Raw genomic sequence first — 62,270 nt, 5'->3', positions numbered from 1 at the left:
AATTTTTGCATTCATCAAATCCTCCCCAAATTTGACACAACTGGTCAAGAGCTACTCACATATTTTTAAAATATAGTATAACACCGTGCCCTGAGGGTAAATTTAAAATGTGGATTCTAAATTATAGATCTAGTTCAAATTAGAACATATCTGCTGCCATGCTTAGCTACATAGTTGCTTTATTTTTGGGCCATGTTTTTGTCAAAATAATAATAATAATTATTATATATATTTTTTTCTTTTTTCAGATTAGAGAGATGCAATTTTACATTTAAAAGTTGTGGACTAAGTATGGAGCACTCTCGTCTCACAGCTCTAGATCTTTCTGATAATGACATACAGGATTCAGGGATGAAGCAACTCGCAAACTCACTGAAGAATCCATCCTGTAAACTTCAGAAATTAAGGTTATGCTTCATTTTTCACAGCACTTGATCAGCCCTGTTATCGTATGTGACATAATTTTTTTTATAAATAATATTGTCTATAAGTTAATCACCTTGTTGAAGAAAAAAAAAAAAAATATATATATATATATATAATAATGGCATAAAAAATATATAAATTATCTTGTCATAATGTACTCATAATAATTGACTAATCAACTGCTAGGCTTTACATGTGATATTCATTGACTATCATAGCATTATACTCTATAGCTAGATGGCTTGAAAACGTTTTGTCATATTCTGCAGGCTGTCGTGTTGCAGACTGACAGATAAGGGCTACTCATCTCTGGCTTCAGCTCTGAGATCAAACCCCTTCAGCCTCAAAGAGCTGGATTTGAGCAACAATTTCCCTGGATGCTCTGGAATAATGCAGCTTTTTACAGTCCTTGGAGAAAAGGGCTGCTCCCTCGAAAAGATGTGGTCAGTATTTGCCAAAAGCATTTAAAAACAAAACATGGACCTACCATCTGTATGCGGACGACACTCAACTTTACTTGCCTTTGAGTACGAATAGTAGGGACTTGAGTGCAAAACTCCTTAGGTGTCTGGAGGAACTAAAACGTGGATGGATGACAATCTTGTCCAGTTGAATAAACGGAAAAAAGAAATTATTAAAACGGAAAACTTTTATGTAGCATAAAATGGGCTCTATAAATACCATAAAAAAAGTATAATTGAGTAAATTATTTGGAGTAAGTGTTGGAGAGATGAGACTCGATGTTTGCATTAAGGATATCAATTATTAAAAAGAAAATACATTTTTGAAGATTATAATTGATCTGTTTCTAATCCTGCAGCCTGGACTCTTGTAAACTCACTCCAGATATGTGTGGGCTAGTGGCTAAAGGTCTAAGCCAAAACTTCAGCCTGAAAGAGTTGAACATGAGCAACAACAGTCTTAAAGATGAAGGTGTTCGGTTGCTCTGTCTTGGACTACAGGAGGGCAGTTGTGCATTGAAGACTTTAAAGTAAGATCAAATAACCATTTACAAAATACCCTAATTTCTTTTTACATTTCATGTATGTGAACAAACAACAGTAATATAACATTACAACAAAACAAGTAGGGGAGAGCCGGGACAGTTGAAACAATTTTCAGATAAATGTCGTTTTCTAAGATAAGGTTACAGATAGATTTTTTATATTTTTTGTGATCAACAACTCACATATGTGTTCTCTTAGTATCATGTGTTATTCGGTACAAATATAGAATGATTTAAGTAAAAATTTACTTTGAACGGTAGTGTTGCTTTGTTTTATTGCAACACAGGGGTGGGACGGTTGAAACATAAGAGTTTAAACGGCAACTATTCATCTAATGCTTGTTTTTGTGAACAATACCTGACAAGTAACTTATGTACATATTGTTACAAACATATTTTGTAATTTATTTTAATTTAAAGGTTTATATTAACCATTTTTGTTTTGTCGCCCAATAAACAATTGGCGATAAGCCATTACTTTTTTGTAATCTTTCTAATAGGCTATTTTTACGAAGACAGACAAATCCGTTTACAGTTCATTTTTTTTACATTTCTTCCTTGAGTCATATTGAGTGTTTGCCTGTTAAAATTAAGAAAACAAGGTCAACCTGAAGACGATAAATGAAATTTATTGAAGATTGAAGATTGGACAATTGATGATTATTAAAGAGATAACGTGTTGCGTAATTGAAAATGAATTTGCATTAAAAGAAACACAAGTCTAGGACCGGTATATGAATATATGAACAGTACAGGCTATGACCAGGTTTAACTGGCAGGAGGCCAGTTCCGACAGCGCCTCCTGTCATTTTAACCTCTTTTGCCCTTAAACTAAAAAACTCTGATAATGCACACTTAAGGGTGTGTTGCAGTACTAATACACCTGCCGTATTATCATTACAATGGCACATGAAACAATAAATACAACTTGTCGGTCAAAAAAAAAGTTCCGCCCGAAAATAATTCACTTACCGCACTCAAAAACAGCTTTGCGGCTTTAACTCCCAAACGGCACGATATAAAAAAGAAATGTTTTCGCGGGTATGGTAGGCATTGCGTGCTGTACGTGCTAATGAAATTTGACGTACATGACGTGAGTGGTTTTCAAGGAAATCTCAGTTTCATCCGTCCCTCGTTTCAATCGTCCCGGCTCTGGTAATACCAAACTCTGCTACTTCGCTTTGCTTCGTAGACAGAGTCTGGCATGGCATAATTGAAAAGCGTTTTCTTTCTCGCGGGGGGGGCGCTTGTCTGAAGTTTAAAATCATTGGTTACCCGTAAGCCAATCGCATAACGTTTGGTTATGGCGTGTGTTATGCGCATGCTCAGCCGCATCTAACTTCCACTGTAAACACATGTATGATGCGAAAACAAAACCATCGAGCGAAATACCGGAGTGAACATGGCTGTGAACGACTTTTGCAGATTATGTGAAGTAAATCTACGCATCCACGGTAAAATCAGCGTCTACGTCACGGCTCTCAGCCCGCCCTCTGTTCGTTGATTGGCCGGCGGTCGCTATCTCAGACTGAGTACAGAAGCGAAATGAAATTGAGCGGAAGTACGAAGTCTGACGTAGTCAAGCTACTCCCCTACACCCCAAAACAACAACAACCAAAACCAATTTAAATAAATAAAATACTCATTTGAGAGTGCAGGTTCAATGAACAACGTCATGACTTTGTTTCCATATGTTTTCGTTTTTAGGTTATCCAACTGCGCTTTCGGTGACACCTGCGGTGAATACCTGGCATCAGTTCTCAGTTGTCAGTCCGTATCTGTTGAACTGGACCTTAGCAGAAACAACATCAGCCAGGAGATGGAGCAATTTCTGAGCTCTATATCAAACATCAATCTTTTGTTCTAGTGTAAATGCAAGTGTAGTTTCACAGATCAATTAGAAAGTTTAGGATTTTCAGTACCCTATGTATACTGTAGATATTAATGTAACGGGTGGTGGTGGTGGTGGTGGTGGTGGTGGGGGGGGGGGTAAATACATGAAAAACAGAAGACAAAAAGTGTTCATGAAATGGAATAGAATGTAAAAAGACTTACATTGAATTAGAAGACATAATAAAGTACAAATATGCTGCAGTTTGTGCTTAAGTAATTGTCTCAGCAATACTTCATTGTTCATTGTGTAGTGAGTGATTGCCGTGGCAAGCGTGACCTCACTAAGGAACTCGAGAGGTGTGTCTCTCATAGTCAGCACATCGGGAAAGCTGAACAATCACTGCAAAGATCTTACAGAGATGCACTCGTTCAGAGAGTTGATAAACAGAGAGGGACAGAAGCATGAGGTTCGCTAAAGAGAAGCCAGAGAGAGTACAGACAGAGAGATGATTGTGCCAGACACTATGTGCTGCGGGCATTTGGCTTGTTCATGGATGTACAGAGAGGAAGAAAGAAGAAAATAGGACACAGCTCAAAGTTAGGAATTCAAACAGGCAAAGGACATTACTGAAAGACTAAATCAAGATGACGAAAACGATCCTGCAACTTACTGGCAAGTTACTATTTTTGTTGTTTAACTAGTTGAAAGACTTTGTATTTTTGTTCTTTGTAATTGATTCTAAGATGTGCATTATAACTTTTCAATAAAAGCTGTGTTTTGATTTATTATCATTTGTTGTGTTGTTAAGAGATGTCAGAAGATTTGTTTTGCCAAGATTAGGTCTCGTGTTTTTCATGTGTTGGAAACGTAAGGAACAGTTCACACACACACACACAAAAAAATTTACTCACCCTCATGTTGTTCAAAGACCCATCTGACCTTTTTCTTCTGTGAAACACTATGAGTAACAACTTAGATTAGGTTTTTTTTTTTCTCATGCAAATATTGTATAGAGCACAAGTCATATGGATCACTTATTCTTATAAGGTGTTTTCATGGAGTTTTCCCACTTAAGTGCATTTTTAAAGGGGTCATTGAACTGCATTGTTTTATCATTTTATAATGTTTCCTGTGGTGCACTTACAGTATAATGTTAGAATGATTTTTCCATCAAAAATGGTCATACTTTTTCATTTTCATATTTCCTACTCTGATTTTAGCCTCTGATTTGAACTGTTTGAAGGGCCGTGTCTGCTGTGAGACTTCAATGTAAACGCCCTGCTGTGATTGGCTGACATCTTTGCATATGCAATAAGTACTACATGTGGAACACTCTCGAAAACTTTTAGCACGTTTTTACTATTACAGCTCTCAAGGTTAACTAATCGTGAAAAGTGTTGATTATAGCATTATATTTCGATCTATATCTTTATATTTAGATGGAGGCATTAAAGGTTGCAGTGATGAGCATGTAGTCGATCACAGACATGTTGAGTGCATGAATGCAGTGATCTCATCATTGCAACTCAATTTCTGCACTCTTGCGAATGCTTAATGTTTAAGAGATTAATTTATTATAACGGGAGTTTTGGCAAGAGTCCGCGGTGTTTGACAGCTCCAGCGATTGTTAAGGGATATATATATATATATATATATATATATATATATATATATATATATATATATATATATATATATTTAAGTCACAGTTTAAATAACAGATTATATTCATCCTACTAAGATAAATAATGTGAAGATGAACATTTAGTCACTGGTTTGATTTACTGACACATAGACAAAGAACATTTGACTACATGAATTATTACATATCAGAAATATAAATTGCCGAAATTGCGACTGATTTACCAGAAGAATCCTTTTGATTTACCAGGAACCCTTTTGATTTAAGAATCCTCAGTGAAATGTACCGAATACAAATAAATAATGCTCAAATAAGACATTCACATTGTTGAAAATGAATAACCACATTTCTAGCATAGGATCCTTTGGAAGGTAATGTTACTTTAAATGGACTGATCCTGCATCTTTCTTCTCTCCTCGTCATCTCACTAACACGCCAGTGGGCGGAGCCAAATCTGCAATGATGAAATAGATGTTGATTTTCTTCTGCAGAATGTGCCTGTTAGATAGGCACATTCCACAAGTCATTCGCTGGGCTTGGTAACAATAAAAGCTGATTTTGGACCAACAACATGAGAGCGAGTAAATGATGCCAGAGCTTTACTTTTTGTGTGTGTGTGAACTGTTCCTTTAACAGACTAAAGTTTTGTGTTTAGACAGAGTTGAGTCTGTCTGTTGTCATAGTAGCAGTGTTTGTATATAATTTCACACTTCTGCTGATCATTACAGATGTTTCATTGCATTCTCAATCACAAACTGGATTTAAGAGCATATAAATGTGTGTCACGGTCCAATCTGCTGTCACAGCTGTGCTTGACTCATCAGAGAGTACCAAATGTGTTTCTCCAGTAAAAGTATGAAGTACTCCTTTTCAATTTTACTTAATGCTCGAGTACTTTATTTTAATGCAATTAAGTAAAAAGTACTGATTGATGACTTTGTCATACATTGATAACTACTGATAATTATTGATAATTCAAATGTGCAAACAAGTAAAAATAACAAAATATACTATATAGTATATAAAAGAGGAAAAACAAAGTGTATAAATGTGTTGACAAATATAAACACAATATTAAAAAAAAGATGTCACATAGGACAAAACGTATTAACATTTTAAAAGAACGCTATGCAAACATATTTTTTTAGAAACTACGGCAGAGAAAATGCCTTGTCATGAATTTGCATTATTTAAACAAATTAGTCCATTTAAGGTTGTGGGTTGGTTTTACTATCTTACTATTCAAGTGACATGATTCAGATAGTCAAAGATAAGCAAGACACAGCCATCTTCTAACCGTAAATATACTGGGAACTATATTCTCAGAAGGCGAAGCACTGCTACTTGGGCGGAGTGATTTGCTCGCAGCGCCTGATAAGCCCTGTGGTGAGGAGCAGAGAGTTCGCTCAGAGTTGGAGTAAATCACTCCGCAGAAGTAGCAGTGCTTCGCCTTCTGAGAATATAGTTCCCAGTATGTATACGGTAGAAGATGGCTGTGTCTCATGTGACCTTGTTATTTGTACACTGTGACAAATCACAATATGTAAATAGGAAAATGTTGGTGTTATTTTGTCACTTATTGGGAGCAGTATGCTAGCTGGAGCCATTTACCTCCACACTGTAAAATATTTCCAGGATTTCACAATATATAACTGTAATATTTCACAGGTAATTACATTATTACCACTTCACAGGCTTTAACTGTGATATTTCACAATATAATACCGTATTTAGACTTTTACTGTGAAAATAATGCAGGCGCGGGGCTTTTACAAGAAACTACTGTGAATTCCTTCATTTTCGCGCTGCAACTGCGTCATCTGAGCTCCCCGGAGCTCCCTGGCCTGATCTCCTCCATGGTCTCACTCGACGGATTCAGTGCGGTAAGTGTTTAATTTCAAACTTTGTCAATTTGATGACTGTTTTTAATATGAAATTGCATGTTATTTAAAAGTATTAACCAAATTAGCGTTAGTTAAGTTCTGTTTCATGTTTTTGTAACTTAGCTGGAGCAGATTCGCGTCTAGGTTTGAGCGCGCAAATTTGAATGATCAAACGTTGGTTGTGTTAATAAGTGTATTAGTAGTACCGTATTAAGTTATTAACTGTGAGGCTTCACGTTAGCTACACCGTCAAAATTGAACTTTAGCTTTGCTTAATTAAGCTTGCTTAATGCTTTTCTTAGTTAACGTTCGTTACTCTAACAGCGTTCTCTCTTTTCCCACAGCATTTTTCTACCACTGGGAAATAAAGTTATAAGGTAAGCTGTGGCCTTAATGTGTGTATTATGACAGTTATGATCAACTAGATACATTATAGTGTTGTGGATTTGTGCAAAGGTGGAATAAATTAATCTCAAATTAGTAACGTTAGCTAGCTGGGCGTCGTCCATATTTTTCTGCCGTGTGTGAAACGGAGCAGCCGTTGTCTGTCTCGTCAACAGAAAAAATAAAGTGCATTTTATTATAAAAAAGATATAGGAAAATAAATGTGTTTATCACTGAATTAGTGGAGCTTCGTTAGCTGTGCTATTCTAAAGTAAAACAGGTCGACATCTGGAGATATTAGGAGCCATTTTGTCTGTGAACGGGTAATAATTCTAGGAGGAAGAGTGCAAGCAGAAACAGCCACATGGAGATGGACTGGCAACAGGCTCTTCCTCCATCCTCTGCAAACAGTACGTGTAAATGATGTAAATTGTTGTGTGCAAATGCATTGCCTGGGTAAATCACACACATCTAACTTACTTTGTTGCAGGACTATTCTTGACTGTGTGTTTGTGATGTAAATGTTTTTTCAGTTGCTGTTAAGTTATTTAAATGGTTGCTGTTTAATTGAATCCAAGTAATGTCACCTTGTTAAAACTGAGCTAACTTTAGTTTTGCTCAGTACTGCAACAGCAGTGACCCACTGAAGGTGATGACTGGGAACTGAAACCTTTTTAATCCCACTTGAATTAAACTAACATCTTTCTTCTCTGTCTTTTTGTTTATATGTGCTTCTTGGGCATCAACCCAGAGACAGGTACAAAATCAAAGAGGCAGAGAGGACACATAAACCAGCAAGTCTGTACACTGATCAGGAAGCTCATTGACTTTGAATGGATGTCAGTCTAATGTAAGTTGTGTTCCAACTTCAGAACAGACTAACAAAACACTGTCTCTGTTTTAAGCTAGAATTAGTTATGCAGTAAGATGTTTACTTAAGCTATTAAAGGGTTAGTTCACTCAAAAATGTAAAGTCTCTCATTAATTACACTCCCTCATGATGTTCCAAACACATAAGAATTTTGTTCAACACAAATTAAGATAATTTTAAGAAGTCCGAGAGCTTTCTGATCCCGCTTATAGACTGCAATGTTATAACCGCTTTCAAGCCCCAGAAAGGTAGTAAAAACATTGTTAAAATAGTCCACGTGACTACAGTGGTTCAACCTTATTGCTATGATGCGACGAGAATACTTTTTGTACGTTCCGCACTATTAAGTATTTTTGCATCGCTTCATAACATTAAGGTTGAACCACTGTAGTCACATGGACTATTTTAACAATCTTCACTACCTTTCCGGGCCTTGAAAGTGGTAATAAAATTGCTGTCCATGGAGGAGTCAGAAAATATCTTAATTTGTGTTCCAAAGATGAACGAAGGGCTAACGTGTTTGGAATGAGGGTGGGGTTTTGGGTAAACTATCCCTTTAATCTGTTCTACGAGTTTAGGCAGGCTGCAAAATGTCTAAAATTCATTGTTCTTACGTTTATTTGAATTAAACATGCCTTTTCAATGATATAGGTTATTGATAGGTTAGAATAAAAACGTCAAATTTACAGACGTACTTTACAATAGTTTTAAGTGTAAATTTACATCACATTACTGGCTTACTGAGTTGCATTACTATGTACGCATGTCATGTAATTTTTGCTTAACCTCAATCATGTTACTTTCAGAGTCCTCTGGTTTGTTGATTTAATATTAATTGATATAGTACTATTCACATGATTTATCTGATTTATCATGAGTTTTACAATTGTAATTTCTTAAATTGTACACATTTTAGGATTAGTTTTACAATGCGAGTACCATACTTGCAGGTACTTGCACCACAGAGTAACTTAAACTTTTTGTCTTTCTTATCTTTTGTAGATAGTGGACAGAACCCATACTATGGAGGTGCCAGCTGCAAGGGAAGGAGCGAGACACCTGCAACCCTCTCTTTTCCCACCTTTTTGTCTTTTCTTCCCTCTCTCACTCTCTCTTCTCTCTCTCCTTCTTTCTCTTTTCAGCTCCTACGTTGTGAAGTACCATTATCACATAGTAAACACATGCACAGTGCACACACATAGACACACATTCCTGTTACCCAGTGTTAATTCCTGTTATTAAATTGTATTTTTCAAGTACCATTATCACATAATGGTAAACACATTCACACACATATTGACAGACATTCATGTTACCCAGTGTTCATTCATGTTACACAGTGTTTATTCCTGTTATTAAAATGTATTTTTCTTCTAAAAAAATAAAAGTTAAACCATTGTTTTTATCAGTTTTGTTTGGTCCATCATTTATGCTAAATCACAGTATAGACATGGTTAAATACAGTAATTCTACAGCAGCTTACTGTTAAATTACAGTAATATGATAGACTAACTGTAATTGCACAGTAAAATACAGTAATTATACAGCAGCTTACTGCTAAATCACAGTAATATGACGGCATAGTTATTGTGAAGTCACAGTAAACAGCTGTCATTTCACAATTATTTACTGTAAAAATGATACGGTAACTTACTGTGAAAGTCATGCAAATTATTAACCTGCAATTTATTGTAAATTTACAGTGAAATAATTAACAGTGGTCTTTGTGCTAAGCTAGGCTAGCGGTGGGTGCGTCAGACAGAGTTACGGCACACACAGAGATGAAAAGGGTATGTACAGACTTATCTAACTCTGGGGGATACGGTGAATAAGGTGACTAAGCTAAAGTCCCAAAAAGTCAGCATGTTCCTTTAAAAGATTTACAAATTTACATTTTTCTTCTGATAATTAAGATTCACAAAGATTTTTTAAATATCAAAAGCTTTGTTAAACATTTTAATGTTTTTTTTAATGTATGCATAAAATCAATCTGCCAATGAAAACAAGTCTTAATAGCTTTTTAATGCAATAAACATTTATTTTAATAAATAGGGTACAATGGGGCTAAAGGCACACCTTAAGACACTTTTCATGTGTCACGAGTTTCTGGATACAAATAGCTCAAGAAGACTACAACAAAATAGTCTTAATTCAATAATTCACAGGAGATGGGGTATAAACATGAGGGAACATCCACTTTACAGGTGAGACAGGACAAAGAGAATGACAGGACAGAGAGGATGGAGATGGAGACCCAGGTGGAGCTGACCAAAGAGCCTACATGACACTGCTGGCACTGGAGACTGAGGTGGAGTCACGGCGACCGATCCAAGGTGGAACACAGGAACCTGAAGACTGAAGACGAAGGAGAAGCCAGGGGGAAGGCAGAGCCAGATGGAAGGTGGGACGAGGGAGCACGGTGGAGTCGTAAGGCTGAAGGTTTCTGGTGTAGACGAGGGTGGAGCCATGGTAAAGAATGCGTTGACAGGCCGTGGTGGAGTGTTGGGTTCAGAAGCTGGAGGCGGAGCCAGGGATCCTCTGGACTAGGTGGAGCTGGTGGCCTGAAGAACTGAAGCAGATCCACACAGTTCAGTGCAGGGGATGAAGAGGGGCTGAAGGGTACCAGAGGAAGGGTTGAGGAACTGGCTGTTAGACCAGGTGGGAGAGGGAGGCTGGGAGGATCACAGGAGATTCAAGGATGGACAGAACCAGCGGTGAAACTGGAGAGTCAGGGCTGGGCAGAACCAGCAGGAAAACCAGAAGCTCAGGGATGGACTGAACTAGCGGGGAAACTGGAGAGTCAGGGCTGGGCAGAACCAGCAGGAAAACCGGAAGTTCAGGAAAAGACAGAACCAGCAGTGAAACTGGAGAGTCAGGGCTGGGCAGAACCAGCAGGAAAACCGGAAGTTCAGGAAAAGACAGAACCAGCAGTGAAACTGGAGAGTCAGGGCTGGGCAGAACCAGCAGGAAAACCAGTAGTTCAGGGATGGACAGAACCAGCGGTGAAACTGGAGAGTCAGGGCTGGGCAGAACCAGCAGGAAAACCAGAAGCTCAGGGATGGACAGAACCAGCAGTGAAATTGGAGAGTCAGGGCTGGGCAGAACCAGCAGGAAAACCGGAAGTTCAGGGATGGACAGAACCAGCAGTGAAACTGGAGAGTCAGGGCTGGGCAGAACCAGCAGGAAAACCAGTAGTTCAGGGATGGACAGAACCAGCGGTGAAACTGGAGAGTCAGGGCTGGGCAGAACCAGCAGGAAAACCAGAAGTTCAGAGATGGACAGAACCAGCGGTGAAACTGGAGAGTCAGGGCTGGGCAAAACCAGCGGGGTCTGGAGAAATAGGGGTAATACATCTATACAAAGACCTCCCAAAATACAAAAACTGTTCCCAAGGCCATAGCATTCCCATCCACCGCAGTGGGGTTGTGGGCAGGGCTTTCCTCCCAGCCCTCGTACTCCACTAATCCTCCATCGTCAATACACACATATATGGTCAGACACACCTTATGGTTCAAGCTCCGGGCAACAACTCCTGTCCTCTCTTCAGGCTTATCGATCACGGCAGGCTGTAGTCCACTGGCTCTCGGATCTCCATCGTGCCGGTCGGTGGCGGATGGCTGGTCTCTGGATGTGGAGTGGGGCTGGTATCGTCCTCAGCTGAGACAGTGGTGAATGGGGAGTTGTTAACCAGCACCCACGCCACAAATGCAGCAAAGTCTTCCCTTGGACCATCCACTAGAAGGCGTGCCTTGGACCGCTCGCTCAGGTTGGTGTGAAAAAATACACAGAGCAAGTGGTCCGGGTACTGTGTCTGGCACACAAGCATAAAGTCCCAAGTCTGGTCTTCCAGCAGACAGTCTCCCTGCTCCAGGCACAGCAGGAATGTCCATGACAAAAAAAAGGGAACAAAAAAGGAAGAAAAAAAAAAACACCACAATTTTTTTTTTTTTTTTTTATCTGTTACAGTCTATCTTATCCCTGTTATGAGTGGCTGGATGTAAGTAGCTCACAAAGACAAAGCGCACAAAGAAATTGTCTTTACTTCAATAATCCAGAGGAAACACATCCACTTTACAGATGTGACAAGTCAAAGAACTGAACAAAATAGGGAGTAATTAAACAGGAACTAAACGAGGGAACTAATGAGATAATTGATGAACACGAGGTGAACTAAATGACTAATCAAACACACTTTATTTACCTTGAACAAAACTGAAAATCATTAATAGACCTTTGTCTCAAAATATATTAAATAATTTGAGTGATTCGTATTTGCTACTTAAATCTACACCATTTAAAAAAAAAACATCAAATTAGTGCAGAATCAACTTTCCGCTGCTGTCCAAGATCACGTCAGGGATCAGACGGATCCCAAAAGCGGATGTTTTGAAAGTGCTGCGGCAAGTTTTTGTGCCATTTAGTGGTTTAGAGGAAAATTAAATCAAAGCTGCCTTTTACCCTACCCAACTTTAGCCCTGTTGTACCCTATATCTTATTTTAAGGATTCTTGGATATCACTGGAAAACAAGACTAAATACATTTTTCAGCATTAACAGAGTAATTTGGTAGGATTTTGCAGCGTTTTGTACTCAAGTTTCTCTGTGATGTTGTAGCTCTGGAATGAGCTGGATCAGAGCCTCAGACCAATTACCATATCATCATTCAGAGAGGTCTGTAAAATCACTCCTGCTACATGCCATGCATCTGTCAAAACACACACAGTCCTGCAAGAGTTCAGAGTTTATTTGTGCATATTTGTGTATGAACACACTGTTTGGGTAATGCATGCCCGTGCACTTCTGAATTTGTTAGGACACATCGTGTGATCTTATTTGTATACTTGGCAGGGATACAGTGAGATGTATAATCACTATCAATTACTCATGCAGTTGTTTTCCCATTGAAAACACGTGCTGAGAAGCTGTGCAGTCTGTTTTTGTCTCTTTCAAGACTGGACTTGCAGTTTTTCCTTTTCAAGAGTCTCAGTATTGTGTTTTCATTTCTGTTATTTAGCATGTCCACATGCCTTTGGTAAGTTTCCCCTTAGGATCTGATATCTCTTTTAGTACGGTAGGTGTTTAAATTTGATAAAATTATAATTTTTTTTCCTAATATGATGCAATAAAAAGCAAATAATAATGGTTGATTGATGTACATAACGTATGTACATAACATCTGCATTTTACTAATTTAATTCACTTCTTTTTTTTTAATTACTAATAATATCAGTGTGTGGGTGGTCAGCAGACAATCAAAACAATAAAGTGACCTGTTATGAAGTTCAAAAACAGCATTCATTAAGAGGTCATTAATCATCCTCTTCTACTTCATGTGGAACAGTTGATTATTGCGTAATAGTGACATCTCTGAATCCTTATATAAATATACTGGCTTGAGTACCAGCAGGCTAAAGGAAGAGTTCAAACAAAAATGAAAATTCTTTCTTGAGGTGAACATTTTGATTCATTGTTTTTTTACTCCCTTGCTCTTCTATTTTTCTCACTTAGGTCTAAGGATGTGGACAATGGTGGGTGTGATCTGTCTCTCTCAGTGCATTATGGGACAGCAGCTGGAGGCCAGGTTCAAAGGAGCCCTGCCTCAATTCATTTGCAGCATTCCAGGGATGCCAGGGGCACTAGGAAAGTCTGGCCCCCCTGGGCCTCCTGGGGAGGATGGCCATGTCGGAATCCCTGGAAGAGATGGGAGGGATGGACGGAAAGGAGAAAAGGGAGAAAAAGGAGATCCAGGTAGAGTTCTCATTGAATCCAGTTCTCATTCAATGGTGTCAATGTAGGCAGATCAGTAATATTGTTGAATATTAAGTGTCCCCAACAAAGCAAGCCAAAAGCCAAAGGCGACAGTGGCAAGGAACCAAAACTCCCATCAGGCAGCATTACAGGTCAGAAGTCAGATTGGATCAGAACTTTCAGAATATTTATCTGGTTTCATCTGGTTGAAGATCGGAGTCATCACGGAGACTTTGTTGAGGATCAGTGCCGATGGCTGTCGTGTCGATGAAGCCTTCACAGAGGAGAGTCTAGTTGACACAACCTCTGCTGACACTTCTGGGATTGGTTGTGGTTGTGGTTGTGTCTAGGTGCAGGTCCTCCATCCGATCTGGATACGGCCCGGATCCGGCTGACTAAACCTCAGGATAAACAGAGAGACTAGCATAGATGCCATTCTTCTTATGATGTAACGAGTACATTGTGTGTTAGTGGAAGTGTTCCCGGTTCTGACAGACCTAATTTATGCAGCTTAATTGATGAGTAGTCATCCAAATCTGCTCCTGGTGAGCTACTGTCCTGCAGAGTTCAGCTTCAACCCCAATCTAACACACCTGAACCAGCTAATCAAGGTGTTCAGACTTACATGGAAATTGCAGGCAGGTGTGTCGGAGCAGGGTTGGATCTGAAGTCTGCAAGGAAGGTAGCCCTCCTGGAGCAGGGTTAGAGATCCCTTATCTAGGGTATGGATTTATCCCAAAAATTCAGCATCTTTAAGAGGACTGTGTTTGTTTCAGGGCCCAGAGGTCGATTCGGGCCAGTGGGAAAACTTGGAGATCGTGGGGAGAGAGGTTTCATTGGGAAACGTGGACCTGAGGGTGATCCTGGAGATTTAGGGCCTCCTGGTTCTGCAGGACGTCGTGGATATAAGGGTGACAAGGGCCAACGTGGCCCTCCGGGAGAACCAGGTGTCTGCAGATGTGGAAGTTTGGTTCCCAAATCCGCTTTCTCAGTAGGCATCACCAGTAGCTACCCCACCGAACAATTCCCTATCAAGTTCAACAAAGTCCTGTTTAATGAAGGTGGCCACTATAACCCCGAGACGGGAAAATTCATCTGTGCATACCCAGGAATATACTACTTCTCTTATGACATAACTCTGGCCGACAAGCATCTGGCCATTGGGCTTGTCCAGAACGGAGAGTACCGGATAAAGACTTTTGATGCCAACACCGGAAACCATGACGTAGCGTCTGGCTCAACCGTGATGTTTCTCAACCCAGAGGATGAGGTATGGCTGGAGATCTTCTACAAGGACCAGAACGGCCTGTTTGCTGACCCCGGCTGGGCTGACAGTCTGTTCTCTGGGTTTTTACTTTATGCAGATACAAACTATATGGATACATTGGCGGAGGACTACAAATAGCAGCTACGGTAACATCAATAAATAGTGCTACCTACAGTCCATTCCTGTCTGTGACCCTGTATTGGGTCATGCTGTTTTTTTCATGAACGCTGCATTTACAGACACTGTTTCAATTTATAAAAAGCAGTTAAGTTAACAAAAAAAAAGTACAAAACTCAAGAACCCTGAATTCTGTTCTGTCAGCTGTTTTTGCACGGAAGAACATCTGACTTGCTGAAAGTCACCATGTATATTGTTGTTGTATACATAATGTATATTGATGACACGAAATACATTATGATGGAAATGATGATGTTACCGATTATACAAAGAAGGATGAGATCTTTTTTTGACACTCTATACTTATAATTGATCTGTGTGAAATCACAGTCAATCACGCAGTTATGATCACTTAAAGGGATACTCCACTTTTTTTGGAAATAGGCTAATTTTACAACTCCCCCAGAGTTAAACAGTTGAGTTTTACCGTTTTCGAATCCATTCAGCTGAGTTTCTGATATTTAGAAGAATATCAGTAACCAGACAGTTTCTGGTCTCATTGACTTCCATAGTAGGAAAAAATATATATACTATGGAAGTCAATGAGACCAGAAACTGTCTGGTTACTGATATTCTTCTAAATATCGGAAACTCGGAAACGGTAAAACTCAACTGTTTAACTCTGGGGGAGTTGTAAAATGAGCCTATTTCCCAAAAAACTGGAGTATCCCTTTAATGTCGCACTTTTTGAACCCATCCCTAAGACTCTAATGCTAATGGTTTCAAATGGGGATTTTACCATTTTTAGGCTGGTTTTTAACTTTCCCCATATTTTGTCTATTCTGTATATGGCCCACAGCATATTCAAATTCATGTAAATCTCACTTAAAATATTTGTATATATATTTTAAGTGTTGATTATATGTCCAAGTTCTTTTTATTAATATTAATATTTACTCACTAAATATACAAAAGAAAGTTGATGCGAAATATTCATTCCCTTGAATTTTATTAATTTTAACCTTCCCTTTGCGAAGTGTTCATGTGAAATATTACATGTGTATATTATAAATGTACAAAGAGTATATATTGTTTAATTTGCTGACCAATACACCATTGCTGACTATAATGACATTGTTTGGCATGTTCAGCTAATGCTACATTATTTATTTGCTATGAATTTGTGAGTCAAATAAATCCAAATATTTGAACAGAAACTCCCATGGTTTTATTGTGTCGATGAGTCACTTGTATCTTTAATTCAGTTCAATTTGTCATGGGAGAGTTCATCTGTTGTCAGAGAAAACTGCTCAACCATCTGGACTGTTCAGAGACCTTGACCTGAACAAAAGGATCTAATGGTGTTAGAGTTATATAATATTTGTTTTGAATATGCTGGAGATAAAAAAAATAAAAAATAAACTATTTTTTAAATCTGTTTATAAAAATATTAAATAATCAAACATTTGTTTCAAGGTTGATTTCAAAGATCAAATTTTAATAAATGGGATGATTGGACCAGTGTATCCGGCCTTTAATTCTGCTTGTATGTGCATGTTAGTGTGTAATTATTCTCCATATGACACCGACTAGAAATAGTGAGAAAATGTGTTATGGCCAGACAGATGATTTTTGGCATTAAAACGTTTTATATTTTATATATTACACTAAATATCAGTGTATTTTATTACTGCCTTCATATGAGTAATGCAAAGGTAGTGTTTTACATTTGGGGAAAAAAAGCTCTCTGTAAAACACCCTCTCTGAATTCTGATTACAACTATCTGAACAGGATCAAACAACATACAGTACAGAATTAGTGAATGTATACTCATGTATACTGTGAATAAGGTCTTATTTCTTCCTCTAACGAAATACTTATTTGCATATTGCAGTCGAATAGTTCTCTTGAGTGGTTTAGTGATCTTAGATTAAAATTACAATCTACAATATAATCTTAGATTATATACAGTCCAATAAATATCTGAAATCAAAACGGGGTGTAACGTTTGTTATTGGAACTGGTATTTTTCAGAAATAATATAATTTTTAAATAATACTCCTGTGTTTAATTAACATCGCTCAGACTATGATTGATGTAATGTTGGTTTTGTTTAAATAATCAGGATTAATGAAAGCGGCAAATTCGTGGTATTATAATTTGAGTGTAAATTGTTATTGCATCTAAGACAATACTGCAATAATATGGCTCTTTGAGAAGACACTCGTCGATGGAATAAAAGGTTCAAGAATTGTTTTTGTTTTTTCTGAACATATTTTTGTTTTTACATTAATGATAATTTTAGTCGTATTGTAAACATTGTGTACAAACAAATAAAGGACAGAAGAAGAAAGAAGAAAAAAAACATTCATGCAAAATTATCGGATTTAAACTATGGACAGAGTCTTCTCTGCTATGGATTTGCGCTGTCTAGTGGCGTCAGCAGATTTATGTGATTGACGGGAGTCTGGGCCAATGAAAAGCCGCTCTGACACTGAGTGGGACGGACCGGACGCACACCGCTGTGGGTTCGGTTGCAGCAGATTATTTACATCCGTTACCAGGCAGCGGTACGCAGCATGACGGTAAAACTCTACCAAAATACATATTTAATATCTGCTCCTTCAGTGAATTAATGCTGTTCGCATTGTTGTAGTCTTGAAAGCATTTGAATTCTTTTTTCACTCAGGGTGATGTTTATTTCCAGCACCGAGAGAATACAGAGATTTACTCTCTGCGCTAGAACTTACTTTATAAGAGGAACATCATATGCGTGTGTTTATAGGCGAGCGTGTGTTTGCTGTGGATGAGACAGTCAGTCCCTCTGTTATAAACTCACTTTAATACAGTTTCATCAAGACGTTCCTGTGAAGTCCTTATTTCTGATCTGATATGAATTGGGAAGATATCTGACATCAGTAACTTAATTGTATTCAAAATGTCTTCGCCCAGGTAATATTCCCTTTTTACTAATTTAAGTTCCTTCAGGAATAAAAAACAAAGTGTGATTGTTGTACGAGTAAGTTTTCTGTCCTGTTGTCTTCAGTGATGTGCGGGAGAAGATGAGGAAGAAGAGGAGAGAACTGCAGGAGTCTTTAGGAAGAGTCAGAGATGATAAACAGGTTATAATAATAATAATCAGTATGCAGAACATTATTATTATTATTACTGGGGGTTTTCAACCTGGGGTCCTGGGAAAAGCCTGGAGAAAAACTAAATAATAAGATTAAAAAAATAATTTCAATCAAATGAATGAATACAAAATGTGATAAAAATAAAAATATTAGTTGTTCATCTATTAAATATTAAAATTAGATTAAATGAATAAAAATTGATTCATATAAATAAATTAATTTAACAGTACATTACGGTAGTGAGTAGAAACATATAATGTATCTAAATAAAAACTAATTTTAGATTCATAATATACATTTTTCAGTGTATAAATTGGGTGTTTTTTTAATGATAGATAAACCCTCACATGAGGATGATCATATTTGGGGTCTGCAGCATCTAAAAGATTGAAAACCCCTGGTATAATATAATGAACAGTGATTGCCATTTACTATATTTGTTGTTCATCACCTGTTTTTTTTAGGTGCTGCAGTTTTAGGCAATAGAGCGAAACCGTCGGGTTCCGGAAGTCCATTCATTTTCTCCATAGGGAAAACCGATAACTTCTAAACCTTTAAAGACCGCCCTACCGTGAGCCATGAGGTTGTTAATCGATAGCATTTGCTTCTGTTGAAGCCGTCAACCCGCATTATTTCAGCTTAGTTTTAAAATAATCGTGTTTATTAGCAATAGCATCATTTGTGGTGAAAAACTACACCACCCATGATGCTGTGCAGAAATTACACCAATCAGAGAGTAGTAACAAGAAAACCCCGCCTCTTTAGCTCCGCCCACTCCCATGACGCACTGCGAATGACGTAATCATGACATCCATCCCTACACTCTCTAAAAATATTGAAATGTTTATATATGCAATAAACTTAAAATATATAGTTTTTATACATATAATTAACATTTGTCAACGAGTAGTTTTATATTTTGCCATCATTTTTTATTTGATGACGCTGTTCACAGTGCTTCATGGGATTGTAGTTCTTTCCCTGACTAAAACTAAGTACACAGTCTTGTCCCTTTGTCTTTTTGTCCAATTTACAAAACCTTTTTTTGCTTGAAATCACAGTTTTTATTGTTGTGTTTCACCTCGTTGCTGGCTGGTTTGGTTCGTTGCTAATATCCCTTTAACAATATTTTTAAATCCCTATGGGAGAAATGAAGAAAACAAATCCGGACCCAGTGCCGCTGGAAAAGTGTGCGGGCAATATATGCACTAACATATTTGCTGTATTTTATACCTGAAGTTGCTAGACATGTTTGTTATATTAGCATACGAGACGAGCAGAATAGCGCTGTAGCTTCACTGAACACATGATTGTGATTGTCAAGTGTGTGCTGATCTGCTGTAGGCTCTGGTTCCGTCAGACTGGGATCTGTCTCGGGACACTGATCACACTGCGGTGGAGGTTGGTTCTGGACTCACCTTTTCATCTTCCTCTAGCGCTCTAACACTTCCCTGCTAGGCTTTCCTTCAGTGTTGCTTAGGTCTTAGTTCTCTCAGATATAAGCATTCTGTCAGAATCTCCACGCTGCTCTTTTCCACCCAGTTCAAGTGGAGGCTGATTTAAGGAGTAAAGAGGAGGACCACACCTGTGAATGTGTCTTTAAACTGGTGCATATGATTCCAGGTCTTCTGAAGCCATATGCTTTTACATGAAGACCAGTTTTATTTTAATAGGCTTAGTAACACATTTCATTCAATGCTTTTCTTCTGGACTCTCTTAATCATTCTTCTTGTATCCGAGCATGTGACTTCCTTAAAACCTGCTTGTGACCAGTGGGGAAAATGCTGTGTGCGTTATCATGTGATGTATCTGGATTACTAACAGCTAGACCTGTCACGATTATTGATTAATGATCGTGGTTATTTGATCTAGTCGCACTTACTTGAGATAACCGCAATAATTGGGTTTAATTGGACTGAATTATTATATTATATTATATTATATTATATTATATTATATTATATTATATTATATTATATTATATTATATTGTATTTTTTTAAAAACCTGTTGGACTTGTTTTTGACTTTTAATCAGAATTCTGAAAACCTACAAATTGAAAAAAAAAAAAAAAAAAAAATGGACATGAACAATGGACATAAATATAGACATTTAAAACACACACACATATGTATATATATTAGGGCTGTCAAACGATTAATCGCAATTAATCGCATCCAAAATAAAAGTTTGTTTTTACATAATACATGTGTGTGTACGGTGTATAATTATTTTCTATATATAAATACACACACATGCATATATATATTTAAGAAAAATGTGTTATTTATATATAAAATATTTATATATAATATAAATTATATATAATATAAATATATATACACAGTATATACATGCAAATATTTCTTAAATATATACATGCATGTGTGTGTATTTATATATAGAAAATAATTATACTCCGTACACAGACATGTATTATGTAAAAACAAACTTTTATTTTGGATGCGATTAATCGCGATTAATCGTTTGACAGCCCTAATATATATACATATGGAATATTACAATAAAAAAGATAGTGTTGATGATCATATATTTTGTATTGTAATATTCCTAAATATGTTATTTTAGGAGCTGGCAGGGGGAGAAGAGGACCCTGGTGAGACACTCAGACGCTCAGTGATGGCAAAGAGAATGAAAAAAAAGAAGAAGGTCAGGACTGTGCTAACTTTATAAATACATGTAGTGTATGATTACCAAAATACAGAATATTTTTTAAAAATGTTTTTTTACAACGACTACTTGATACAATGATATTTCATTACTTTTTTTTTTTTTTGTGGAAAATGGTTATTAAAAGTTAAGTTATGATGCACTCAATTTTAATCATTAATTTATTTTCTTTTTGACACAAATAATGACTACTACAACAATATGAATATCCCATTACTATTTATTTATTTAGAAAATGACAATAAAAAGTGATTAATGCAATCAGTTTTAACAATTTATTTGCTTATTTTTTTGATACCATGATTACCACAACAATAAAACATAATTTTAATTATTAATACTATTATGCTATTCTCATCATTATTTTTATTTTAGAAAATGAATGGCTATGAAAAGGTCAAGTAATAATACAAAGAATACATGAAATAGTTACTTTCCCTGCAGAAGTGTGAATATTGGCACTGGAGATCGTCCCTCTTAGAGGTTGGTAAAGCCTCAGACCTCCTGCGCTCGATTGGTTCTGTCTGTAATGTCTGCGTGTGGTCTCCGTGTTGAAGCTGCTGAAGGAGAGGACGGTAGAGTCTCCTCCAGACGAGGAGGTGACAGCAGTGCCGGAGCGGGACAGACCTGATCATGATGAGGATGATGATGTACAGCCAGTGCGCTCACCGAGAGGTGAGGGAACTCTCCGGTTATACACGTCATTACAGCGCCTAGGTTTCACTAGAGCCTACATTAATCCGGATAGATTTGAAAATGGAGTTTTCGTTTAAAAGCGCTCTCCGTCCACACTAGCGTTTTCAAAAAGTTTCTCATCCACACTGAAACGTCGGAAAACTCTCACAAAAGCTCACTGAGATGATACAGACAGAACAAGACATAATCAAGTTATCACTATTCTTCTGGCAGGATAATTTTATTTAGCACAATATCTCAGCATCACTGATGCGTCCAGGTCGCACTCACTCTCCATTATATGTTTGGTCTGAAACACTAAAACTGCTCATGTTTTGCCGCAGATGCGAGTGAATTTTGTGTCATCTTTGCAGGACTGTGATATGAAGAGTGTGCAAAGTAACATATTTTAGCAACAGGGTGAAAGTGAATAGCACATAACAGGCACAATACCGGTATAAACATGAATATCTATTTGGTACAATATGCGTCACATGACTAAACTTACGTCATCGTTTTTAAATACCTGTAGTTCGCACTACAACTCGTAAACAGCGTTTTCAAATGTATCCACTTTGTAAAGCGTTTTCAAAAAGCTTAGTTTTTGGTTGCTAAAAATGCCGTCTCAGTGTGGAGAGAAAAAGATGAGTTTCCAAAGAAAACGTTTTACTGTGGACAAGGCCTGAGGGCTGGGTGCTATGACAGTGTATAGCATGTGACAACTAAAGAAATCATAATGTGAAGCTGTTCAGTTTGGTGTCTGTGCACACTATTCTTACATCCTCACAATCTCTCCAGATCTTCCTCCTCGTCCTGTGATGAGGCCGGGATCCAGCCAATCAGAGACCAGCATGAGACAGCGCATGACTGAGAAGCTGAGAGCAGCGAAGGTGAAGTTCGTCTAAAATAGAAAGTGTATTTCAGGGTATATTTCAGAATACTAACTCACGGTTGTGCCGTCCCTTCAGTCTAAAGCTGCCAGTCTTCTAGAGCAGGAAAGCATCATTGAGCCCGCCAGCCGCCTACAGAGTCTGCGGGACAGAGAAACCCTCACTCGATTCGACAGAGACGTAAGCACCCCTCCTTTGAAACAGGCAAATGAAAGAAAAATGTCAACATGTAATGTATGAAAAGTTTCATTGTCCTGGTATGGTCATGTTTAAAGCATTCTTTGTCTCATTTAGTTTCTCTGTCACCATAAACCAAGTATTATAATATGTACTTCCATTCAAAGTAGATTTCTTTTATTCAGCAAGGACCATTAAATTGATCAAAAGTGACAGTAAAGATAATTCTACAAAATATTTGTATTTAAAGTAAATGCTGTTATTATCTTTCTATTCAACAAATCCTGAATCCTGAAAAATCCTGAAAAACTGTTTTTAGCATTGATAATAATCAGAAATGTTTCTTGAGCATCAAATCCTCATATTAGAATGATTTCTGAAGGATCATGTGACACTGAAGACTGAAGTAATGATGCTGAAAATTCAGCTTTGATCACAGGAATAATTAGATTTTTACAACATATTCACATAGAAATCAGTGATTTAAAGTTGTGATATTTCACAATCTTACTAGCCTGGGGGAACCCAGACAAACTTCCGGCAAATTTAGATTTGCTCTGCAAGTAGTCTGGCAAAGAGCTCATTCAAGCCCATTTCTAATCCGTCCAAATCGCGGCACCAATCAGAAACGTTGGGGCGGGCTTTACACGATGACGATCGCTCTGATTGGTTTTAGGTCTATCAAATTGCGCCCAGAGGCATTTGAGCGACGTCCGTTGGTGACGCCCCTTTGGAAATGAGTTATTAATGAAGCTTTGCCAGACCATAACTCAGTTACTACTGAGAATGGTCTGGTTTTAACCAGGCTACAATCTTACTATTTTTTCTATATTTTTAATCAAACAAGGTGAGCATAAGAGACTTCTTTTAAAAACATTAAAGTCCCCCTGTGGTGAAAGTCAAGCTTTTAATGTAGTTTATATGTCTATGTGGGGTTTTTAATGTGCTTAAAGACAAACCATGTGCAAATTCATAAGTCGACAGCATTGCTGAGTATTTTCTCCTTAAAACTGCAGTGAACCAAAGACAGTCTCAAAAACACGCTTTGAAATCACTGGTGTTTCTGACGTCACAAACTACCTTGTAACCCAGTGATCTCAAACTCAATTCCTGGAGGGCCACAGCTCTGCACAGTTTTGCTCCAACCCTAATCAAACACACCTGATCCAGCTAATCAAGGTCTTCAGGGTTACTAGAAACTTCCTTGCAGGTGTGAGTTGGAGCTGGTTGGAGCTAAACTGTGCAGAGCTGTGGCCCTCCAGGAATTGAGTTTGAGATCACTGTTGTAACCAATCAGATCAACGTGTGATCGTCAACGAGTGGATCTCTGAGATGAGTGAGTGAGTGAAGGCAGGGCTCATTTGCATATTCATGGAACCGTGTATACTAAATGAGGGAAGGGTGTCGAGTTACATTCAAGCTATTTTAAGCCATGAAGAAAAAAAATTCAAGGAAAAAATGTTTAGAAATGTAATTTTGGTGATCAAAGATGAGTTTTAAGGAATAAAATGATTGACTACAGGGGGACTTCTGAAAAAAAGTTCTGAACAGTTGTAAATACAAATGATTTTATATGTTCATTTTATAATTAAGAGTAAAACACACCACCTCTCGTTTAGAAGTTTGAAATGTAATCTGATCTGCTCTCATCCTGTCGTGGTGTCCTCCTCCAGACGGATCCAGATCTACGGGCTGATGAAGACTCGTCCTTCACTGCCAGGCTGAAGTTTCGTGATGTGGCCAGACGTGCAACCAAAGACATAAGGGTAAGAAGAGACTCCTGTTTCTGCCGGTTAGGTAAAGAAAGCAATAGATATTACATTATAAAAGGATAGATTTTGACTTTTTAATATTTCTTTACACTCTACATTGTGCATAGTTGCATGTGTGTATTAATAAAGATGATATTTCCCACATCAGGTGAAGTACTCTATGTGAACAGAATTAATTAAGAAACACATTAGAAATCCTCAAATCCTGACATAGATGTGTGTGTTTGGTTTCTGAGCAGACCGAAGCTGGTTTACCGACCGCTGAAGAGGCGTACAACTTCTTCACCTTCAACTTCGACCCAGAGCCTCAACAGCAACGCCCACGTAAGAAAAGACGTCCCGGGAGAAGAGAAGCAGAGGAGGGAGGAGAGGGGGAATCAGGGGAAGAAGACGGAGAGGATGAAGAAGAAGGGGAGGAAGAGAGGGAGTGTGAAGGAGAGGAAGCGTCTGAAGCCAGGGTGACTTGTGTTTGTGTGTTTGTTTCTGATTAGAATAAACAACAGAGACTGTTTATGGTATATGTACTTTATGTTAAGATCGACACTAACAAACAACAATGTAATTTCCACATGTAAATTATATCAGTGACCAAACGGTGACCATTCAATCAGGGTCCATATTTTAGGGTCCGTGAACCAAAATATTAGGGAAAAAATGAGGGCTGTCAATGTTAACGCATGCGATTAATTCAAAATTAAGGCGTTAAAATAATTTAACACAAATTACTAAAGCCTGCGAAATTGCTTCATTAACGAAAATCGAACATCAGCGAAATCATTCAATCGATCCAAACAGTGCTAAGTTAAAGAGAACCAGCTGGTTACATCAGAGATGAGACTCACATCACGTTGTAGGTTTTAATTTTTTACGATAAGTATGCGATTAATCGCGATTAAAAATAGTAAACTATTGATAGCCCGAGTTAAAACTTGTATACATTAAACATATTTTAATATATGACTAGTCACCTTTTTAATTCATTTTTTTGCAGTTTATTGGGCAATGACTTATTATACAAATATATTTTAAGTTATCGATGCAGTCTCTCAATTAATATTAGCCTATAAAAATTGCATTTATTGTAATTTTAAAGAATTACAACAACAACAAAAGAGTTTTAGATTAGATATAGCGTGTTTCATTACTTGGAAATTTCATATCAACTACCAATGCAATTCAATCCCTGTTTAGGATGAAGATGCTCCACTGGTCAGAGATGAGGAGGAGGATTTGTTCATCATTGACCAATCAGCACAGGACTTCCTGGAAGTGAGGAGAGCGGAGTATATGGACTACAGTAGGCGATTGCAGAGGGAGCGAGAGACACTGTTTGTTCCCAGCATGAGGACAGGTACACAAACAGAAACGCTCTTTATCTTAACCCTCCTCTAGCAGGTCGAATGATGGGTACACCTTGTGTCCCACAGTTCCTGCCTCGAGTAAGCTGGCCGAGAACGTGCGTCCCCGTTACCTGGAGGAGGAGGGGTTATATGTGGGCGAGAGGCCACACGTCTGCCTGACAAATCAGAACATTTTGGAAAACCGAATCCTCAAGCAGGGCGAGGTAATGAAAAGAAATCACGATCGGGCAAGAGCACAAAACTTCATATACTAACTTCTATCAAAATTAGGGATGCGCCGATATGAACATTTTGGCTGATACCGATAATTCTTTATATTTGAAAGCCGATAATCGATATAAAAATAAATAAATATAAATATAAAATGATAAATCTAAATCCAAATCTAAATCTGATTACAAAAACAAAAGTCTCACCATTAAAATCCATGTCCCAAGCACACAATTATAAAAATGTTCTCATAATTTTATGTAGCCAATATGACAGACTTTTGTTGCACTGAACTGTATTTTACTTTTTTGAATGGATTTCAGTCATATTTCAAGCAATTCAAAACCATTATGGTGAACAGTGCTAATCTGAAGTGTCTCAGCTGGAGGAAATAATACATTATTTATCAGCTTTAATATATTGGCCAAATTTCTTTGTTGGGCCGTTAACATTAAAAATTAACATGTATCGGCCGATACCGATATGGTAGGCCAATATATCGTGCATCCCTAATAAAAATGATACTGTAAAAAACAAATGTTATTATCCTAATGTGAAGTGTTTGTGGTTTGTGCAGGGAAGGAAGTGGTTTGGAGACGATGGGCGTATTCTGGCTCTGCCCGACCCAATCAAAGAGTCCTCCTCCAGACCGCCTCTCTTCCACCTGGAGGATGAGCTGGACCCTGCGCTGCAGACGGCCTACAGAAAGGTCAGAGATCCAGCTAATGAGAACTATAATCACGTTAGATTCTCTGTGTTTTTCTTCTCGGAAGCTTTGCGTTTTAATGTTTTAATTTAAACGCGTTTAAATAGGCGTGTACTAAGTTGCTCTGTAATAAGCACTTTGCGTCGGTTTCCTGATCACGATGTTTGGGTTTATTTTGTGATAACAACCGGCTGGATGTACATAACGCTTTATATCACAAACCCATTTTTTGACAGTGTCCCGTTAATACAAGTTCCCAGGCTGCTTCAATGAGTGCTTTCAAAAAATAACTAGTTATTAGATTTGGCAAAGGAAACATGACTCGTATTTAATGCACTGGTTTTGGATGACAGTTGTCTATGGTCCCAAGGCACCAGACCTCTGATGCTTGTCTTGAGATGAAGAATCCGTTGTTTTCTTTCCCACATAAAATTATTGGAATCAACACAAAACCCTGTTCACAATCTATTTTCCTTTTCTTTTTTTGACTTTAGAAGATAATTAATTCCAGGGACCCCAGGTCACTAGGTCTGGAAAACATGGAATAAAATCTCATGGCAAGTTGTTTTTTACTAGCTTAGCTTATCTTAGCTCTAAAAATATTTCATGCTCTTTTACGACTTTTAAAAATCATGCTAAAATGCAATCCTGTAATGTATACTAGCACTTTTTGGTTTCAAATCCTAAATGCAGCCTGTTTCCAGGCAATATGAACCGCCAATAATATTTGTTGAGATGAGAGGTGTGAGAACGGAGATGGGATCCAGATGTGTGGTGATGTCACGGATTCTGCAGTGAGACGGGGCAGTGAGGTCACATGTGCCGGTCACGCCTTACAGAACTCAAAATAGGAGATATGTAATGGATATTAGGATGTACACACACACACACACACACACACACACACAACGGAGTGATAACACACCCACTCAGCCATGTGTGTTTAATAAACCGAGATACTTGAAATACAAATTGAAATGAATCAGAAGAAGAACACGCCATGAGGACATCTGAATATTAAAGTGCTCACAGACATGTGGAGCTAATTGACACAAAGTGTTCTGGTAATGCAACCCATTAAAACATAAAAGAGTGAGAATGAGAATCATGAAGTGGATATCAGGAGTGCATGGCTGATAACCAATGAGAAAGCCACAGTATACTTAGTCCTCATGCACAGTACAGGCAGTAGAGGAGTAGTGTTGACTATCAACCATTCAACCCTGTTACCTAAGAAAGAAAAACGATTACTGGCACTTTCCATGGTACACTACAAAACAGGACCTGACTCAATTAAAACAAAGTTTTTTGTTTTTTCCATTTTCTTTTAGAACAAGTCAACTCTGATGTTATGATAAAGTCGCTAAATGCTAAAGTTGTCATGGTACGTGGTATTGAAGCACATGAAGGGGAGGAATAATACTTGGAGAAAGACTTAAATAACAATATTCTGGAAAACGCGGGAGTAAAACACACACGCTAACGTTAACAAGAACCAACAAACACTAAGGGAGAACTGAAAGGCTTATAAGCAGGACCATGCAAAGGAAAGTAATAAGTTGATTAACAAGACACAGGTGAATGAAATGACTAATTAAAGGGGGGGTGAAATGCTCATTTTTACTCAATCTCCTGTTAATATTGAGTACCTATAGAGTAGTATTGCATCCCTCATATCTTCAAAAAGTCTTTAGTTTTATTATATTTATAAAAGAAAGATAGGCTGTACCGAGTTTTTCCGGAAAAAAACGAGCGGCTGGAGGCGGGCCGTGTGGGCGAAGCTAAAGCTGTGATGACGCGCCGATTGCTAACAACACACAGAGACATTTGAAGCAGTTTTACTCACCGCCCGGTTCCAACGCACGACCGCAAACCTTTATCATTGTGACTGCTCGATCCTTAAGCATTAGACGATCTGCAAATCCGTCGATCTGGGCTTTGTTTATAAAACAATCATCGTCGAAATGCAGGGAACAAACAGTCTTGCACAACTCCGTTTTTGCTCTGGAAAAACAAACTCCATCCACGGGTTCCTTAACGCTGGGTTCTTTGGGAATCTGTGCAGGGTTGTCTTGCCCTGGCAACCAAAAACACACTTCTTTGGTGACATTGACTTCCCTAAAGCCTCAGCCGAGCACAGCACTTTGATGGCGTACTGCTTTCGCTTTCTCGCTCTGGTCTACGGATGCGCGCGCACCCGCGCCTTTCCGGGAGAAGTGCCCTTAGGACCCATATAAGGAAATTCCGGCCCATCTGACGTCACACAGGCCCATACTCGAAAAAAACGTTCCGAAACTTGTGACAAACCGGAAGGACAATTTTTGGCACAGAAATACTCCTTCAAACGTACAATTTAATTTTTGAAACTTTGTCCATGTTTAGCATGGGAATCCAACTCTTTAACAAACTCAGTATGCATGAAATAGCATTTCACCCCCCCTTTAAACTAGTTCTCTCTTTTAACTAGTTGCTAATTAGCATACATTTACTAGGATATTGACTGTTTATTAGTACATATAAAGCACATATTAATGTCTTATTCTGCATGATTATATTCTACATCCCTTAATTCTACCCAATACCTAAACTTAACAACTACATTACTAACTATTAATAAGCAGTACACAGAAGATAGTAGTTAATAGTTAGTTAATAGTGAGAACTGGACCCTAAACTCATATTTGGTCACAATCATCTACAAAACTGAAAAGCATCTCAATGTGTTATAAAAGTGCAAATTAAACAGAATAATGAAAAATAAAACAGCAACATTTAAGCCATCATTTAAGGTCATACAGATAAGAGTAAGACATCTTTCGAAACTTAACTCTCACTCACAATAAAAACAAAACATTGTGCTTTTATAAAATAAAATAAAAAACAATAAGGATGGTGCTTTCTGCCGTCCAGGTTTCCTTTCCGCGAAGTTAATGGAGCGCGTCACAAAGATTAAACTCAGTGTATCGGCTACTAGCAAGCTCTTGCATGCCATCTGAACTCTTGCTTTGGGTTGGTGCGTAGATCAACTCTTCTTCTTCTGCTCTTCTTCCTGTTTTGGCGGTTAGCAAACAGTGTTGCATTAAAGGGGTGGTATAATGCCCTTTTCACAAGATGTAAAATAAGTCTCTGATGTCCCAAGAGTGTATGTGAAGTTTTAGCTCAAAATACCCCACAGATATTTGTATATTGCATGTTAAAGTTTTCACTTTTTGAGGGTGAGCAAAAACGTACCGTTTTTGTGTCTGTTCCTTTAAAAGCAAATGAGCTGCTGCTCCCGGCACAGGGGGCGGAGCTTCAACAGCTCTTGTCCTTTACCTCACACAGACATGCACTGGAAATTTTTTAAACTTTCAGCCTTTTATGTTCAAACCGGAGTCAGACAATGATGGAGAGACTCAAGAAGAAGTGACAACATGTAGAAGCAACATGACATTTCTGAATGGTTAGTTGGTGAATTTATGTAGCTGATGTGTAGTTATCCTCTAGTCATTGATTAGCATATTCTGTCTTGATAATCTATTAATGAGGATAGGAGCAGGCTTCACTCAATTTTGATAATACACTTTTTAGAGTGCTGGCCTAAAAATATAATACATAAGAATAGGACAGAGGCCGCACTATGCATAAACGTTTTTTATTCGTTGCACAAACGCGTTTCGGCGTGTGCCTTCTTCAGTGTGCAATCAAACAGACATTGTGACCAATCTTATATGCCCCCACCAATGACACACCCATAAACTCGTAAGCCAATGAATTCAAAGTATGCTACACACATATCAACAAAAGACAATTAATTAAAGACAATAATTCTAGGCTGCATACAAAATGACTTACAATACACAGATGTTTCATAGACAAGAATAACCCCAGTTTTACAATTATAAAAAACAAGAATCATCTTGTGCAACGAATAAAAAACGTTTATGCATAGTGCGGCCTCTGTCCTATTCTTATTCTTATGTCTTGATAATCTATAAATCGTGTTCAGGGGGCGGGTTTATGTACATTTTAGGGTTAGTGATGTCACTAACCCGGGAGGAATGTGGTGTAGTCTCTACCAGCCGTTTGTTGTAGTCCTTAAAAAGTGATTTCTGTGAAATAAAATATCTCCCTTTGCTTTGAACTTTGAGCATTGTAACTTTGCAGATGTTGTTTATGCTCAAACAGGAACATTACACACTAACTAAAGTTAGAAAAGTGAAATCATAATCAAACACCCCTTTAACGCATGCTTCTGGATTGTAGTGTGAATCGCCTGTGACTGACTTTATTCGTCATCTGACTGTATGCACCAAACTGTGGTGTTCTCACCATCATAGTTCAGGACTAATACATATACCGTTACTCTCCTACTTTATAGTATATATTGCTTTACATGAGTGTACTTTATGTATGTGGTAAATTTTGATATACTTATAGTAGCTCTATGTTAGAGCTATTAATTATTTATGTAGTGATATTGATGATTACGATACCTGTAAGGTTTTGTTCAGTAAGTCTGATGAATAATTGTAGTCAATAGTTATGTTATTAGATTGATTTTAAAGAGTAACTCTCGCCAAAATTGAACCTAAGCTCTTTTTCTTAATCTACCCGAGTCAAACTTTCGTGTAAAAGCATAATTAGAATGGAAACGCCACTTTTACGTTTGACCGTATTTTCGTTTTAGGTCAGAATGCCTTGTGAATGGGAGTGAATGGGGCACTACTATGATAGCATCAAAATCACTATTTTTAAAACACTAAGAAGGCTCGACACAACAACTGGAATTTTGTCAGTCAAAAGTAGTCGAATCGAATGCAAAATTCCTGACAAAATTTCAGCCACCGCAAACACTAACTGATAAAGTGAGTCGTACAAAACCTTTCTTTTTAGCAAACTTTGTGTACACAAACAATGTAGTCAATGCTCGAGTTCGTGTGTAGAGCCCCTGGTGATACTTCGAGCGAAGTTTCATGTTGTGTCGAGCCTTCTTAGTGTTTTAAAAATAGTGATTTTGATGCCATCATAGAAGTGCCCCATTCACTCCCATTCAAAAGGCATTTTGACCAAAAACCAAAAATACGGTCAAACTTCTAATTATGAAGTTTTTCCATTCTAATAATGCTTTTACACGAAAGTTTGACTCGGGTAGATTAACAAAAAGAGCCTAGGTTCAATTTTGGCAAGAGTTACTCTTTAAATGCAAGATGAAGTTGTGGGAGTCTTTGAGGTCCGTCCAGGATTGAGCAGTGCTGGGAGACGCAGTGTTTGGGAGCAGCAGAAGTTCTTCTGGTATGGAAGATTGTAGAGAAGCAGATGTTGAATCATTGAGATGCACCTTGAGCTGGTCACATGCACAAGTTGTGATTTGTAGGTGTCAAAAAGCAAAAGCTCGCTGAGCCAGAGCTGGATCTCTAATAACCTCAGGATAAGAATCCCAAGGGTTGGAAGGAACGTGAATAGACTAATATTAGTATAGATGCCATTCAGTTTATTTAAACTGGACAAACTTAATACCCTTAAAGTTTTATTCAATGACCCTTTGTTGTAAAATACAGAAAATCTGCTTTTAAGACTATTAGTGGAAATGCATAATGAATGCATGAGTGAGTCTTCATACTGAATTAATGACATATGGTGTTTCCCCGGTTGTCGGCTCTGTTTCAGGCTCTGAAGTCGAAGCATGTGAACCTCTACATATCAGGAATGGGCGATCCCCAGTCAGACTACCAGCTGGATGTAGATGTGTCGGGCCTCATCTTCTCCCATCATCCTCTCTTCAGCCGTGAACATGTGCTGGCAGCCCGTCTCGCCCAGCTGTACGATCAGCACCTGACCAGACAGCACAAGAGCATCACGCGACTCCTGACCGATAAGGTAACGCAGAAGAGGGGCATCAAAACCAAGCCTCCTGTTCTTAAAACTCATTCTGAATGTGTGTGTGTCTGTGTTTGTGTAGTTGAATGGCTTGAGGAACACGATACATAATATGCTTGAGCTACACAGAGGAGAGGCTCTGAGTCAGGTGACCCAGCAGAGGATGGCAGAGTACAAACAGGAAGTGAGGTAAGAAACAGGGTTCGTACAAGGTTCGTACTTTTTGACATTTAATTCCTGGAAAACCCTTGAAAACAGCCATATTTGCGAAGAGGCACTTGAAAAGTGCTTGACTTATTTAAATACAATATACTCATATTCATACTCAGTATTCAAAAAAAACACAAATGCAATCTTTTCATGCAAAATTAACACTGCAGCCCATCTGATAAACCCCCATCAGACCTTTGCTTGATATGAAGTAACATTATAATATAAAATATTCTTTATTGAACAATAATATAAACTTTGCATTTAATATATATATTATTAAATACGTTGTAAGTTGTATTTTGGATACCTTATATCTGTAATTTGAGTTTAAAAAATACTAAAGATATTGTTTGATAAGTTTGAGTATGGAAGTAAAATAATGCCAAATGTTTTTGAAACAAAAAAGCTTGTTGAATTGCACTACTTGAAAAATATATGCATTGCATTAACCCTGCTTGCATTTTAAAGCATTGTATTTTCAGGGCTTGCATTTTTGGAGCAAGCAGTAGGCTATTTGTGATTATTATCAGGGTGATGAATTGTGATGATTATCATATGGAAAAGCTGATAAAGACACAAAAGCTGTGTTTACATTGAAGTCTTCACTGTTACTTTTGTACATGTAAGTTTTGCACAGCTTGCTCTGTCGTGACCGAGATTATGTTATTCCCCGATGGTGATGTACAGATCAAACGTTAAATCTGAGGTAGTAGACATATTTCTCTCGGTTGTTTAGTTTTCTTAACTTTATATTGCAGCGCTGTGCTGCAGAACTGGGGATTCCCTCAATACGTCACTCTCCAGGATTCCCCTGCGGTCTCAGGACACTCAAAGTAACTCAATGGACAAAATACAGTGATATATAAGACCAAACTCCCACCTTATTGGGGATGTAGGCTATATTAATAGGCTACAGGCAAGCAGATGGACCAGAATATGAACGTAACGCGCAAAGTTTCACGCTAGCGTTTCCCAGTGATATACTGGCATAAGTTCGCCTGACACTGGATATTCGCACATTTAGGGACCGTCTCTAAAGTTACATAAGACATTGGACACACATCTCTAACTTCAATAGCATTTGAAGAGAATGACTTACAGTTATACAACCAACTGTAAAGTGTTATTATTTTACGTCATTATTTTACTTCCATATTTGATCTCTGATTGTAGTCCTTCAAAACCCAAAAAATAGTGCTTGAAAAGTCCTTGAAAGTCCTGGAATTTAATTTTACAGTATCTGTACGAACCCTGAAGAAACTTCCAATCACCTCTACCTTCAGTATTATATTTATGATAGTCATTCTGTCACATTTAAATCTGTCCTCTGTATTCTCCTGTATATTCAGACACACTCGTCAGTTGCGAGATGTGGAGCAGGAAAAGGACAGAGCTCTCCTCAAAAGCATCATCAGAGTGTGGAAGGAGCTCAAAGCTCTCAGAGACTTCCAGAGATTCACCAACACGCCTTTCAAACTCTTCGTCAGGAGGTATGTCATCTTATGTCATGTGTCATATGTTTTGTGCTTTGTGTAATGTGGCTTGACCTCTGCAGGGAGAAGGTGGAGAGAGAGCAGGATGAGCAGGAGTATGAGAATGACATTGTGGCGGAAGTGGAAGAGCTGCAGGCGGAGACAGAGGAAGATTATCAGAAGAAGATGAGTGAATACAGAAGACAACATGAGCAATGGAAATCCTGGAAGAGAAAACAGGTACCACTACACATGCAGTGCAATCGCTTGCATTCTCATTGGTAGTCGCCTTGTAACTCAATAACTTTCATTTAAAATCAGTGATTTTGTCTGTTTGTTCCTGCAAATCATGGTCAATGTTAATAGCCACTCATGTTTTGTCTTAAAAACTACTGTTTATGCTTCCATAATCCTGTTTGAAACCAGATTTGACATGAGATGTTCACAACATGCTTCTGATTCTCTCAGAAAGTCTTAAAGAAAAAGCAGAAAAAGAAAAGACAGCAGGAAGAAGAAGAGGAGGATGAGGAAAGTGAGGGGGAGTTGGCAGAGGAGCCAGAGAAGCCGGATCCTCCAGAGAAACCAGACATGGGCTCCCTGGAAGAGCAAGTGCGGGAGAAGGCTGCCAGGATCCGTAGGAAACCTGGAGAACCGGTTCTGATTCCAGAACTTACCGTCTCCGGGCCCGTAACCCCCAATGAGCAGTGTCCTCGGTGAATGAACACACACACACACACACACACACACACACTGATACACTTACCTAAGACCTTCAGGGTATTGAGTGTCTTTAAAAAGATGAATAAATGAGGGCCGTTCACACAGAATGTGTTTTTCCATTTCACTGCTCTACTTTTCCATTGTTTTCCAATGTAAACACATGCTAGATGGACGTGTTTGACCATTGCGCTCAAGTCTTTTGCATGACGCGGCATTCTAAAAAACGTGTTGGTCAAGTTAAAATGAGTTCAACTTTTAAAAAAATAAAATAAATTTGTTGCTTCACTGCCCTTCGTTTTGTGTGAATGGCCCCTAACGGTGTTATCCAAGGTAAGCAACACTTAGGGGACGTTTACACGGCAACGATATTCTTAAAACTGAGAAGTTTGTCCTTTGAGTTTTTTCCTTTGAAAACGACAAAAAACGCTGTATTCTGCTGCCAGGCCATTCGATGGCGATGAAACACTATAGACTGAACACGTAGTACGCATGACGTCATTGTCTTCAGAGATTCGTGTTTTCGTTGTTTACACGGAGACCGTTTTCAGAAATGGTTAAAAATGTTACGTTTTTAGTAGAAAACGGTGTTGTGTAAACAGCCCCTTACTTTTGCTCTTATTTGAGGTTAGTGATTTGAACAAACCCCATAAACCAAGGATGCCCAATCCTATTCCTGGAGATCTACCTTCCTGCAAAGTTCAGCTCCAATCCTGATCAAACACACCTGAAGCAGCTAATTAAGATCTTCAGGAGCACTTGATGATTACAGACAGGTGTGTTGGAGATTAATCTCCAGGAATAGGATTGGGCACCCCTGACATAAACTGTCTTTAGTATTAAACTTCCAGGCATAACTTGTCCCATACTGTCCTGTATATGCATATTAATGAAGCTTGTGGACATAAATTGGGCAAAAAAGACAAACACCTAAAACACCTCAACAACCACACAGCAAAGCCCTGGCAACTACCTGCAATATTCCAGCAATGCCTTCGCAACTTCCCAGGATGTCCAAGCCTCCACCCTCAACACCCGTGCTACTGCTGAAACGTAGAATAGGCCTACCTCAAGGCTGTGACACACAGAGCCAACGGTTGGCCAGTGTTGGGTCATCGTTGAGCATCTTTCGGCCTTGTTTGCAGTGTATTCTACACTGTTGACACTAGTTTAACAGTTGTAGTAAAGCAGTTGCTAATTATCATGCACTGAAATGGGTCGCTGTGAACAGAGCTGTTTTTGAGGAGGTAAAAAGGGTGTTGTTTTACACAGCCATTGAGGAATTTAACCAAAGTATATTACAAACTTTACACGAAGACCCTAAAGAATCATACCAACTTGTGGAAAATGGGCATCCGATGACCCCTTTAAGGCAACGACACGAGGTGACAACACAGTCCGATTTGTTGCTGCTAGTTCATTGATGTTGGTTTGATGTGTCTGGGCCTTTAGAAAGTCTGGCAAACACCAATAACACCATTACAAAACTTAAGACCACTCAGGACACCTTAACAACTCCCTGAAAACCACCATCAACCCTTGCATTGTTTCCGTCACTTTTGCCTGGGTAAAGACTCTGAGTTTCTCCAGAAAAAGTAAACTAGTTTTTGTATGTGCCTTGTCTAGTGCCGAGTTTGCTCGTAGAGAGGATGTGTCCAAACGTGCCCTCTTCATCAAGGTCCTGTACAACGATAAAGAAGTTTCCAGAACGGACAGTCGAGCCCTCAACATGGATTTCAGAGTCCACTTTGGTCAGATCTTCAACCTGAAGATTGTGAACTGGCCAGAAAGCATCAAACTGCAGGTACGGTTGGGTTGAGTGTATATGCACAATTCCATTGCCGTTTGTGTGTATGCGTTTCAGACGTTCTGGATGTTGTCTCGCAGGTGTTTGAGGGTGTCGGCTCATCTTTCACCCTGCTGGTGGAGGTGTGTGTGCCGGTTCCAGAATCTTCTGTCCTGACTGGCAGTGCACCATCTGAGGAGATGGAGTTCAGCAGCAACCAGAGAGTCACCTTCAACCACGAGGGTGTTGGCAGTGGTAAGTCATGGATAATGTACATCCAGCTGGTTGTTATCTCAGAATAAACCCCCGACAGGCTGATGAAGACCCCGACGCGAAACGGAGTTGATATATTTTTATTATGTCTTTAAATGCAAAGCTTCCGCGGGGAGAGCAGTTGCTAGCGCGACAAGTTCAAACTAGACGGACATTTAAGAGATACGGTATACAGTCACACCACTTATTACACAACATTTCGCCACATAAATAATTATGGAGATAAGAGATATTGATCTCAGATTAAACTGTTTTAAAATCAGTACATAGCTGTTTTCTTTATAATCCAACAGTGTACAAAACAATAGTCACAAAATGGCAGCAGCTGCATTTGAATGAAACAAGAGAGAGTGTGTTCACGATGCTGGATGGCATAATTAAACTGTACACAAAATATTTTTAAATGCTCAACAAATGCAAAACTTCCACGCAGAAAAAACTTTCCTAGCAAGCGTATAGCGCTGCTGACTTCAGTAACCCGGATGAGCCTCAGTTGTTATCAATGAATAACATACCACTGGATGGCGCGATTGACCAATCAGAATCAAGTATTCCACAGAGCTGTGTAATAAACACTCTTAAAACCTGCCTAAACAAATTTCTGTGCGTCATCGTCATTCCCCCCCAAAGCAAAGGCTGTTGTTTTATATCTCATTTGTGGTAGGTGTCCCGTTCTCTTTCGAGGCTGACGGCACCAGCACACAGACCCTGCTGACGTCAGGGAAGCTCTCCTGCTGCGTGTCATGGGCTGTAGGGGAAGATGACGTCCCCCTTGCTCCCCCGTCCAGTCAGCCTGCAGGGGGCATGTACAGGTCAGAGACCCAGCCCTGCATTAGCGTGTTGTTTTCAGAGTTGTGCTGGATAAGATGGACTGTTTTCTCTCTCTTCAGTGGTATTGGGCAGATGGACGCTATTGCCTGTATCGGGGCATCTAGTCTGAATGACAGGAAGAAATTGGGGAAGTGGGCGGCTGAGTCTCGCCTCGACCCCAACGACCCCAACAACACCTCCATCATGCAACTACTCTCGGTACATTTCCCAGAAATCTTGAATACACCTTGAAATACTGAATGCCAGTTTGTCCGTTGCCATTGATGGAGAAATATGCAGTTTAGTCAAAAAGTATTTGAGTACTCAACACCACTGTAGAAAATACCAAGAGGAATCTATTATTCTTGGTGTCTCTCTCTCTCTCTGTGTCTGTAGGTGGTGAGTGGTGGAGATATGGCGGTTCCCGAATACTTTCGTCTGGAGCAGCTTCAGGAGGAGTTTAATTTCGTGAGCGATGAGGAGCTGCAGCGTTCCCGTCGCTTCCGTCTCCTGAGGCTGCGGAGTCAGGAGGTGGCGGAGTTCCGGCACTTTAAATGCGTCCCCTCCATGGAGCGCGAGATATCCCAAAATCTGTTCCAGGTGAGATCACTTAACCTCTGTGAAAACCATAGACTGTGAAAAATATGTGTCCGTAGTGTCCGTGACGTCACCCGTAGGTTTCTGAGGAGCATTTTTGAAGCTCAAAGTGGGCGGAGCCGGCCGTCGCCATCTTGGCAGCGCGTCACTCCCGGATAACAGAAAATGGGCAAAAAGGCGGGATTAGCTGAGGTGACGTGACGCTAACAGACAGCAGACAAACGGCTAGTAGTGACAGCAGCGGCAATCCACCTGTCACTCAAGTGGCCACGCCCTTAATTATGCAGAACTTTAAGGCTTAATATAACAGGGTAGCCGCGGGGTCTTAAAAGTTTTAAAAAGGTCTTAAATGTCATGTTCCTAAATTAAGGCCTTAAAAAGTCTTAAATTCCGTTGTCCAAGTCTTAATTTTTTAAATGAAGGTCTTAAATTTCATTATACTAGCCTATTTATTCAAAGTCAACCTGGCTGCAAACGCAAGGTGAAATGGGGGAAAAAACAACAACAACGTGAAAATTCAACAGGGTTTAGCGCAACGTCAGAGAACGTCTAATTTCTAGTATGCACAAATAGTTTGGGTTTTCGCGCCGGCGGCAATGGATCAACATTCTAATCAATCAGTCGAGAGGAGAGACATCATGGGGAAGTGTCGTTCGGTTCGGTGTACGCATTTTCTAACCGAACGGTTCGTTGGACCATTTTTCCTGCCGACCAAAATTTAATTATTTCAAATGTAGGCGTGGCAAGCGCGCTCATAATGTAAGAGACGCCGGCGCGACCACAACATTGTCCAACATCAAATGTGCAAACGTAATGTAAGCGGAACGAAACTGGGCTACTCGTTATTGTGTGGTTGAAGGACCGTTTATCAGTTTGGACCAGTGCAGCGCGAGCGATCTTGATCAAGCGACACTGTTACATAGCGGTAATAAGAGATCCAGTAAATAAATCATTTGAATTCGCCACAGAAGTAATAACATCGCTGTGAGATCTAGTGAGAAACACTCACATTTCAACGGATCAAACAGCGCGTGGAAGCCAGGAAGAAACATTGTGCCATGAATGAACTATCCAGTGTCCACAGATCAGCAACATTTACCATGGATTTACTGTAGTAACACTAACTGCAACCATGGAAGTTTGGCAGGAATAGTAGGCAATAATGCTTTCAAGTAACATTACGTTGGTTTTATTTTGACATTATGAATACAATTGCTGCCCTCAAATGTTAATATGAACTAAAAATAGACCTTTGTTTATAACTACTACAATATTAGGTTACATTTCATTTTTTTCCAAGGAGCTGTTTTGTTTATGCTCCTAAGAAGAGTCTATTATAGCTCCATCATTGGTCAAAGTGTGTTAGTTTTAATAAATAAAAAAAAAATAATAATAAAAAAAATTCTCTGGCATTTATTTCTTTTTGCTGTATCGAAAACGTACCAAACCGTGACACAATGTATCGTATTGAACCGAACCGTGAATTTTGTGAACCGTTACACCCCTACTATCTATATCTCTCTTACCTATCTGTCTACCCCTCTGAAGCAATGGTTGAAGCAATTTGAATGCTGAGAAACTTTACTAAGACGATTTGAAAAGTTAGTTTATCTGTTTATTGTTATGAATGTTTGATATTTACCAAAAACATCACTTTGCAGTGTATTGTTGAATGAGTTTTTTTTTTTTATAATAAATGTATTTTTAATTAAAACATTTGTTAGTAATAGTCATTATTGGGATTTGATCTGGTGTTTTACGACTGCATAATGGGTGCGATGTAGGTCTTAATTTTCATTAAAGTGGTCTTAAAAAGGTCTTAAAAAAAGTCTTAAATTTGGGGTGATCAAACCTGGGGAAACCCTGTATAAATTAAACGGGTGAGTTTTAAAAAAATTCACCCCTCTCACAGTTTTCATGAAGGGCAAAATTAGCTATATAGACCAAAACCACTTTCTGTACCAGGCTGTAAACATGTTTTTTTCTGCTGTAAAATTGGGCATGTTAACATGAGGGTCTATGGGATTGACTCTCTTTTGGAGCCTGTCTCTAGTGGCCAGTCGCTGAATTGCAGTTTAAGTCACTTCAATGTTGGATTCAAGAGAGAGACCGGAAGGTTGCCGCTCGGTGAAAACGGCCTGTGTCCAACATTGTTACAACAGAACTGTCTGTGAAGTGATGGGTGTCCTAAGATTGTCCAGACTAGATGAATGGCCAAGGGCTTCAAAGTGATAGTGTTTGAAAAAGATACATAAAAATGGGAAGACCGTCCAGGTAGGAGTAGAAAGTTGCATTTAAAGATTAAATAGAAAACATTTTTTTTTTAAATGGTCAATTATTATAGTTTATTGTAGTGCCACCTAGTGTCGAGTAGATGTCTGTGCAAGATGTCATGGCAAGTCTGTGAATGAAATGTACAGTTAATGTAGGTTTCCTTATCCTTTAGGAAGTATGTAATTAGTTTGTATGTTAATTGAACATGTTAGAACAAATGGGTGGATTTGTCTAATTATTTTGTTTCAGGATTATGAGAAGAGACTTAAGGATGGTGAGATCATCGATACAAAAGAGCACATTGATTCACATCGAGCCCTCGTGGCCAAATATCTGCAAAAAGTGAGTGATAAGTTATGGAGTTATTTTGCTTTCTTTCTTACTTGGACTAGCGTTCAAAAGTTTGGGGTTGGGAAGATTTTTACAAATATTTTTGAAAGAAGTCTCTCAAGCTCACCTTGGCTGCATTTATTTGATCAAAAATAGAGCAAAACAGTAATTTTTTGAAATATTATCACAATTTCAAATAACTGTTTTCTATTTGAATATACTTTGTTAAAATGTAATTTATTCCTGTAATCAAAGCTGAATTTTCAGCATCATTACTCAAAAATTTCCTTCAGAAATCACTCTAATATGCTGATGCTCAAGAAACATTTCTGATTATTATCAATGTTGAAAACAGTTGAGCTGCTTCATATTTTTCTTGTATGAAATTCAAAAGAACAGCATTTATTTAAAAAATAAATCTTTATGTATGTCTTTACTGTCACTTTTGATCAATATAATGCATCCTTGATGAATAAAACTATTATTTCATATTAAATAAAAAATCGTACCGACCCTAAATATCTTTTTTTTTCTTCTGTTTTGTCTTGATGTTTTAAACATGAAAGGACTGTGGACAGTAATGCAAGTTGTGTATAGGATAAATGTGGTATGTATGGATTGGTCTGCAAAGGGCCCTTAAAATCTAATTCTCTGTTTGTCACTCTGTCTCAGGTTCGGGAGTCAGTCATTAATCGTTCCCTTATAGCGAAGCATCATTTCATCCTGTCCGATGTGGTTTCGGAGGACGAGGTTCCCAGCATCGGGTAAAACGTCTCTATTGTTGATCTCATTTACTTCATTAGACTTTAAATAGAGGCGTATGGAGGCATCCTCATCTTTAAGACTCCGCCCACTCCTAGATGTCATATTCAGATATGGTCTGGTACACATACTCGCCCAGTAACAAATTCTGACTGTTTCTTTCAAGCTAAATCCAGTTCCTGCACTGTAGTTAATTAAATAACTGTTGTATTTGATGATGGTTATTATATAGAAGCAGTTTATGGTATGTTCATGCCATGGGCAGTGTAGTTTGAGCACGGACTGCAGAGCGCCAGTTTTTATCTATTTTATCTGTATAAAGTGATCTTTATTTGACAGCTCTCGTATTTTATTTCTCTTTTTTTCTCCTGTATGTTTGTATATTCAGTGGTCCAGGTGCTGGGTATGTTCTGAGGATTTTTCCGTTCTTTTTTCAGTCTTTTGTATTCCTTTATTTTCCTTGTGTTCCTCCCCTCAGATCTGTGTGTTCATGAGATGCCATTTTCTGTAGAATTAGTCAGTGTAAAGTATGTTAGAGGAGTCCAGTCCCACACTGCAGTGTGTGTGTGTGTGTGTGTGTGTGTGTGTGTGTGTGTTACTGTGGAAATCACACACTCGGAGAGTGTTTGTGTGTGTTTGATCTGCTGTATGGTGAGTACTGATAGTGTGTTTAGAGCAACAGTACTAATGTATGTGTGTACTCACCCTCATGTTGTTACAAACCCATATCTTCCAAACACAGCAAAGCAAACACACACCGCAAGTTAAAGGAAAAGACTTAATGCAAAGAGAATATAACTGCACACTCTCTTTAAGTCCCCCTGTGGGGAAAATCCAGCTTTTAATGTAGTTTATATGTCTATGTGGTGTTTTTAATATACTTAAAGACAAACCATGTGTAAATTCATAAGTCGACACCATTGCTGAGTATTTTCCCCTTAAAACTGCAGTGAACCAAAGACAGTCTCAAAAACACGCTTTGAAATCGCTGGTGTTTCTGACGTCACAAACTACCTTGTAACCAATCAGATCAACATGTGATCGTCAACGAGTGGATCTCTGAGATGGTGTGAGTGAGTGGAGGCGGGGCTTATTTGCATATTCATAGAACCGCTAATACTAAATGAGACAAGGGTGTCGAGTTACATTCAAGCTATTTTAAGGCATGAAGATTTCTTTTTTTCAAGGAAAAAACGCTTAAATATTTAATTTTGGTGATCAAAGATGTTTTAAGGGATACAATTATTGACTACAGGGGGACTTTAAGCACATTTTATTATTACCAAAGTTTTGCCACAACAAGTAGCCTTTGTCAAGGTATAATTCCTTGAAAAGGTTGGAATTAGCGTATCGAGGCATCCTCATCATTAATGCCGAAATGTTGGTAATAATAAAATGTGCTTTAGTGAGTGTGCAGTTATATTCTCTTTGCATTCTGTCTTTGTGGAGCACTAAAGGAGAGGCTTAGCTGGATGTTCAAGCTGCTCTTTTCCATATAATGAAATCATACATCGACCAACATTATAAAAGGATTAAAGCTTTGTGTGAGGAACAGGCTGAAAGATAATCTTCTCTGCTTAAGCTTTCACAGCCACAGTGATATTCAGAACAACAGCATTAATGGGAGTATGATATTGCTTTTATACAGCAGATCAATAAACAAAATCCTTGCATTTTAGACACAGTTACTTTCTCTCTGCCAGCTAAAATAATTCTAAACCAAGTCAGTGCGGAATCAACACACTGTATGTGAGGCTGATGAAGTCCTGTGTCTCAATGTCTATTGTTCAAGCTGAATGTTAACTGAAATCCCTCACTAATACTGCAGTGTGTTATGGGATATCTCCACACTGACTCTCAGCGGATGCTTTTGCAGGGTGTTGGGCTGGAACCTGTTCAAACTGGCCGAGCCCAAGCGGCCCCTGAAGCCTCACAGGAAGGAGAGGAAGAAGGTGACCGCTCAAAACCTCTCCGATGGAGACATCAGACTCCTGGTCAACATTATCAGAGGATACGACATCCCTGTCCGCAGACATTATGCCAGGTACCTGTGCACCCAGGATAGTTAACCGGTAAGAAGAATGCTTTCTCTCATGTATTGTTTGCTGTATTTTCAGCAAACCCCCTGTGTCGGCTATGTCTGGACGATCATTCACAGAGCCATTTGCAGCTCCTGTGTCGTCCCAGGGCAGTGAGTGGCCCTTCGGACAGGTAACAGCATGACGGCATCACTGCACCAATCCTGTACCTTTACCTCGTAATTATATTTAAAAGTGCAGTAAGCAATTTCTGAGAGACACTGTTTATATTAGAAATCGACACCCAAACAAACACACCCCTCCCTATGTTGCTCCGCCCCTAAAATAACTACAACTATGTTTCAACAACAACAGCATATGTTGATTCCAAAACCAGTGTTATTCACGTATCGAACAAAAATAAAGGAACGTCTGAGTCCGTTTTCAGTCCTACTCGCTCTCTGAAGTCTCTCCAGCGCTGGAAAGCTTTTCTAATAATAACACTAGTCCTAACTCTTGCCTGATCGTAAACTTCTTACAGATTTATTCATGACCTTTTTCCTCTTTGGTAATATCTCAGCTATATCTCTTTCTATAGTCTTTCTACAAATGTCCAGCTTGTTCTCCCTCTCTTTCCCCCCCATCATGAGCGAATACACCTCCTACCGATTGGCTACAAGAGCGTCCATGGACCGGTCCGGTCCTCTTTGTATTTACACCACAGAAACACCATATTTTTTTCAGCACATCCACAGAACAGACATCTAGCAAATAATCCCATTTTCAACAGCTTTTCTCAGAAATGGCTTACTGCAGCTTTAGCTATATCTGTGTGTTGATGTGTGTGTGTTTTAGCCTCTGATCAGGCCGTTTGTGGAGGTGTCTTTCCAGCGTTCAGTGCTTCAGACGTCCACCGCCGAGGGTCCAAACCCCTGCTGGAACGAGGAGATTGTTCTGCCGTTCAGGTCAGACTCTGAGAGCCGGTGTAACATCACATCAGCATGTCACTATAGCTCTGTTCTTAAACCTAGTGAACGGCTTGCTGTCTACATAGGCTGCCGTGGCTCATTTGAAACGCTCTGCATAGTTCCAAGCAACACACAAATAGCATCTTGCTAAACTAATCACACAATGCTTTAATTAGCATAAAAATGCACAGCACACAGAACAAAATGGGGTAAAATAGGCCTTTTTTTCTTGACATTCTTCAGTATTGAATTAAACGTACATATTTTTAAAAAAATAAATGTACATTAATATTTATAATTTCTCTTGAAAAATTATAATTTCTTTTTCTTTTTTTCTTGATATTCTCAAGTATTGAATAAAGCACAAGTCTTAAAAAAAAAAAAAAAAAAAAAATTCATCAGTAGTATCTATTATTTCTTGACAGATTTTATTTTATGAATATTGTCCGGTATTTAATGAAACATACTAATTTTTTTAAATACATTTACAATAATAATATTTATTATTTCTTTGAACAAAATGTATTTTTATTGATATTCTCCTGTATTGAATGAGTCATAAAGATTAAAAAAATACAGTAATAATATTTATTATTTTCTTTTAACAAAATATAATTTTTATAATTTTTTTATAGATATTCTCCGGTATTGAATGAAGCATAAAGATTAAAAAAAATACATTGATAATATTTATTATTTCTTTGAACAAAATATATTTTTTTATTGATATTCTCCGGTATTGAATGAAGCTTAAAGATAGAAAAATACATTAATAATATTTATTATTTCTTTGAACAAATTTGTATTGAAATTCTCCAGTACTGAATGAAGCATAAAGATTGAAAAAAAAAAAAAAGAATAATATTTATTATCTCTTTGAACAAAATGTATTTTTTTTTTAATTGATTTTCCCCAATATTGAATGAAGCATTAAAGGGGTCATGAACTGGATTGTTTTATTATTTTATAATGTTGCCTGGGGTGCCCTTATAATGTTAGTATGATTTTTACATAAAAAATTGTCATAATTTATAAATAAAAGCCATTTTTCCAAGCCTGATTTCTGCCTCAGATTTGAACGCTCCGTTTTAAGGGGCGTGTCTGCTGTGAGACTGCAGTGCAAACGCCCACTGCTGTGATTGGCTGACATGCTTGCAATGAAATAGCTAGTATTACATGAACTCTCTCGAAAACTTTTACTACGTTTTTACTATTACAGCTATCGAGATTAACAAATCGTGAAAAGTATCGTTTAAAGCATTATATTTAAATCTATTCCATCACATGAAAGGTTGCAGCATGATGAGCACTGAGCAGATGACAGACAGTCTGTTGATCGCGTGAATAAAGATCTTATCATTGCAACGCAATTTTTGCACTCTCACAAATGCTTACACCAAATCACAATGCAAACACGATGTGAATACACAGTAAGAGCTTCGTTGTGTAGTGTAACAGTGTCATTATTTCATCACGAGTTTGGCAAGTGTCCAGATAAGCGCTCGCGCTGTGCTGTTTGATTGACAGCTTGGACGATTGGAAAGGGATCGTTCTTTGATCGCTTTCTGTAGGCTATATAATTTAATAACAGTTTAAAAAAAGATTATTTTCATAATACTACGAGAAATTATGTGAAGTTGATCGTTTAGTCACTGATGCATAAACAGTATTGAACGATTTTAAGAGAAATATCTGAACTTGAATAATTACACCGAAATCACTGATCGCAGATCAGGCATTAGAGTACACATGGTTACTTACATGTTGCTGGCAGATCCGTGTCGGGAAATTGTGATTGACTGATTTAATAAAGTTTAACCATGCTGGAATCCGAAGGAAGCTTATGCAGTCTTCTTCCACAAACAGGCGCTGCACAATATTTAGTAAACAGCATGTTTATTGCTTGGAAGTAGCTCGATCCGGTAGCAATTATCATGTCGTCCTATGTTATTTAGCATGTTTGGGCGAATCGGTGGGCGGGGCTAAACAGGCCGTGTTGAAGTAGGCGTTGATCTTCTTTTGTGGAGGCGGTGTTTTATCCTCTTTGACGTCATTGTTCCCCACTTTGAAAAACGAGTTGTTTGCTGAGCCTGATGTCTATAAAAGCTTTTATTGGACTAACAAGGTAGTTTTCAGCTCTGAAACTTACAGGATATTATTATAGTATGATGATCTCTTATATGTCAAAAGCTCAAGGAAACTTTGATTTCTCAGTTCATCACCCCTTTAATATATATTTTTAAATAAATGTATATTAATAATATTTATTTCTCTTGAAAATTTCCTTTTTTTCATTGTGCGATGATATAATTTGGCCAAACATGAGGTGTCTTAGAAGGCCGCATAATGTCCCTTCATATTAGAAGTGCACCTATGATGCCTTAAAATGCTGGTTTGGTAGGCCGTTCACTAGGTGTTTAGTCAGAAGTGTTATTTCCTCAGTTTTCACATTGAGCTGAAGTATATTATCATGATGTGAATCATCTTGTTTTCCTCGATCTCACTCAGTGCTCCAAACGGAGACTACAGCTCCACCAGTCTGCAGTCGGTCAGAGACGAGGTCTTCATCAACATCTTCGACGAGGTTCTCTGTGATGTGGTGGAGGTGAGAAACATTCAGACGTGTGTCATGTTAATCTTCATGATGTGATGATGACGTGAGCGGTCGGTCTTCACTCCTTCAGGACGAGAGGGAGAGAGGAAACACCATTCACACCCGTATAGAGAGGCACTGGCTCGGCTCCATCAAGATTCCCTTCAGCACCATCTACCTGCAGTCTCGGGCAAGATGCTACACGCTAATACTCTCTCATTCAACATTTCTAGTAGAAACTGTCATGTTAAGGAATGAAGTACAAGATTTCATGTATCAATGGAAACCCAAACCCTTTTTGGGTGTGTTCACATGTGGCAGGTTTGGTTCAATGAAAACAAACTCTGGTGCGATTGCTCTTAGTACAGTCAAAGTCCTTTTAGGCAAGTCGTGCCACTCGGCCGCTATCTTGGCAACGCCTCCGGGCAGCTATTTTGGACTAACAAGACCAGGCTCCTATCTAAATGAATGGGCAGAGAGTCAGAACTGCACTTTCACTGGTCACCGGACATAAAAACTGCATGTATAGAAACAGCAGTAAAATATGATAAAAATCGCTGAAAAAGCTTGATGACTTTGCCCCAAAATAAGGTTTAAAACGCCTTTTTCCCCACAGGTTATACTTTTACTACGCATGCGCAAGGGTTCACGACACCAACTTCATTTACGTCTCTATCCAGAATGCCGGTGTTGCCAAATCGTCTCCGCTGTCGCAAAACCTCAACTGTGCGCATGCGTCAGCGGAACCAGACGATAGGCTTAAATGTTTCCCGGCTTGACTGTTAAAAGCAGATGATTGGCTTTCCAGCGGGAGGGGCGGGACATGTCTTTCTGGTACAGTTCAATTGAGTAAAGGCCCGTTCACTATAAAGATAACTATATTAGTGTCCACACCAGCGGATGATGTTGTTCTGTTTATTCTAAGCACACACTCCAGTTTTGTAAAAGCTCTTTAAAGCAGGATGGATTCTGATTGGCTGTCAGTGGTTATATCATTCATCAGCTGAAAAAAAAAAAATCGTGATTCCAACCATATTGTTTCACTGTGCCATTACGGTTATAGTTGTGGTGTGGACTATGCTATTATTTTATATTTAGAACGATTTCTAGAACTATATCTTTACAGTTATCGTCCTTGGTGTGAATGTGCCTCAAGTGTAAACCGCGCACACCAAAAAAGTAGACCGAGATCCACTTCCAAATGCATTCTGGTGCGGTTCGACCCAGCATAGACCAAAGACATCTAAAAAAAACAAAAACAGGATGTGTTGTCACAAGATGCGACCCTAAAAAGGTCTGAATGCTCCTGAAAACCGTTTTTTTTCTCACTATAGTCGTGATGTTTCCCATCACAGTTCAGTTCAGGATCAGCTCCTCACTGCAGATCTTCATTTGTGTGACGGAGGGATTCCTGACACTGTTTTATCTCATTTAACCGTTTTATAAGCTCTTCACGAGTTCTCAGCTGATCAAAATACCATCATATGAAGCTACACACTTACAACGAGTGCATTTAGCCCAGAACACAGCGTTGTTTTATATGTTCGGTAAGTTCCGTTGCAAAATATACGTCATAAAAGCTATTCTTTATTTTATATCTTAAGGTTTGTTGTTCAAAATGACAGTGAACGCTAAGCAAACCAGGACTAAATGTGTCATTTTCTTTTTTTAGTCCGCACCAAAATAGCAAAGAGAACCGAACTACAAGTGTGAACACACACTTTAAATCTGATTGGCTATTTTATTTCAGTAAAGCTGAAAATATCCAGGTTTGATTGATCGTGATCTTTGTTTAGTTGAATTTGTACGTTGTGTGTTTAGATTGACGGGACGTTTAAGGTGTCCACTCCTCCAGTGCTGCTGGGATACAGTAAGGAGCGAAGCTTGGGCAGTGAAGGGGGATATGACACCATCCGCAGCCTGAGCGAAGGCACCTTCCTCAGCCTCTTCATCACCATTGAACCCCAGCTGGTGCCTGGAGACACCATCAGAGAGAAGGTACAGGAGCCTGTGTGATGATGCAAATGAGCTTATGCATTTTAATTCGCATCTTCTTAACCAAAACAGCTTTTAGGAGTAAAGGAAGATTTTTATCATTTTTTTCAGTATTGTTTTCTCTCTCTCTCTGTTCTTTCTTGTCTTTGGACTGCTTTTAATAGATGAAGGAAATAAAGGTAACATATTTGGAGTCTGATATCCCAGATATCCTAGTTTTATTAAGGAATATTCTGGGATCAGTACAAGTTCAGCAATGCTGTCGATTACCACAGGACATATTTTTGACTTATCCCTCAATTACAATAAAATACACTCTTTTCTTGGAGTATGACCAACATATTTTCTGTTAAGATGAGATCAATGCTGTAACATTTATTCGTAGCCTTGTCTGTGTAAAGTCATAATGCCAGTAAACTGGGAGATTTTCACATGAAATGCACATGTCAGAAAGAGGCTGGATCCACCCACAGGAACTCAGAGCTGTAGCCCGCCTCTAAAAGGACCATTTAGAAACTTCACAGCTCATATAAAACACTTTTGAAGTAGATAAATTAATAGAAGTGCTTTAACAAACACACATTTCTATTTGAAACATGTCAGAATGTCTTGCCCCATAGACTTTGATTGTATGAAAGTTCATTACATGATTTGTGTTTGTTTTCACTAATGGAGAGATCATTTGAAATGATTTTCTGTCATGATCGACAGCATCTGTGAGCATCAAAGAGCTTTACTTGCATTACTTGTAGCTTTACCCAGAACATCCCTGTGAGTGTTGTGTGTTTAGTGGAGCTCTGTTTAGATCAGTAAGAGTAATGTATAAAGAGTTTATACGCTACCATTCAGAAGTTTGGGGTCAGTTAGATTTTTTTTCTTCTTAAGAAATTAATAGTTTAATTCAGCAGGGATGCCATAAAGTGATAGTAAATATGTTTGTTGTAAAAGATTTCTCTTTCAAATAAACACTGTTCTTTTCTGAACTTTCTATTCATCATAAAATAATGAAAAAATGTATCATGGTTTCCACACAAAAATGAAGCAGCACAGCTGTTTTCAACTTAATGATAATAAGAAATGTTTCTTGAGCAGGATCATGTGACACGGAAGACAAGAGTAATGATGCTGACAATTCAGCTTTGATCACTGGAATAAATTACATTTTACAGTATATTGAATGGAAAACTAAGGATGCTTGTTTCCGCCACTGAATAAAAAAAGGCTATTTTTTTATCTCATAATATTTTTTTACTCACAATTCTGACTTTTCTTCTCGCAATTGTGTGATATCAAGTCGCAAATGCAAATTAATAAAGTCAGATTTGTGATATATAAACCTGCAATTACGAGAAAAAGTCAGAATTGAGAGGAAAAAAGTCTGAATTGTGAGGGGGGAAGTGGGAATTGTGAGGGGAAAAAAGTGGGAATTGTGAAGAAAAAGTGAGAATTATGAGGAAAAAAGTGGGAATTGTGTGGGGGAAAAGTGGGAATTGTGAGGGGGAAAAAGTGGGAATTGTGTGGGGGAAAGTGGGAATTGTGAGGGGAAAAAGTGGGAATTGTGAAAAAAAAAGTGAGAATTATGAGGAAAAAAGTGAGAATTGTGAGGGGAAAAAAGTGGGAATTGTGTGGGGGAAAAGTGGGAATTGTGAGGGGAAAAAGTGGGAAATGTGAGGGGGAAAAAGTGGGAATTGTGAAAAAAGTGAGAATTGTGAGGAAAAAAAGTGAGAATTGAGAGAAAAAAGTCAGAATTGCGAGAAAAAAGTGGGAATTTTGAGGGGGAAAAAGTGGGAATTGTGAGGGGAGAAAAGTGGGAATTGTGAGGGGGAAAAAGTGAGAATTGTGAGGGGAAAAAAGTGAGAATTGTGAGGAAAAAAAGTGAGAATTGACAGAAAAAAGTCAGAATTGTGAGAAAAAAGTGGGAATTGTGAGGGGGAAAAAGTGGGAATTGTGTGGGGGAAAGTGGGAATTGTGAGGGGAAAAAGTGGGAATTGTGAAAAAAAGTGAGAATTGTGAGGGGAAAAAAGTGGGAATTGTGTGGGGGAAAAGTGGGAATTGTGAGGGGAAAAAGTGGGAAATGTGAGGGGAAAAAAGTGAGAATTGTGAGGAAAAAAAGTGAGAATTGAGAGAAAAAAGTCAGAATTGCAAGAAAAAAGTGGGAATTTTGAGGGGGAAAAAGTGGGAATTGTGAGGGGAGAAAAGTGGGAATTGTGAGGGGGAAAAAGTGAGAATTGTGAGGGGAAAAAAGTGAGAATTGTGAGGAAAAAAAGTGAGAATTGACAGAAAAAAGTCAGAATTGTGAGAAAAAAGTGGGAATTTTGAGGGGGAAAAAGTGGGAATTGTGAAGAAAAAGCGAGAATTGTGAGCAAAAAAGTCAGAATTGTGAGATAAAAGTTGCAATTATCTTTTTTTTTATTCCATGTCTGAAACAAGCTTCCATAGAAAACAGTTATTTTTAATTGTGATAATATTTCACAGTATTTCTGTTTTTACTGAAGTTTTGATTGGTGAGCATAAAAGATTTCTTTCAAAAACATCACAAAAATCACAACGACCCCAAACGGTAGTGGATGTACTGTATCTAAGATTAGCAATGTCTAAAATTAACATTTTGCTCAAATGAATTAATATAAGAGAAAGCACTGTGCTAAATGACCTCTGACCTTTCCCTCCTCTCAGTTTGACACTCAGGAAGTTGAGCGTTTGCTGATAGCGAGTGAAGTCTTTGAGAAGGAGGCAAGCCGGCATTTCCCCGACCGGCCCTGTCTCTCCACCGTCATCGACATCAACGGCAAAACCGTGTTCGTCACACGCTTCATACGACCTCTGAACCCCCCGCAGGAGCTGCTGGACGCCTTCCCCAACAGCCCTCAGGAGACCGCGGTCCGTACACACACACACACACACACGTTCTGTGGCACTCCTTCTCTGGTGTCTTTCTGCTCATCCTCCCGTTCTGTCTCTCCTCAGGAGTTAGTTGCGCGATACGTGTCGCTCTTTCCCTCTCTTCCAGACAGCGTGTCGTTCGCAGGAGTCTGTGACTTATGGAGCACGTGTGACGTGAGGCGTTTCTCTCATCATTTGCTTCTGTTCTTTGAGTTTGTGTTATTTATATATATACAGTCAAACCAAAATGTATTCAGACACCTTCAACATTTCTCACATTATCACAGTTTATTCGCTATAGTTTAGAAAATGGTGCTAAAATATGAGAAGAGCTCTATCAGATCAGTTGATATTTCACTGGTTTTGTCCGTCCGTCTGTTAGACTGTCTCACAGACGAGTTATGTTGAATATCTGTTCAAGTTAACTACACAATTAGATAATACCAGTTTAACTCAACCAGTTACCAAGCAATGCTTCATTTGTTCAGTCTGTGGTGTTAAAAGGTCGCATTAGCAATTAAAGAAAACACACTTCAGCAAAACATGGTCAGGTCAAAGTGTCTGAGTCATTTTTGGTCCTACATTTTTATAAATGTTACTGGTAGTCACTCTATGAAGAATATTTGGGTATAAAATGTCACAGTTTACTTTATTTTGCTCCTCACTTATATAAATGAACTATAGTGTCCTGTATCCACACATGATATCCGTTGTCTGAATAATTTTTAATTTGGCTATATATATATATATATATGCCCGATGTTTAATTTGTGCTGTTTTTAGCAATTCCTAACACTGCTAGCTGGCGATGAGGAGGAGCATGCTGTTCTGCTCTGTAACTACTTCCTGTCAATGGGGAAACGGGCTTGGCTGATCATAGGATCCGCCATTCCTGAGGTGAGTCTCAGTCACAGGCTTCCAAGCTAATCGTGTTTGGCTAATTCACACGGGTCGAGTCCAGTCGTTTCAATAGGAATCCACGCAGTCAGAAATGTCATGTGACGATGAAAGATTTCCTCACTAGATTTCGCATCAGATTCAAGTTGGTCACACAAATTCGCCACACTGACCAACAGAAAGCTTGGTTTGAACCACAGTGACTTGTGTGTGAGCTGTGCTTCATATGATACGCCGCTACACTATTGACTGAAGACAGGGACCGTTTTTTGCTAAATGACCCACTTGCTATGCTAATGTTACCGCATCTGAAAGAATTAGTGGACAGTCACATCTTTCTCATCTCTGTCTTAGAGAGACTGACAACAGACATCAGTGGAGATGTGTTTTTGTTTGACGCCTGTGTCATTGTTTCAGGGCCCTACGGCGTACGTGTTGACGTATGAGCAGAACCGCTATCTGATCTGGAACCCCAGCACCGGGCAGCACTACGGACAGCACGACATATTCTGCCCCCTACAGGCCATCGGCTGCCTGATCAACTCAGACAACGTTAGTATCACCACACAAAACTCACACAACTCACCTTATCTGTGCTAAAATACATATTACAATCCATTTAAAACACACTGCTGTTCGAAAGTTTGGAATAATTAAGATTTTGTATTGTTTTTAAAAGTCTCTTCTGCTCACCAAGACTGCATTTATATTATTAAAAATGCAGTAAAACAGTAGTATTGTGAAATATTATTACCATTTAAAATAACTGTTTTCAATGTGAATATATTGTAAAGTGTAATTTATTCCTGTGATCAAAGCTGTATTTTCAGCATCATTACTCCAATCTTCAGTGTCACATGATCCTTCAGAAATCATTCTAATATGATGATTTGATGCTCAAGAAACATTTAGTATTATTATTATCAATGTTGAAAACAGAATTTCAAAATGAATCAAATGTGCAATTATCAACAATAATATAGTGGTGAATAAATCAAAATGCATTTAATATTAATATAATATAATAGTGTATAAAACAGTAAAAAATTGCTCAAAATTGAGAAAATTCCTGTTGATTTGTACATATCTGCCATCAGACAGTCTGACGTCGTTGCTACAGGTTTGCGTCTTGCCTCAGACTTGACTGACATGTGCATTCTGACACGAGCTTGCTAACCATTCCCTCTTTTTTTCTGCTCACTCTAAATTAAAATACAAGGAGCAAAATACAAGGTTTATGTCAGTAGTTGCATATTCATAACAGTGACAACAGTCTATTTAGAAAATAAATCGATAGTGTGTCGATTCATTTCAAATCCACATATTCAAAAAATGTACAGAAAATGCCTGTTTGTCATGTATAATACATCAACCGCTCGCAATGTGGCACAGCGGACTCTAATTTCATTTGATGATGTGAAGTGTAGTGGTAATTTTCCGGTCTTATTTATAAACCAGATGAAAACTATAGTAGCCACTGTCTGTTTTCAGAAAAAAAAAAGATGCATATCATTCTTTACATTTCCGAATAGAGAGAAACATTTGCATTTGTAGAGCGATCTGGATCTGACACTACAACTACAAACAAAGCACTCCACAAAACCAGAAGTCTCATTAATAGTCAGAAGTGGTCAATTAACTCTTATTTGTGTAGGTTGTGGAAACTGTGATACACTACCATTCAAAGGTTTGGGGTAAAAAAAATTATTCAGCAGGGACACATTAAATTGATTAAAAGTGACAGTAAAGACTTTAATAATGTCACAAAAGATTTCTATTTCAAATAAATGTAGTTTAAATGTTTCCACAACTGTTTTCAACATTGATGATAATCAGAAATGATCACAGGAATAAACAACACTTTAAAATATATACACAGAAAACAGCTATTTTAAATTGTAATAATATTTCTCAATATTTACTTTATTTTTGATCAAATAAATGCAGCCTTGGTGAGCAGAAGAGACTCAAAAGCATAAAAAAATTATGTCAAAGCTGCATTGAAGTTGATTCCAGTGTGTTTTGGCATTTATTTTATGATTGTATGTGATGTGGTCAAATAGTGTATGATTATTCGTATATTTGTGTCCATGTGTCTCAGGTGTGGTTTAATATCCAGCCGTACGCTGCACCCGTGAGAATGAGTTTTGATGTCTCTAAGCCAAAGCTCTGGAAACCGTTTTTCTCGCGATCGTTCCCTGACCCCGGCCTCTCTAGTGTGCAGGTGAGGACGGCTCCACCGATCACAGTCACATTAAACAGGGTCACACATTGTGTTGTCAGAATTGATTTTGAGTGATGTTTTTCAGCCGGAGGCACTAGTGTACAGACACACGGACAAAGCGGCTGCCGTGGAGTTACAAGACAGGTTAGTTGTAAAAGTCTTGTTTAGACACGCACCAGTTCAGGGGTGTGAACACTTATGCAGTTTTTTTAAAATCTCTTTTATCTGAAATGTGTCACTTTGGTTGTCAGTGGCATTGTAATTTTTACATTAAACGTGCTAAAGGTCTGATATGATTTATCTTTATTTCATGTTTTTTTAGGGATGCACGATATATTGGTATCGGATGATATATGTTTATATATGTTTATATTATACATTTATATATGTTTATTTTTAATGTTATCGTTATCGGCCTGATAAGAAAATTTGCCATGTATAAAAATAAAGCCGATAAATAATGTATTATTTCCTTCAGCTGAGACATTTCAGATGTTCGACATGATGGTTTTGAATTGCTTGAAATATGATTGGAATCACTTTGAAAAAGGAAAATACAGTTAATGCAACACAAGTCTGTCATATCGGCTACTTAAAAAAACATCCTTATAATTGTGTGCTTGGGACAAGGATTTTAATGGTGAGACTTTTGTTTTTGTAATCAGGCTCTCAAAAATTATATAAAAATTTGGATTTAGATTGATCGGCCAATATATCGGTTATCATCTTTCAAATATAAAGAATTATCGGTTATCGGTCAAAATTCTCATATCCGTGCATCCCAAATTTTTTTACATCAAAATAATCAGCTGTTTTAACAGGGGTGTGTAGACTTTACATATCCACTGTAGGTACACATACTCTAGGGCTTGTTATGAAATGATATTCATGCAGTAATCATCTGTGCTGTGATGTAGAATAGAGAAGGTTTTGAGGGAGAAGATCATGGACTGGCGTCCCCGTCGCCCCACTCGCTGGAACCGCTACTGCATCTCTACGCTACGCCAGTTTCTGCCAAAATTAGAGCTGAGCGGAGGACGAGAGGTGGCTGAGGAACATCGCCTCGAGCTGCAAAGCCTTCTGGGAGAATACAGGGTGAGTGCTCTGCTGTTAAATGTTCCCTGGTTTTGTTGTTTGGACTTCTATTTTGAAGTGTATTTTCTGTTCCCATCAGTGTTCACGTCCTCTGTTTAGTTCCTGGTATACTTTGTTTCTATAGTTACCCTTGTTTGTGGTTGCCATAGTGATTGATTACCCTCACCTGTTGCTAGTTAGCCTCTCGTTATCCTGCGTATTTGTTTCCCTTGTTCAGTGTCTGATGTTGTTGTCCTTTGTGGATGTATCATGTGCGTCGTTGTCAGTTGTTTTTGCCTGACTTTCCCTGTTTTTGGATTTACTCTGTGTTTGTCTATCTCTCCCTGTCCCGTGCATGGATTTACTCTTGTTTTGTTTGTGTAAATAATTGCTTATGTTGCAATCCTGATCTCCGTCTCTCTGAATCACTCCGCATTACAAATAGCGTGACATGCAGCCCAATTGCCAGGTCGTTTAGCTAACACTGTTCTCAGATCAGTATAAGGGCCAGGCGTGCTCATTGAGATGATATTTAATCATATTAATTGTTCTGTTTCAGATATCTGGGTTTCCCCTGCATCTTCCTTTCTCAGAGATTCGGCCAATCATTGAAGCCGTTCACAGCACAGGGGTTCATAAGGCCGAAGCGCCAAACGTCGAGTTTGCCTTGGCGGTCCACGTGCACCCGTACCCCGGTAACGTGCTCTCCGTTTGGGTCTACATCGCCTCCCTGCTCAGTGCACACTAGATCTCAGCAGAGCAATAATATAAAGACTTCTAGATATGCTGTATATGAAATCAATGTCATACATTTTTGATTGTGTAGTGCTCCTGTGCCTGCCAGTGTGTTTTAACACTACGTCTACTAATACTAGTTCTCTTATTTATTTTTAAAGAAACTGAGTCTATGATGTTATTTATGTGTGATTTAAAACTTTTATACATTTTTATTCTGTATGTTTTTCATGCTTGTACTAAACCGATTTGTATGAAATAATTTAAGACCATTTTTATTACACTAGATTGCTAAGTTTGTACTTTTTTTCCTAGTATCATTCTTTTAGGGTGAATCTCACAAAACCCACCAAGAACATGCCTTGGTCATATTGCACTTTCATATTGTCTTTTGATAATGAGGTAAAATATCACCTGAATATGTTCTTTACAGTTGAATACTTTATTCCTTTATAGATATTTTTATATTTTAACTGTACTGGTTCAAGCTGAGGTAAGCACACTACTGAACTGATTCAGTTGATTGTTGAGGCACAATTAAGTGTCGAAATAGCACATTATGCAATATTTGTGCTACAGAATTAAATGGTGCAGATGCTTTTAAGTGTTCTCTGCTTTGCATGTGAAATTGTAAATCTTTCGAGAGACTCTTTAGTACAGAGAGATGTTATCACTGTGTGTGACTGATGTATTTGTCTGCCTCAGACAGACAGAAATGGATCTGTCAGCTGTTATCAGCTCTTTTTGGTTGTAACTTGTTGGGTCTTGCAGGTGTTTTTTGGTTATTAGTATCAGTGTGTTGACTTCAGGCTTATCAAACTTTGTGAACTTCCTGATGACAGTTTTACAGCAAGATGTTTCACTCTTTACCTGGACACTTCATAGATACTGTGTTTTTGGCTTCTCTTTTTCCGAGGATCAAAATCTTGCTTTTTCAAATATTATCTTTATTATTGGTGTGTTTTATAGCTATTTGTGAATGTAAAACGTCTGCAAAGTTTTAAATATCAAAGTCCACAACAAATAAAGTTTTTGTCTCCTAACAGAAAAATAAAAACAATTCTGAACTGGCCAGACCAATCACAACAGACCTCTGCTCTGACCAATCAAAGCACAGTAGATCATTCACTGCAGACTGGGCCATCTGACCAATCAGAGCAGAGTAGACCAATCACAACAGACTGGGCCATCTGACCAATCAGAGCAGAGTAGACCAATCACAACAGACTGGGCCATCTGACCAATCAGAGCACAGTAGACCAATCACAACAGACTGGGCCATCTGACCAATCAGAGCACAGTAGACCAATCACAACAGGGGCACGTTCAAGTTCAAAACGGTGCGCAACGTTTTACTACGGTTTCCGGGTTGAACGTCATGTTTCCTGGAAACGGCGTGCACCGGTGTGTGCAACGGGGTTTGAGATACGTTTTCTCTTGTTTGGTGGGTGTGTCAGAACTGCAGTCCAATCAGCAGCAACATGTATATAAAGCACACGGTATTAAAGTGAACTCGCACAATGGGTTCAAGGAAAGTAATTTACAAATGTGTTGATGCAGCTCGGTATACGCAACAACTGAGGATATTAGAAGACATGTTTGTGTAAGTTTTATTGTAAAAATATAGGATATCAACATAATGATGTACAGTAGTTGTTTATATTTTTAGCTTCATTGCAAGTGTATGACATTTGGTATAGAAATAAACAATGGTAATTAAGTGCTTTTCCTAAAAATGAGAAAGAAAATACAGGGTATTAAAACAGTATGAACTACAAATAAAGTCAGTATGTGAGGCTAAATAGATGTGTTTTAGTCTGAATTAGGTAAGATGTGTGCTTCCATTTCAGTTTCAGCAATCCCTTCACTCGATTGGGATGTTCTCTTTTGTTCTGGGCGGCAAGTGCAGTAACTGTAACATCGGGCATATTTTGTAGTATTAAACACATATTTATACCGACTTCATCAGGCTCAGAAAATTCTTCACAAAGAACACAAAGAATGGCCTTCTCAGCTGCCATAGTTGCAACTCTTGCGTCATCAGAACAGTGTGTTCAACGCATCACCGTTTCTGTTTAAAAAATGTTGTGCAACATTTTGTCGGGGCTGAACACAGCCCAGACTGGGCCATCTGACCAATCAGAGCAGAGTAGACCAATCACAACAGACTGGGCCATCTGACCAATCAGAGCAGAGCAGGTTCGTGGAAAAGTGGGGCTTAGAGAAACTGAATCTTCGAACAAACCATTTTCAAACACTGTGAGTGTGAGAAAGGGAGTGATGCATGTTGATCTGTCATGGGAGACCTACCAATCAAAACTGGAAGCTTTTAAAATAGCGTAATAGGAAACTGATGAAATATGACTCAGATCAGACAGAAATGACAGATCTGCAGAGCTGTAGGTGCTACACACAGTCTGAAACAGAATTTTATGTTTTATTCCGGTGTTTGCCTTACTCTTTATTACCTCAATGAGTAATATTTAGGTATTCATGTGTCTGACCTCAGAACGTTTTGGAAATTCAGAACAAGTTGTTTTTTGTCCTGAGGAGGATATTTTGAGAAAGTTGCAGTTGTTTTCTCTTTACTCTCAGAAGATCAAGGAATCGTATGATTCTTCATGACAAGTGCTCTTTAAAGAAATGACCTGCACTGGAATGCTTTCAGATCAGAACTGAGCTCTGTAGAGCTGCGTGCTGCTTTCATAATGTGCTCTAAATCCCCCCTTCCTCTCGCCACGCTTTTCTGTATTAAACACAGACAGCACAGAAAAAACATTGGTACAAACTCTGAAAGCACAACAACATGCAAAAATAGCCTGAAAAGAAACCACTGGGGATATCAAGCATTGCACTGAGATTATTACTAGGTTAAAGTAAATAATGTAATCACCACTAGATGGCTCCTCTTCATCATATGAGTTTAATTTATCCGCTCAAATCTGTTGTTTACCACGCTAAAGGACATGACCGCAGATCACAGCTGTATCAGATCAGGCCATCAGACACCAGACACATGACCGACCATCATGAGTACTGGAGTACATGAAAGCGTGGTCATTGGTTCAAGCTGTAAAATTAAAAATAATCTCAGAGTTTTGTCAGGTTGAGGCTGGATATTTTTAATTTCATACACGTTAGGGCGCAGATGGATGAAATAACCACTTTCATCCATGCATATGTCACAGTTTCCCTGTGTTTGGACTTTGGACATTTATGACATTCAAAACGTTTAGAGTCAGTAAACTTTTTATAATATATTTATCAAATAACAATGTTATTCATGTCGCTTCAAATCACCAACTCTCATTTTTAACTGCAAATCGGTGTCAGTGTGAACGGGCCTCCAGTGTGGAAAAGAGAGTGTGTTGCTGCACCGTCTGGTTTGGACACGGTGTAAGCTTCAACACGTCACTTGAGGTTTGAATCATAAAGCATCGCACGCCATTTCCGTTGAGACTCGGAGATTCTCTTGAACTCATTGTTCTCTGGCATCTGATCAAACACCGCAGAATGAAAATGAAATAACTGTGTTGCTGTCATTATTCTGATGTAAGAGCAGCAGCACTGCTCTCTTTCATGTCTGTTTGGACACAAATAAGTGTATGTCTGTTATTTCCCTTAGGAATGTACAAATGGAGTATAGACAGAATCTCATGTATGTCAATGAAACAAGAATGAAATTGCGGAAAAAAACAGCCCTTGTTTGGATACACTGCATATACTGACCGAACTATAGCCATTGAGACTTAATCTGCAGAATCTTTTGTTTTTCCTCTCTGATTTTGGGTGAAAATTGGTGGAATTTTGCAGAGTTGGATTTGAACTTGGTCAAATGTGCTCTTATGCATGTTTGAGCCTCTCTGGTTGAAAGTGTTCTTCTTCTTACTAGGGTGTTCTGTGTGGTTTCTAGGCGGTTCTTCCTGACCCGGGTCTAAACAGTCCATCCCCAAGTCTCTTTAATATTCTGATTTCGAGATGTTACATGGGTCCCTCCTTCATCGCAAAAATTACACATTTAAAGTATATTTAAAAAAGGTGCTGACACTAAAACCATTCATGCTGCAAAATTACCCAACAAAACAGGCAACTTTTATGTCTATCATATAGAGCAGGGGTGCCCAATCCTGCTCCTGCCGATCGACTGTCCTGCACAGTTCATCTCCAACAATAATCAAACACACCTGCCTTTAATTTTCAAGTGATCCCGAAGACCTTAATTGGTTGCTTCAGGTGTGTTTGATTAGGGTTGGAGATGAACTGTGCAGGACAGTCGATTGGCAGGAGCAGGATTGGGCACCACTGATATAAACGTTTGATAAAGCAGTTCCTCGGATAGCCAAAAGGAGGCAGCAGTGAGCTACAGCACTAAATGCCATATGCAGCACTGCAGTTCTTTATATTACTTCATTTGAATGCCGCTGCTGTGTTTGCATGAATGTGTGTGAATGTCATTCCATCAGATGTCTATGTGTGTGTGCGAGGTTGTAGATTATCCTGCCGAAGGCGTCATTGAGATGTTGCGGTCATGCGTGAAGTCAGATGGTGAAAGCCGGCATTGTGTGAGTCCAGCCTGAAACTTCGAGTCTAAATCTGGGCTCGAGGAGGAACTCACTGGCCCTGAAGAGAGCATGTTTCTCTGCTGAGCGCTACTGTCGGGTCACGCTGGAGATGACCGGACCACAGCAAACCGTGACGAGAGAGATAAAGGAAATGCAGAATAGAGGTTGGGTTGTGCTGAGTTTGGAAAGTCCCCTCTTTTCCCCTCAAAAGTGAACATCACCCTGACCTTAGCATAGTCACACAAAAAATAAATCATGGTAAAAATATTAATTATTGTGTTTGGCTACCCAATCACAACGCCACAGAAATCTAAATCCATCAACCAACAAAATGTCCCTATTTTTATGAGTAATGCAGTACTGTTACGTTGGCAATCTACAGTACACTGTAATGCATTTACAGTGCAAAATTCTGCAAACCCTTTGAGAGCAGGA

At 38.6% G+C, this 62,270-nt stretch overlaps 2 protein-coding genes across 7 annotated transcripts; both read left to right on the top strand.

Moving 5' to 3' along the window:
• The first annotated feature begins 3,565 nt into the window (after window positions 1–3,565).
• c1qtnf7 (C1q and TNF related 7) lies at window positions 3,566–16,391 on the top strand. 4 transcript variants are annotated; one of them, XR_013818950.1, is made up of 4 exons: window positions 3,566–3,938; window positions 13,554–13,793; window positions 14,570–15,578; window positions 15,903–16,391. XR_013818950.1 is itself a non-coding variant. In XM_079848502.1 (3 exons), the coding sequence occupies exons 1-3, from the start codon at window positions 3,911–3,913 to the stop codon at window positions 15,196–15,198; spliced, it is 897 nt and encodes a 298-aa protein (XP_079704628.1). In that variant the 5' UTR covers window positions 3,566–3,910; the 3' UTR covers window positions 15,199–16,391. The 4 variants fall into 4 exon arrangements, 3 of the variants coding, with proteins under 3 accessions (XP_079704628.1, XP_079704630.1, XP_079704629.1); XM_079848502.1 differs by having other exon boundaries at window positions 14,570–16,391; XM_079848504.1 differs by lacking the exon at window positions 3,566–3,938 and adding an exon at window positions 12,365–12,446 and having other exon boundaries at window positions 14,570–16,380.
• A 1,314-nt stretch (window positions 16,392–17,705) lies between these two features.
• On the top strand, window positions 17,706–59,341 carry cc2d2a (coiled-coil and C2 domain containing 2A). Of its 3 annotated transcripts, none has more exons than XM_079848450.1 (39): window positions 17,706–17,763; window positions 18,028–18,130; window positions 18,225–18,300; window positions 19,657–19,713; window positions 20,901–20,981; window positions 21,560–21,677; window positions 22,476–22,567; window positions 22,646–22,747; window positions 24,418–24,510; window positions 24,756–24,974; window positions 25,708–25,867; window positions 25,944–26,080; window positions 26,665–26,796; window positions 32,443–32,652; window positions 32,735–32,841; window positions 34,215–34,355; window positions 34,421–34,577; window positions 34,806–35,050; window positions 36,681–36,858; window positions 36,942–37,095; window positions 37,778–37,925; window positions 38,004–38,142; window positions 38,320–38,523; window positions 41,044–41,136; window positions 41,797–41,888; window positions 43,763–43,930; window positions 44,004–44,097; window positions 44,760–44,869; window positions 47,381–47,477; window positions 47,557–47,655; window positions 49,287–49,463; window positions 52,137–52,340; window positions 52,428–52,517; window positions 53,127–53,240; window positions 53,658–53,792; window positions 55,342–55,464; window positions 55,550–55,608; window positions 56,382–56,559; window positions 57,098–59,341. In XM_079848450.1, the coding sequence occupies exons 2-39, from the start codon at window positions 18,117–18,119 to the stop codon at window positions 57,284–57,286; spliced, it is 4,986 nt and encodes a 1,661-aa protein (XP_079704576.1). In that variant the 5' UTR covers window positions 17,706–17,763; window positions 18,028–18,116; the 3' UTR covers window positions 57,287–59,341. The 3 variants fall into 3 exon arrangements, with proteins under 3 accessions (XP_079704576.1, XP_079704575.1, XP_079704577.1); XM_079848449.1 differs by having other exon boundaries at window positions 17,711–17,763; window positions 17,964–18,130; XM_079848451.1 differs by lacking the exon at window positions 19,657–19,713 and having other exon boundaries at window positions 17,740–17,763; window positions 17,964–18,130.
• The last annotated feature ends 2,929 nt before the right edge of the window (window positions 59,342–62,270 follow it).

This window comes from Squalius cephalus (genome assembly GCF_949319135.1).
Source record: "Squalius cephalus genome assembly, chromosome: 18".
NCBI lineage: Eukaryota > Metazoa > Chordata > Actinopteri > Cypriniformes > Leuciscidae > Squalius > Squalius cephalus.
Note: the sequence above shows the minus strand (reverse complement) of the source record. Positions and strands in the feature narration are given on the sequence as shown.

Coding starts and splice junctions, on each gene's coding strand:
- c1qtnf7 (XM_079848502.1), top strand. CDS start 3,911: ATGACGAAAACGATCCTGCAACTTACTG. Junction 3,939..13,553: donor AACGATCCTGCAACTTACTG/GCAAGTTACTAT, acceptor TTTCTCACTTAG/GTCTAAGGATGTGGACAATG. Junction 13,794..14,569: donor GGGAGAAAAAGGAGATCCAG/GTAGAGTTCTCA, acceptor TGTTTGTTTCAG/GGCCCAGAGGTCGATTCGGG.
- cc2d2a (XM_079848450.1), top strand. Junction 25,868..25,943: donor TGTTCCCAGCATGAGGACAG/GTACACAAACAG, acceptor TGTGTCCCACAG/TTCCTGCCTCGAGTAAGCTG. Junction 38,143..38,319: donor CCATCATGCAACTACTCTCG/GTACATTTCCCA, acceptor CTGTGTCTGTAG/GTGGTGAGTGGTGGAGATAT.